We start from the raw sequence: 68805 nt of genomic DNA on the forward strand, positions 1-68805 counted from the left end.
TTTTTTTGCCAGTCCTGGGGCTTGGACTCAGGGCTTGAGCACTGTCCCTGGCTTCTTTTTGCTCAAGGTTAGTACTTTACCACTTGAGCCACAGCGCCACTTCTGGCCTTTTCTATATATGTGGTGCTGAGGAATCGAACCCAGGGCTTCGTGTTTACGAGGCGAGGACTTTATCACTAGGCCACATTCCCAGCCTGTCTGTGAGATTCTTATCTCCAGCTAATCCCCCCAAAGCTAGAAATGGAGCATGGCTCAAGTGGTAGAGTGCTAGCCTTGTACAAAACAGTTCCGAAACTGGGCCCAGGCCCTGAGTTCAAGTCCAGGACTAGCAAATAAACAAGGCAAACCAAAAAAAAACAAGAACAACAAATGTTTAATGCCTTTATAGGGCCTTTAAACTGCCATTTCTTTTTTAAATGAAGCTAACACATTAGTAAGCAAAATTCATTTGCGATGCCATCAAGCAAGATGTGCCCATACCAAGTTGTAAACTGTTGTAATTAGTAGTGCCTAAGTAAGTTCAATGGCGTGCCTCACCTGGGCAGGCCTGCGGGACCGCGCTCAGCACACTACTGAGAAGACACAGCTGCCCTTTGCCCAGCCTGAGGTTTTAGGTCTTTGTTTCTGCCGGCTTCGGAAAGCCACTTTTCCTGTGTGCCGATCTGATTCATCCACAGGGGCGCTTTAAGAAGTGGTAATTAATGCGGATGAACATTCTCGTTATGTGGCACATCTAAGCTGTATGTTACGAAAGACCAAGACCAGAAAATCAACTCAGTCTAGAGGTGTCATTACGAGGACTGAGATGATTCTTAACGTCTGAGATGATTCCTTAATTTCCTCTGCTACACCTCAGGAAATGGAGCCAAACTAACTTCCCTCCTTTTGCCTGCCTTTCTTGTGCATGGAGGTAAGGTGGATTTTTTTGTCTTTTGTGCTTGAATTCTGGGCCTAGGTACTGTCCATGAGCTGCTTTTGCTCAACACTAGTGCTCTACCACTTGAGCCACAGTGCCACTTTTTTCTGAGTGGTTCATTAGAGATTTAAGCCTCACAGACTTTCCTGTCCCGGCTGGCTTTGAACCATGGTCCTTATATCTCAGCTTCCTGAGTAGCTAGGATTAGAGGTGTGAGCCACTGGTGCTGGGCTGTGGAGGTAAGTTTGTTCTCTTGGGGCTCAGTGTCTGCCAGGGTTCTTGGCTTGCCAAAGCAAGAACCTTCCTTACCACTCGTAGGACTGAGGTACTGTACCTCAGAGTACAGGGTCTAGCCATTGTGGGCACTGTGATTCAACCCTGGCCCCTTCACTGTGGATGTGTCATGAAATTTATCTCTAGAATAAATTATTATTTAGCCACAGTGGGTCTGGCTCACATGAAGCTTATTCTTAAATAGTATATCCACCTAAGGCTTTAGTCACACAATTTGATAATCTTATGAAGTGGGGACTAATGTCTATTAACAGGAAAGGTTGGTTAAGACTATTTCCCCCAAGTTCTTCATTAAGAAAAATAGTATTTTAGAATGTTTCATATGTTTGAGAAAACATAGACTATTGAAATAAAGGTTAGAGATATATCAAGAAGACAAAAAGCTGTATTTTATTCTTGCCAGAAAATAGACCCTTGAAAACAAAACCCAGTAACACCCTTGTCCTTGTGTCTGTGCTTCCAGCAAGCAGATTGAATGTGGGGGCAGGGGCAGTGGCAGTGATGTCTGCAGAGTTGGGCTTTTGGCTGGTGCACAAGTAGGGGGCGGTGGGTGTTGTGTCTGCGGCAGCCCAGAGGTGGTTTCATACAAGGGACTGGCTCAGTGGATGCATGGAAACGTGTCAAAGTTGAGTTAGTGAAAGGGAAAGACAGAACGAACTCCGTGTTAGGCTGGAATATGAACTGGAGGTTTGTTTAAAAAGCAAAAAGTGCATAGGTGTGTGCATACGTGTGTACTTTGCATTTCACAGTTCTCTGTGCGCTCAGTACTCTTCTGTGAGTGGCTTCTTCCCTTTAGCATCGTGTATTTGAAATGTAGCCACATGGCTGCCGGTGGTTGAGCTGTTCTCCCCTCCCCCCTCCCCAGACTGGGCCTCAACTCTCTATGGGATGTTTTTGCTCCTGCTTTGCTGGTGCTCTATCACTTGAGCTATGCCTCCAACCCCACGCTATTCAATTTTAGTACGGTGTGCGCTTCATTATATGAAAAACCTCACTTGATTTTTCCATCTTACTGTGGACATTTGAGGCTTTCCCATGTTTTTGTTGTGAAAATAGTTTGAACATCCATGCGGTGTCTCCTGATGAAAAGTGTGGTTTCTCCGCATACACTAAGGTGTGGAATGTGCCTATGAGTGTGCATGGACTTACCCCTAAACATGAGCATAGGCAGCTGGCGTCTCCCAGAGTGGCCACAACCGCCCCCACACAACGCGTACCTCTTCGAGTGTGACTCGGACAATTGTGCGTCACGGGGAGTATGTCCAGATTTCAGGGAAGGGAGTGTGGGGTGCACAGACCTCATGACTGTGGCAGACGAAATTCCAAGTAATGAGAAAGGGGATGAGGGTCCCATCTGCTTTTCTTGGGACTCTCTTATTTCTGGAACACAGGGAGCCTCCCAAGGCCCCCCAGCCCACGGCTTACGCCAGGCCGCCGGTGGTGCCATTGCGCCATTTTGGTGATGTCTCAGGGTACAGAGTTTTTGAAGTGGTATTTTTGCAGCAATAAATAACATATGTGCAACTTCACGAGGTTGTCCAATAACACTTGGTGGGAATATGAGCTACTTTGTACATGGGCCAGCAGGATGTGTTTCAGCTGCTCTGCCGTGCACCCCAATCAATCTTGTCCTACTTTTAAGTTTGTGCTCACTGAGTGTGCTTCTAGTTTCAACTCCAAATTACACGTAAGGTCATTGGCTTTTTCATACTCTTCCGTGTGCAAGACAGCTGATGGCTCCTTGTGGGTTTCGCCCACCGTCGTAACGGCCAGTTTGTCTCTAATGGGTGGGAAAGTGTTCTTTATAAATTCAGGATACAGCTGGGCACCAGTGACTCACACCTGTAATCCTAGCGTCTCTGGAGGCTGAGATCTGATGATGGTGGTTTGAAACCAGCCTGAGCAGGAAAATCCCTGTGAGACTCTTATCTCCAATTACCCACTCAAAGCTGGTAGTGTCACTGTGGCTCAAAGTGGCAGAGTGCTAGCCTTGAGCAAAAGAGTTCAGGGACAGTGCCCAGGCCCTCAGTTCAAGCCCCACAACCGACTAAAAACAAAGCAAAAAAAAAGTTCAGGATACACCACGTGCAAGTTGTGTACGCTGCAAATATGTTCCAGGTTTTCATTCTTCATTCTCATACATTCTCCTACTACATCTTCCCCACCACCCCCTCAGCCCCCGCCCCCTATGCCTTTGTTGACCTCAGCGTCTGTTGGTATGGAGTCTCAGCAACCTTTTTTCCCCTGTGGTTTGTCTAGAATCTTGATCTTCCTAATCTCAGCCTCCCAAGCACACACCATCATGTTCAGGCATTGGCTGAGAAGTGAGGTCAACTTGAACCAAGACCCTCCCGACCCGAGCCTCTCAAATAGCTGACACTTGTTCTACACTGCCTTTTGAGAAACAAGAATGGAGTTTAACTTTTCTGTTCTATTTCAAATGCATTTTTCAGTTGTGTTGTTTTCACAAATAAAATTGTCTCAAGAACAAAATGAGTGTTTTATTTTATTTTTAACTAAGTCTTTCTAGCAAAAGCTGGTCTTGAACTTGAGATCTGTTGCCAAAGCCTCCTAAGTGCTAGGATTACCAAGCACCACACCTGCTCAAATAAGTGAATTCTAAGCCCTTGACAAGTTTGGCTGGAAGCAGGGGGCAAAGGCCAATCGTGTGCCTACATTGAAATAATTCATTTTGGGGTCACCAGCAACTTGAGGGAATGGATCTGTGACACCTATCAGGTAGAGGAGATATGTTTGTAACACGTTCCAATCTTAAAATGAATCATTTAATCAGTTCTCCAATTACTTGTGTTCAAACTTATTTCTGCTGTGTCCTGTTGTGTTCCTTATTGGCTGTGTTGTCTTTTACCCTTGTCTTGCTGCTTGTTTTTGCTATCAGTTTTTCCTTGTCTTTTTTCCCCACATTTGGTGTGAAAGCTGTAAGTCATGTTTTCACTTCTCTAGTAGAAACTTTGATATTTTAATATTCTAACCCCTTTCTCCTATGGACTAAAGTCCTCTAACCAAGCAGCCTGAGAACTGTGCAGTTTGCTCTCGCTGCCCCTTCAACTTCCACACTAAGTTCGTCTGAGATTTTCTTAGGTGTCGATATCGGATGTTAACACCCATATCCCACTCAGTTTGCTAAGGGACATGGCATGGATTCTGGTAGAAGGTTTGGACTCAGGATCTTATTCTTGATGGGTATAGATAGCCATTTTTTTTGCTTTTATGCATGCACATGCATGTGCACAGGCATGTGTGTTTTCAAGTAGGGTCTTGTTTTTTTGTCTGAGCTGGTTTGGACCTCAATCCTTTTAATATTTCCAATGTAGGAATGACAGGCATGCTCTACCATGCCTAGTCTCTTATTCTTAGAGATGAGGCCTTGCCAAGGTGCTGTGGTGAACTTGGATGTTTGTGGGCCACAAACCCATGTTTATTTGGCGATTCTACTTAAATGCACTATTATAGGCTCAGTTGTGGAATTTCGATCCTTCCTCCTCAGTGCGTTGTTGAGTTCCCTCTAGGGAAGATCCCTCTCTGGAGACTTTTGAGCCCGTCTTCTCATCCTTGGAGTTCTGGAATGACGGGCCTGTGTGAGACTGGGCTTCGTTCCTGAGCATCTCTTCCATCCTGTGGAGAACAGTCTCAGGTCTTTCCGTCTAATAAGCTGTGGTCGTGGAAGACCTCCGGTGTAGGTTGGGGAGAAGGGTGCAGGCCCAGCTTGCTGGTTGTCTTGGCACGCTTGGATGAGCAGGAGTAACGCTGGTAGCTCCTGCCTGGTGAGGATGCGCGTAGGGCCCCAGGAGTGAGGTCTGGAGGGAATACCGAATGGTAGGGCTGCTCCGGGACTGACTCCTGATGACCTTGGCCCAGGAGTAATTCACCCTCCAGTCGACTGGCCAGCCCAGAAGACGCAGCTGGGCATGACTGCTGGCCAGCAAAGGGCCCTGGGGGGCTCCAGCCCCCCCCCCCCCCCAACTCAGGAGTGGCCCCCCGTACTTGCCTGGGTGGAGCAGCTCTAGCTCTAGGGCAAACAGCTTCGGTGCCTGAACACCTTAGGCATACTGCTAGTGCCCCTCCATCCACAAGGGGCCACCCCAAAACCAAGGGACCCTGGTGCCTTGTCTCAAATCACTTTGGAGGTAAATATTAGAGGGAAAGTTGTGGAGAGGCCACTGGATTTTATGGCTTAAGCCCAAGTGGAAGCAGCCAGTTTGGGGTTAGGCTCAGGCCTTTAAGGTCCTGTCTACAGGGTCCTGTTTTTGAAATCTTCAAGGGTCTGAGGTAAGCGGCTAGGGCCTAATTACCCCACGCCAGGGGCCCCACGATAAAGACGGGAGCATGTCCCCAGCCTGGCCGTGCCAGTCCTGCTGGGGCCTCCATCCTTGTCGGGGGCACCTCCAGTCTGTCCCCAGCCCCACCCTGTCGGTGACCTTTCCACCCTGGGTCCAGTTTTCCCCCTTTCCCAGCCTGGTCCCCCAGCTGGTGCCACTTGGGGTGGGGCCCATTCCTAGTTATCCACCACCTACAGAGCAAGGCACTCCTGGAACCTCCCAGGGCCCCCACACTTGCACACTTGTAGCCCCCCCCCCCACCAGCTCCTCTGAATCCTCTGTCACCTGTGCTTTCAAGATCTCCGCTCTCACCTCCTCAATGGAACCTCCCATCCCTGCTGCCCCCCTTCTCTCTGAACCTCCCTCCCACTGCCCTTCCTGGAACTGTCCCACCTGTGGCCCAGGACCTGTTCTCTTCCCCCCTCTTCCATTTCCCTCCCCTCCCCTCCCTCCCCTCTTCCCTCCTCCTCCCTCTCCCCCTCCCCTCTTCCCTCCTCCTCCCTCTCCCCCCTCCCCTCCTCTCCCTTCCCCCTCCCTCCCCCCTCCCCTCCTCTCCCTTCCCCCTCCCTCCCCTCTTCCCTCCTCCTCCCTCTCCCCCTTCCCCTCCCCCTCCCTCTCCCCCCCTCCCCTCCTCCTCCCCCTCCCCCTCCTCCCTCCCTCTCCCCCCTCCCCTCTTCTCTCCCTCCTTCCCCCTCCCCCCCCCCCCCCCGTCCCCGCCCCGCCCACCCCTCGGCCGGCGGGCGCGCGTCATGGCGGCGGCGGGCGGGGCGCGTCCGCACGCAGCGCGCGGGGCGGAGCGCCCGCCGCATTGTTTGCTTGGCGGAGGAGCGAGCTGCGCCCCGCCGGCGTCCGAGCAGCCCTGTCCCCGCGCCCGCCGCCCGGCCGGGCCCCGAGCCGGCGCCGCCGACCCCGCCCGAGCCGCGGCGCCCTGCGGGCCCGGAGCCGCCGGCCGAGCGCGCCTGGAGCCCGGCGGGGCCCGGCCGCGCGGCCGTTGGCGGAGGAGCCGCGGCGCCATTAGCGCCGCCCCGGCCGCGCCGGCTCCGCGCCCGCCCGCCCGCCGCCGGGCTCCCGCGGCCGCGGCGCCCCGAAGGTGAGGCGCCCCCGCCGCTCCCGCTCCGGCGCCATGTTTGCGGCGCCGGCGGCTCCGCATTGTCCGCGGGCGGGCGGGCGGGCGGGCGGGCGGCGGAGGCCGGCGGGCGGCCGGCGGCCCGGAGCCGGGTGGGAGGCCGGGGGAGGGCGGGGAGGTCGGCGGTGCCCGGGCGGCTGAGGAGGCCGGGGCGTCGCGGGCCGCGGCCGACGGGGAGGCCCGGCGCGGGGTGGAGGCGGAGGCCGGGGCGCGGCGGGGGCGGGAGCGGGGGGCCGGGGGGCCGGGGGGCCGGGGTCTCGGGTCTCGCGTCGGCCCCGGCCCCGGTCCCGGCCCCGCGCGGCCTGCCGTGCCTCCGGAGCGGCCCGCGTTATGTAACCGATAGGCCCGGCCGGCCGGCCCAGGCAGGAAGCCCGCTCGAGGGTGCCGAGGGCGCGCCGCCCGCCGCCCGCCGCCCGCCGCCCGCCGGCGGGGCTGTGCAGGAAACGCCGGGGACGAGCGCGGCCTGGCCGGGCCTTTGTGCGTGAGCGCGGCTGCGCCTCCGGGCCGGCCGGGCGCCGCTCCTCCGGGCCGGGGGCCGCGCGCGAGCGGGGGCCCCGGGGAGCGCGGCCGGCCGCGGCCCGCCTCCGAGCGTCCCCGCCGGGGTCCTCGCCGGGGTCGGGGCCGCGTCCCGGGCTCGGTGTGCGCCCGCCCCGCGGTGCCCCCCGGTGCCCCTCGCTGCCCGGGGGAGGGAGGGGGCCCGGAGAGTCTAGACGGACTGCGCGTCCCGGACGGGCGCGGACACGGCCTCGCCTTTCCTTGGCCCCCGGAGCCGTTGAGGACGATCCTCGCGAGCTCCCGCGGGGGGCCCGGGCCCGGGCAGGGGCGGCGGATGGGGCCCGGGCCGGGCCGCCGAGCCCCCTCCTCCCCCGGCTCCCGGCCGCGCCGTCCGAGCCCGGAGCTGCCGCCGCCGCGGCCGTCACGAAGCAGTAGGTTAGAGTCGTGCAGGAAAGTGGCCACAGGCGCTCGCTCGCTGGGAGAAAGTGTGGGTTTTGGAGGGCCGGCGATAGGTAGAACTTCCCGGTGCCTGGCCGGGAAGGAGAAAATTACATGTTTGTCTGAACTTGGGAGTAACCAGCTGTTGCTTCTGCTCCACCTCAGTAATGACCCGGGAGCCCGTCCCCGGGTGCGTGCGCTTCCCCCAGCCGGCCGCCCGGCACAGGCTCCTCCGGGGGGCCCACCCCCACTCCTTTCAGAAGGGGCTGCAGGCTGGCTGGGCTGGGAATCCGGGGTGAGCGCCCTTGGAGGCCCCTCGGACTCAGGTCACTTGGAATTTGGCTGACTGCGATGTCTTTCATGTTCCCCTTTGTACGGTGTTGCCAGGAAAAGGTACAGCTTGTAAGCCACCCACCTCTGAAAAGAGCAAATTCTGGCAAACCCCTGTCCGAGTGTTCAGGCCTCCGAGCCAGCGATGGGGACACCCGCTGCACCGCCCAGCGTGGGGTCGCAGCCTCGTCCTTGCTCCGGAGCCCGAGTGGAGCATGGTACCTTCAGTTACCTAAGAGGCAAGCAGAGGTGCTCCTCGGCGTGTTGCAAAGCGCCTGGTCCTGCCTTGGCCTGAGTGGGATGGACAGGCTGAGGCGGCCCGGGGGCTCACTGTTGAGCTGTGGAAGCTGTGTTCCCTCCGCTGCAGACCGGCACAGCGGCCGCTCCCCTTGGGTCCTGGCCTGCCCGTGGAGGATGTGTTGATGGACAGGCTGGTGGCTCTGTGTTGTGGGACGTATGGAGGGTATGTTTGTGGACAGGCTGTAGTCGATGTCTCGTTGCCTTAGGTTGCTGGGCCTTGAAGCTTCTGGCCCCCAGCAGGAGCCTGTGGGGACTGGCCACTTGGGCTCACAGGCCATCCCTTGGCAACAGCAGGTATGGAAAGGAAGTTTCAGGGGAGTATTCTTTGTGACCAGGTAGCCGTTGTGCATCCCCGTGGTCATGGCTTCTGTGCCTTGTGGGTGGACTTCCCTGAGGGACAGCTTGCAGCCCAGAAAACCCCTGCTGCACTTGTGAGAGGCCAGTCCCTGCTCTGGTGGCATGGTTCTGTAAAGGCGATGGTGAGTGATGGCCGTCAGTGACTTGGCTGTTCATCAGGAGCCTCTGAGCGCTACTTTTGCATGCTGTTTGTCCGCTTACTGCCTTTGCACCTGCCATCTGGCCCTGGGGAGTCACTGAACCCTGGCAGAAGGTGCGTGTTGGAATGTGGTCATGAGTCCTGGGAGGAGTAGCTTGGAAGCCTCAGAAACCTGTTAGTTGTAAGTTTCATCTTGGGGTGTCGAGTTGATGAGGTAGCGCCGCCCAAGTGTATTTTGTGGCTTCCGCCAGTCTCTAGTGACCCTGCATTGAACTGTCTTTTGCCTTTTCCTTGGTTTCAGGTAATCATTGCCAAATGAGGAGGAAAGGACGATGTCATCGAGGCTCCACAGCGAGGCATCCTTCCTCCCCCAGTGTTAAGCACTCCCCCACGCGAGAAACACTGACTTACGCTCAGGCTCAAAGGATGGTTGAGATAGAAATCGAAGGGCGCTTGCATCGCATCAGTATTTTTGATCCCTTGGAGATCATATTAGAAGATGACCTCACTGCTCAAGAAATGAGCGAATGCAACAGCAATAAAGAAAATAGCGAGAGACCACCTGTTTGCTTAAGAACTAAGCGTCACAAAAACAACAGGGTCAAAAAGAAAAACGAAGCCCTCCCTAGCTCCCATGGCACCCCAGCCTCTGCCAGTGCCCTCCCTGAGCCCAAGGTGCGGATCGTGGAGTACAGCCCTCCCTCTGCTCCCAGGAGGCCCCCCATGTACTATAAGTTCATCGAGAAGTCTGCCGAGGAGCTGGACAAAGAGGTGGAGTACGACATGGATGAGGAGGACTATGCCTGGCTGGAGATCATTAACGAGAAGCGGAAGAGCGATTGTGTCTCAGCGGTGTCACAGAACATGTTTGAGTTCCTGATGGACCGCTTTGAGAAGGAGTCTTACTGCGAGAACCAGAAGCAGGGCGAGCAGCAGTCCCTGATCGATGAGGATGCTGTGTGCTGCATCTGCATGGACGGGGAGTGTCAGAACAGCAACGTGATCCTCTTCTGCGACATGTGCAACCTGGCCGTGCACCAGGAGTGCTACGGGGTGCCCTACATACCCGAGGGCCAGTGGCTCTGCCGCCACTGCCTGCAGTCCCGGTCCCGTCCTGCTGACTGTGTGCTGTGCCCCAATAAGGGTGGTGCCTTCAAAAAGACGGACGACGACCGCTGGGGCCACGTGGTGTGTGCCCTGTGGATCCCGGAGGTCGGCTTTGCCAACACGGTGTTCATCGAGCCCATCGACGGGGTGAGGAACATCCCCCCAGCCCGCTGGAAACTGACGTGCTACCTCTGTAAGCAGAAGGGCGTGGGTGCGTGCATCCAGTGCCACAAAGCAAACTGCTACACGGCATTCCACGTGACCTGCGCCCAGAAGGCCGGCCTGTACATGAAGATGGAGCCTGTGAAGGAGCTGACGGGTGGCAGCACCACCTTCTCGGTCAGAAAGACTGCCTACTGTGATGTCCACACGCCTCCGGGGTGTACCCGGAGGCCCCTGAACATTTATGGGGATGTTGAGATGAAAAATGGTGTCTGTAGAAAAGACAGCTCAGTCAAAACAGTCAGGTCCACATCCAAGGTCAGGAAGAAAGCAAAGAAGGGCAAGAAAACAGTGGCGGAGCCCTGTGCGGTGCTGCCCACAGTGTGCGCTCCGTATATTCCCCCTCAGAGGTAAGCGCATCTTAGCGTCGGCTGGAGGATGAGCCTGGAGTGAAGGACTTTGAGGGGGACACGGGTTTGGGCCTGCAGGGGTGCCCTGGCACATGACAGCAGGAGCGTCACACCCCCTAGGACGGGGCCGGATTTACTTACCACCGGCATTTTGGTGGGGAGCAGTACAGTGCTGTAAAAGACTTGGACTAGGGATGGTTTATAGTCTTCAGGTCAGACATGGGCACTCTGGTCCCCAGGTTGTGGGACCTGATAGCTGGAAAAGAGGAGCTGTGGTCAGTAAGGCAGCCCCTCAAGATTAGGATGGGAGTTGTGGTCAGGAGGGTGAGGGTAACTCCCTACCTACTTTGTCAACTCCTTGCTTTCCTGATGATTTGGGCTTTCTGAGCTCCGGCCGTGGTCTTGTTCTGGGTGGTGGTGGTGGTGGGGCCTTCCCCTGGCTCTCTCTCTGGGACCCTCTCAGGAGCGGTTGTACATGTCCTTCGCTAGCCTTTGTCTCTGGCATGGGAGTTCGAACTTGGGGCCTTGAACTTGCTAGGCAAGCACTCTGCCTTGTGTCTTCTTGATCTGTTCCTTTTACCACTGACTTTTTTTTAATTCTGTTATCTTTAAAAGTGCTCTTTGCATTGTTAAGAATATGAGGTAAGTGACTGAGTGAATTTTCACACCAGAACCCGCAAGTGTGGAATAAATGATCCTTTCTAGGTCGCACTCCTCCTCTTTACCCACTTGAAGAAGTCACTTGTGTGTGTGGGGTGTGGGCTTTTTCACAGTCCTCTCAGGTAAGAGCAGCCTGAGTGGTGAGCTGAGGCAGACAGATACTCCTGAGAGCAGGCAGCACAGCGTGTGTGACGTGGGCTTTGAGTTTCAGAAGGGGCACGCACGTGCGTGAAATCACTCTGCAAATGGGTAGACCCTACACTTCCGTTAAACATTGTCGGAATGTTAGCTGTTATTTTCCTTTGTATCTGTGGTTTGCAGTGACTCCCTTACCAGTTTGTTGTGATTACAAAATGGGGCTGGGTGTTAGTGTCAGAAGTTTATAAGGGACTCACTAGCTAGCCTGGGAATGAAAAGAGGTTTCACTTTAGGAGGCATGAACCACCAGCACCAGTTAGTGTTAGTTGCTGGGAGCTGGTGGCAGTTTGAAGCCAAGCCAAACAGAAATGTCTATGTGACTCTTAGCTCCAATTAACCATCAAAAAGCTAGAACTGTAGCTCAAGTAGTAGAATGCCGTCCCTGAGCAAAAAAGCTAAGCAAGAGTGTGAAGACTTGAGTTCAAGACCCAGTGAATACCAACAACAAAAAATACTTGGGTGTAATTTTATTTTGCCTTTTTTCCCAAATGAATCTTGTTTCCTTACACAGTGCTGTACATCCTCACGGAGTCCATGGATTCAGAGAAAGTGACTAGCCACAGCTCATAACCCTTCTCCTGCAGAGAGAGAGAGGACCAAGGTGTCGGTCCCATAGGGTGGTCAGCCTGACCTCATGGGTGCTCTCACTGCGGTGATAGGCTAAAGAAGCCTAGAAACAAAGGCAGTCCCATACCAGAAGTCTGAGGCCTCCCTTTTCCGGCCAGCACCCTGTGATAACCTGCTTTGGGTGAGGGTAGGGCCTGCTGGCTCCTGGGCTTGGTCCTGGGGTTTCTGGTGTTGAGGTGTTTGGGATGGGAGACTCCTACCGGGTAGGAGGGCCTGTGGGAAGAGAGCATCGGTGGCTTGAGTTGCTGGAGTTGACAGAAGAAAATGGAAGCTTGGGCCTGAGGATTTCCGAGCAGGTGCTGACAAACAGTGGTGAAAGGTGGTGGCTGGCTTGTGTTCGGTTTTTCTTTTCTTTTTTTCCCCCCTTTACCTAATCTAGGAGCTGTGAGGAGAGGCAGAATGTGTACCTGAGCCCGTGTTTTGTTCTGTCAGCCTGGCAGCCTGGTCGGGTGTTTGCGGCACCGCCGGCCTCAGCTTGACTGCATGGGGTTGGTTGGGCCTGCCTTGCGGGTGGGAGAGGCAGGCCTTGGGCACAGCGCGGGACGTGACGGGAGGCCGAGGCGTGTGAGTGACTGACTGCCCCAAGCCCAGTGTGCATCTGGCCTGGCCACCTGTGGCTAGGGAGCACGGGCAGCCCTCGGCGGGGCTGCAGGGTGCTGCTGCTTAGTCTGTTCTGCCCGCAGGCAGTTGAGACATGAGGAACGCTGTGAGAAGGACGTGGGGCCATCCACACATCCACACAGTTGTTGAGGAGACTTTAGAGAAGAGGGGCTCCCTTACTTTTCTTTGTGGTAATGGCATTGTTGTTTGTTTGCCAGTCCTGGGACTTGAACTCAGGGCCTGAGCACTGTCCCTGGCTTCTTTTTGCTCAAGGCCAGCACTCTACCATTTGATCCACAGCGCCACTTCTGGCTTTTTCTGTTTATGTGGTGCTGGGGAATTGAACCCAGGGCTTCGTGCGTGCTAGGCAAGCACTCTACCACTAGGCCACGTTCCCAGCCCCTGGCTTTTCCTTTTTGGACTCAGATTATGTGTCCTTGGTCTAGGTTTTCAGTTCTCATGTCTTATGGGATCACCTATGTGTGGTAGTTCATCATTGAACAGTTAGGCAGAGTGTACCATAAATTGGGGAAAGGTAAGGAAAGTCTAAAGACAGAAGAATTCCCTTTTTTGTTACTCTTTAATTTTATTTTAATTAAAAAAATTTTTTTTGCCAGTCCTCCCACTTGGGACTCAGGGCCTGAGCACTGTCCCTGGCTTCCTTTTGCTCAAGGCTAGCACTCTGCCACCTGAGCCACAGCGCCACTTCATGCTGCTCCCTGGGGGATATGGGGCCCCGGCCAGGGGAGGTCTGGAAGAGAAGGGACAGATAAGGAATGGGTCCTCCTGGATCGCTTGAGTCTGGCACCTCATCAGATCTTCTTTGCTTCCAGTTGTGGGTGTCTCCTACCTTTAGAGGACTGGTGGTTGGTGAAGCGGCTGCCATCTGCTTTGGTCTGGACTGGGGCTTACTAGCTTCTCTCAGTGCATCCTGCTCAGCATAGATGCTTAAGCAGCGAGCATGTTACTGGGTTCGTGATGAAGATGAGGAGTTCCTCGTACTTGGTTCATTCACGGGGGCGAGGGCGGGGGGCTGCTTACTGCTTGCGAGTCCCTTCTGTCCTGCTGCCGGCCGGGTAGGGACTGCAGTGGACTGTGAGGACTGAGCAGCCACCTTGCTGTGGAGAGAGAGAGTAACAGTAGATTCTGGCATGGGTTTTTGTGCTTTTTTTTCCCTTCCATGCTTTTGACAGTTAATTTTATTATGTTGTCCTTGATATACAGTAGTTTGAGGATTTTTCAAAACAAGGCATGCAGAAATGATATGCATTTGGTGTCGATAGCAGATGTTGAATTTCGCTCCCTCTTGTGCTAGTGATAGTACCGTGTTTGAGAGAGGCTGGTGGCAGTGGCCACAGCTCCTACTCAACCCTGTTGTTAATCGGTGCTCTGGGCACGCCGTGTTGCTCGGTGGGATAGGTGCCTTGAGTTTTATTTTCATTTACAATATTAGCAACTTACAGACGCGTGCTACCTGTTGTATGTTGGTCAGGTTGTGGGTTGAGAAGTTGACACTCGCTTGACAGGAATCCAGATGACCTGATAAGAACCAAAGAATATGAGAAGTCTGGGTGCTCCAAGAGTATTCTCAGATTGTATCTTTGATTCTTAGAAGCAGTGCATTTATTGAGCTAAGAACTAGCGCTTTCAGGCTACCCATCCTGACTGCCCCACCATCTGGGCTTCCCCCCCCCCCCCCCAGTGTCTTCCCTGGGCACACAGAGCACATGTGTGGCAGAGGGGCACCCCTGAGCGGAACTGCCTTTCTCTTTTCACTTTCATCATAGTTTGGCAAGGTTTGTTTTCTTCTTGTTACTAGTGTGAGCAGGTTTATTGTTGCACGCAGTCTTGACACTTCCTGCTCAGGTGTGACCTGGCGTGCTCCTAGTCCACACGAGCTTCACTGTGGAGTGGATGGGCCTGGTTCCAGAGTTTTGAGAGAGCCTTTCCCTGGCACGCCAAAGACACCTCTTCAGGTGTGTGCTGAGACCCGCCTGGCTTGAGTGTCATCTTTTTAAACTTGGAAATAAGTTCAGATTTGCAACAACCTGGTGATTCCTTGCGGCCCTGTGTGACTTCTGGAGGTGTTTATTCCTGGTGCCTTAATCAGTGGCCCCGGGGAGAGTTGAAGATAAGGAGATACAGAGGGGTTGTAGGATGGCCCTTGCTTGGCCAGCCTTCCCAGTGAAGACTGACTGTGAGTGTCCACCTGGCTTCTCTGTCCAGGGTGCTGCCCTTCTTTCACCTTTGTGATGATTGTGCTGATTGGTTAGTTATGGGAGTGGGAGGGGAGGTGGCACATCACTGCAGGACACCGGCATGGGGAGGAGGCCCTGTACCTAGAAGAAGCTGCCTGGTGCTAGCTCCTGTGTGTGTGTGTGTGTGCGCGCGCGCACGTGCACGCGTGCAGGTGTGTAGGGGGAGAGGGGGGAGGTGTGTGCTGAGCAGAGCTCAGCCGCTGGGTAGATTTATAGTAAAATTGGGGTTGAATCAGATGGGCTATCACCTCGGTCACCTCTGAGAAGGTCTTGCTTCCTGGCGTGTACTTGATGAATAGCCTGTTGCTGTTGTCCTGATAGCTCTGTCCTGATGATCACAACTGACCTGATCTTGGCCATGCAGAGGCTCCAGTAGTCCAACCCAGAGGCAAATTCCATTTTTTACTTCTTAAAATTTTAAGTAGTTGTACAAAGGGGTTTCATTTCAACAAGTCAGATTATGTATGACTTGATCCATGTCATCTCTTCCATCATTCCCTCTCTTTCCCAATTTCACCCATACTCTGAAGTTACGTAGCTCCGTTTTTACACATGTACGTTGAGTATAATGACTATTTGCCTACCCTTTCTCTCTTTTCTTTTTTGCCTCTCGTGGGGCTTGGACTCAGGGCCTGAGCACTGTCCCTGGCTTCTTTGTGCTCAAGCACTCTATCACTTGAGCCACAGCACCACTTACGGCTTTTTCTGTTTATGTGGTGCTGAGGAATCGAACCCAGGGCTTCGTGCATGCTAGGCAAGTGCTCTACCATCAAGGCCCATTCCCACCCCCTCCGTTTCTCTTATTTAAAAATTATTTTAATAATTTTACTTTTTTGCCAGTCCTAGGGCTTGAACTTGGCCTGGGCACTGTCCCTGAGCTTCTTTTGCTCACGGCTAGCACTCTGCCACTGAAGCCGCAGTGCACCTTCTAGCTTTTTCTGAGTAGTTTATTGGACATGAGTCTCTTGGACTTTCCTTCTTAGGCTGGCTGAAAGCCCAGATCCTCAGACCTCAGCCTCCTGAGTAGCTCGGGTTCCAGGCCTGAGCCACTGGCCCTGGCTGCCCCTCCTGTCCTGTCTGTGCCTCCTCCCTTTATCTAACCAAAATAAACACTTTAGCTTTCTGGTACTCCCATTGTTAAACTGTTCAGAGGAGTTAAACTATTGGAATCCTCCCTCGCCTATATCCTGTAGAGGAAAATTCTTTAGAGGCCTTAGAGGCAAAATGACTTTTTTTTTTTAAACACTTGGGACTGTCAAATTCAGTAAAACCATAAACCAGTATATGCAAGGAATTCTTGGAGGCCCACACTGGTTGAACCCACATAAAATCACGCTGAAGTATGTGACAAATCACTGCAAATTTATCAAAATTGTGATGAAGATGAAATCGTAAATAAGAGCACCAAATGAAAAGGAATATAACATAGAGGGGTGAATGTGCTCAGGGCCTGCTATGCTTCCACGTGCAAGGCTATATGCACCTTTTGTCTTCTTGGCTTGGCCTTTAATCTCGTTTTTAGTGATATCTATAAAAATTGTTTTTCAACTTGCTTCCTTTTTCCCCCTCCCCAGTATGATGATGTGAACTCAGGGTCTGATCTCATGCTTACTTGGCTTGCTTTGTTGGTTTATCACTGAGCCTCCTATCTAGCCTGGCCTTTCGTTAGTTCTTTTAGAGATTGAGTTGCTTGGTCTTTTCTGCCTGGGCTGGCCTTGAATGGTAATTCTCTGGCTCTCAGCCTCCTGAGTAGCTAGGCTCCGTAATCTTGGTGGGCATGAGCTACCAGCGCCTGGCTTCAACGTGGAAATCATTACGTGTGTGTGTGTGTGCGTGTGTGTGTGTATGTGTATGTATGTATATACTGGAACTGGGGCTTGAACTCATGGCTTCATGCTCTTTTCTTTTTCTGCTCGAGGCTGACACTGCCACTTGAGCCACACCTCTACTTCCTCAACTTGGAAATCCTTTAGCTCTGTTCTGCAACTCTGCTTCAAATACGCCTGTGCCTGGCCAGCCTTCTCTCCCGTTCTGTCGTTTGGAAGCGTGACTCTATGAGTACATGCAAGATTCATGAAAATCATAACTGGATTTATAACTTCTGATGGAGCGAGCAATCATGTGAGGCACACTCTTGGATCTGGGCTTTAAAAACCTCCCTCTTGGCTGGGAGTGAGGCCTAGTGTAGAGTGCTTGCCTCATATACATGAAGCCCTGGGTTCGATTCCCCAGCACCACATAAACAGAAAAAGCTGGAAGTGGCGCTGTGGCTCAAGTGGCTCAAGTGGTAGCCTTGAGCAAAAAGAAGCCAGGGGCAGTGCTCAGGCCCTGAGTTCAAGCCCCAGGACTGGCAAAAAAACAACAACAACACAAAAAAACAACCCAAAAAACCCTCCCTCTCCCTAGTTCAAAAAGCTTTGCCTTTGTCCAGCAGGGGTCACTGGGGTCCTGGGGTTGGCTGTTGAGGATGACATGAGGGGATCTGGTTTTGCTTCTCCCCCCATGCACCGAGTGGGAGTTGCTTTCCCTTTGGGCCAACCTGTGGAGCTAGTTGGTCTGCAGGGCCTGACCAGGCCTTAGCGGCCGAGGGCGGCCTCGGCCCAGCCTCAGGTGAGGTGAGGCGGTCTGCTTTGCTGCTCAGAGGTGTCCTGTTGCTCACCCCCAGTTCTTCCGTGTGGTCCTGTGACATCTGAGTCGGCATAGGCACCCTGGGGTGGCTGACCTCGCGGCTGCCATTGGGCCTCCTTAATGTCATAGTAACGGTCTATAGTTTACTCCTGGAAAAATTCATTACATTTGAGTTCCAGATGACTTGTTTTATTAAACGAGCCCCAGTCCCGGGGCTTGAACTTAGGGCCTGGATACTGTCCCTTAGCTTTTTCACTCTAGGCTGAAGTTCCACCACTCGAACCACAGTTCCAAGAGTCTCAAAGGCTTGCCTTCCCTGGGCTGGTTTGTTTGTGTCAAGCTGCAAGGCACAGATCTCACTCAGCCTCTTGAGTAGCTAGGGTTACGGCGGATATGAGCCACTGGTGCCTGAAAATAGGGTGTTTTAGTAGCTCTTTGTATAGATGGCAGGTCTTTGTTTTTATAGTACATTGTGTGTCCTCTTGGAGTATCTGTGGAAAGTGGCCATTTTGGTGGGTTTGTCAAAGCTTCTGCTTTTCTTTATTTGACAGTTGAGCAAGTTGCTTCCCAGTGCATGCTAGCCTGAAATGCTCTTTGAATTAAGGAAGTTCTCTTTCACTTCTGCTTAGCAGTCAGAAGTGGTTGTGTTTTTGGTGCTTGCTTTATTTTGAGACGGTCTTGTTATGTAGCTTAGGCTGTCCTCAGTCCTGCTGCCTCAGCCTCCCAAGTGCTGGGAATACAGGTGTGGACCATGATGTGTGGCCTTGGCCCTGTTTTTTTTTTTGGGGGTGGTGGTGGTGGTACTGGGGCTTGAACATAGGGCCTGGGTTCTCTTAGCTTTTTCACTGAGGTTTGTCAGGCTACCACTTGAGCTACAGCTCTATGGTGTGGCATTTTGCTGGTTAATTGAAGATAGATGTTCATGGGCTTTTCCAACCAGACTAGCTTTGAACTGAGAACTAGTTTAAAATTTAATGGCTTTTCCCCACCTCCCTGTGCTGAGATAGAACCCAGGACCTTTTCATGCCAGGCAAGAGCTCCTTTTCCTGACTACTACATCCAAGCCCATTGTTTGGAATGACTTGAATTGTCAGTACTGTAGCTTTTAGTGTTTTAAGAACGGATAGCTTCAATATGTACAAGTAGTGTATGGATTATTTGTGTAAGCAATGACCTGAAATAGCACACATGTCATATTTCTCACTGAGCCCTGGAAGGAGGGAGGGAGGGAAGGAGGGAGCTTGCCCAGGCGTCTTCCTCACTGTTCCACTGGGTGGGGGGGGGGGAGCTTGCCCATGTCCTTTCCTGGTGGGGGGGGCGGGGAAGGGGGGAGGGAATTGGCTCACATGCCTTCCTCACTGTTCCACTGGGTGGGGGAGCTTGCCCATGTCCTTTCCTCATGGGGGGGGAGGGTAGGAGGGAGCTTGCCCATGCTCCTTCCTCACTGCTGGGGGGGGAGGGGTGAATTTTGTAGGTTGTAGCTCACACCATAAAGTTTGTATGCATTATTACAGTGTACTTACTGTCTCGTGGGTTTTAGTACATGCCTGGTGTTACACATTTATTACCATGTCCAATTTTATAACTTTCTCAACACTCCAGAAAACCCCTATACTTTTCAGCTTCCCCACCTCTGGCCACCACAGGTTTGCTTTCATGAAAATGGAATCCTGTATGATTTTTGCCTTTGAATCTGGCTTTTTTTCACTTTGCATATTTTTTTTCAAAGTGCACCCATATTTTAGCATGGATTAGTGCTTCATTTTTGTATTGGATGGATGAAAAAATCTCATCTGTTGGACTTTTGGGTTCCTGCTTTTTGACTTTAATAAATAGTGCTGCTGTGAACTTTTGTGTACAATTGTTATGTAGACATATGTTCTCATTTCTTTTTTTTTGCCAGTCCTGGGCCTTGAACTCAGGGCCTGAGCACTGTCCCTGGCTTCTTTCTGCTCAAGGCTAGCACTCTGCCACTTGAGCCACAGCGCCACTTATGGCCATGTTCTGTATATGTGGTGTGGGGAATCGAACCCAGGGCTTCATGTATATGAGGCAAGCACTCTTGCCACTAGGCCATATTCCCAACCCTCATTTCTTTTGAGTATATTCCAAGGAGCCAAATTGCTGGGTTATGTGATAACTGTGTTTTTGTATTTTTCCTCCACAGCAGTTGTACCCTTTTGCATCCTCACGCCACTGTTGTCTTTGGCTGTGGCCGTCTGATGGTGTGAAGTGTAACTCCTTGTGGTTTTGATTTGTAGTCCTCTGATGGCTAAAACTTGAGTGTCTCTTGTGCTTGTCAACCATTTGTGAGTTTTCTTTGGAGTGTGTGTACTGGGCTTGAACCTCAGTACCTGGGCTCTGTCCTTTAACGTTCCTGCTCAGGGGTGGCACTCTGCCTCTTGATCCACAGCTCCCTTTCTGACTTTTTGCTCGTTAGTTGGAAATAAGAATTTCATAGACTTTCCTGTCTGGGCTGCCTTTCCAGTCCAGATCCGCAAAGCTCAGCCATTTGAGTAGATAGGATTATGGGTATGAGCCCCTGGTACCCAGCTCTTTGGAGAAATGCTTAATCCTGTTTTCTTTTTCATTTTAGTTTTTGGACTGGGAGGAGCATCATCTGACTTATGTTTAACACAATATTTTGGATATTAGATCCCCTATCAGACAACATGATTTTCTTCCATTCTGTGAATTGCCTTTGTATTATATTCATGCTGTCATTTAAAATGTGAAAAAATTTAATCTTAGTGTGTACAGTTAATCTTTTTTTTTTTTTAATTTCGGTCTGAGATCAGGACTTCAGTCACTTTCTGATGCTTTCGCCTCTTGGCTGGAGCTCAACCACCTGGGCCATGACTCCAACCCCAGTTGATCTTTTTTTCTTCTCTGGTTGTTGCCACATCTAAGCGGGTTCTCTCTCCCCCCCTCCCTTCACACATATGGCAGGAGTTTTCAAAACTGCTTTGGACCTGCAGCAACATTGTCTTGTTCTTTATGTCCTGGGATGGCTCTGCAGTTCCTTTGGGGTCCTGGGAAAAATCTGGCAAGCAGACACACCAAGCAGGCAGGCTGCTCCCTTTTTATCCCTAACTCAGCAGGCCCCACCCCTCTCCTCTCATTGGCAGAGCTTAAGTTCACAATCTGCAAAAGGATGTAGCTTAATTAACAGGATGCCACTGAAATTCAAGGGAGGAGCTTTTAACGGGATGTCTTAAAGTGCTCAGGAAAAGTACGTATATAACTAAAATGTAATTAATAAGGGCCAAGCCACTTGGCCAAAGCATGAATCTTTTGGAAAAACAATTCTCCAAAGACGGATAGAAAGGACGCAAACTACTTTGATAAAAAGATATGCTGGACCTGCCTTGTCTTGGCCAGATGTGGCTGCACAGTTTCAGTCTCCCAGTTCACTCCTGCCTGGGGCTGCATGCCTCTTCAGTTCTAGGGGGTTTCAGATTTCTGTGTGCCAGCCTGGTGGGGGCCCAAAATGTTACCTTGCTGTGGTCTCAGTTTTCTTGTCCTGACCACAAAGACAAAGAGGCTACACAGCTTTACAGTGTGACTGCCGTCCCCCCCCCCCCGCCCCCCGCTTCTGACCTTCCTGGTCCGAGTTGTTTCTGTGGGGGCAGCACTCTCTTCAAAGGAAGGCTGGCTGGGCTAGACGCCTGGGTCAGATCTGCATACAGCCACCCTGTAGGTAGCGGGTGCTGTCAAATCAAGTGCTTTGCAGTGCTTTTTTGTATGCCTGGTGCTTGTCATGTCTGAATAGCCCTGAGGTTTGTTTGCTAGTGGCAGCTCTTGTGTGGTCCCTCCCCTTCCCTTGTTCTGGCCTTCCAGAACAGGTGCACGGGTGTCAGCTCCTCTGGCTGTGGCAGGGGTCCCCGCCTTTCTGTCAGGGTTGACTCCAGCACGCAGCCCGCCCCAGCTGATAGGAAGTGAGTGCTCAGCAGCCCAGACTGTTGGGAGTGTGGTCCACACTCAGGTCATTAGCTCACTTACACTCAAGTCTTTGAGCTCTATTACAAGTGTGGACCCCATTCATTCTGTCCCTGCTGACTACTTTTTCTGCCTCTATGGCTCTGTGATACCACTTTGAGTGGGTTTCATATGGGACCTGCCAGTCCCTGTGCTTTCCCAATCAGTGCCTGTCTAAGGGAGAGAGCTCTTATAGATGGTTGGAGGTGGGGGGGGGGCTGCATTCTGTTTTAGGAATTTTTCTGTCTCCCGTTAGGTTTCTGGACAGATCGTCTGCAGTTGGAAATGCATGAACTCTGCAGACCACTTGGAGATGGCTCACATAGGATACTTTTGTCTTCCTCTGGGTTTTTGGTGTCTTAATGTGCAAGGTGCTGCACTCCTGACCCATGAACTGTTGGCCATCTTCCCCTCTACTGCGGCGGCTAGCAGAGTCTTGGCAGTTCTTACAGGGGCTTCCCATGCTGCCCAGCAGAGTGTGTTCCAGCTCTTCCTCATCTTGTCCTTGGGTATGCGTGCTGTTCCGTGCCTTTCTGTGGGCTCACCTTCCAGTGTCAACTTCCTGGGTCCCCAGGGCAGGGCTCCCCGTTGTTGAGAGGATGTGGTGCACTGGCTACATGGTGCTGGGGCCTTCTTGAGCAGTGCCTTTGTTTCTCTGTCCGTTAGCCTGGACTCACTGATTGGATTCCTCTTCTGTCCTGCTACTCTATTGAGCCCCAGGCTTCATGTTTCCTAGTTCAGGGCTCAACCACTTGAACTATTCCTAAGGTACTGGAGTTTGAGCTCTGTATCACACTTACCAGGCAGGCTTTCTACCACTTGAGCTATGCCTCCAAGCCTGTATTTGTTTTTGAGACAGGTTCTCACCACTACCTTTGCATGTGCTGACCTTGAACCTGCCATCCTATTCCCTCTGCCTTTTGAGTAGCTTGAATGGTAGGAATGTGCCCTCATGCGTGCTTGGCCTCTTAATTTTCTTCTGAATAATCTTTTTCTCTTAGGGTGAGATTCAGTTTCTAAAATAATTACTGTATGGATGTGGTTATATTTTTTTCCTCTCCATAGTCAATTGGCAAGTCACTTCTCCTCAGATTTTGCTTTGCATCTAAATTTTCAGATTTATTTGCATAAATTGAGCTTTTTTTTTTTTTTTTTTTTTTTTTGCAAGTCCTGAGGCTTGAACTCAAGGCCTGGGCGCTGTCCCTGAGCTTCTTTGTGTTCAAGACTAGCAATTGGGGCTGAGAATATGGCCTAGTGGCAAGAGTGCTTGCCTTGTATACATGAAGCCCTAGGTTAGATTCCCCTGCACCACATATACAGAAAACGGCCAGAAGTGGTGCTGTGGCTCAAGTGACAGAGTGCTAGCTTTGAGCAGAAAGAAGCCAGGGACAGTGCTCAGGCCCTGAGTCCAAGGCCCAGGACTGGCAAAAAAAAAAAAAAAAAGGCTAGCACTTGATCACTTGAGCCACAGTGCCACTTCTGGCTTTTTCTAAGTAAGTTTATTGGAGATAAGAGCCTCAGACTTTCCTACCCCAGCTGGCTTTCAGCTGTGATCCTCAGATCTTAGCTTCCGGAGTAGCTAGGATTATAAGTGTGAGCCACTGGCACCTGGCTGGAATAGTTTTTGTCGTTGTTTGTTTTTAAGGCTTCTGACTGGACAATGGGGGTATGGTGTAGGTAGTAGAGTGCTTGCTGTAAGAGTTACTAAAATAGGCTGCAGAAGATTGAGAACACCACACTGTATTCAGACAGTAGAGAGAACTTTATTTTGCTGAGCTGTTGGCCTGCGGCCAAGTTCAAGGTGGTGGGCCTGAGAGGGAGTCAGCCCCACGATGCCTCATCTGGGGCAGGGAGGTGTGGCCAGGTGGATTAGGATGTGACCTCAGGGGAGGGGGAGGTAATGCCTCCAGGTATGCATTTACCCAAGTAACTGGGTGGAGGCTTAACCTCGTGGGGGGCATCTGCCTGGAGCCCTCCGGGGGGAGGGCCTTGAGTTCAAATCCTTGAGCCACAAAAAGTTTAGGTGTTACTTTTGTTGGTGTTCCTGGTTTTTCTTTGCTGTTGTGTGCATATGGAACCCATGGCCTTGTGCATGGGGGGGGGGAGCGGGGAAAGACTATTGCCGGTAGGCACCTCCCACCCCTCTTGTTTGTTCTTAGGTATTCCAGTCACTTACTCCTCCCCAGTACTGCCTTGCCCTGGCTGCCGCTGCCTTCTCCCTGCTCAGCAGGGCATTTCTGTGACCTATTGTCTTTGAATTCTAATGTCTACTTTACATGTTCGTAATCTAGAAATGTGTATTTTTGTTACCAGTGTAAACGTATTTTTGAACTGCAGGCTTAGGCTGTGTTACCTCCAGAGTAGCTGGGACTCTAGGCTCCTGGCTTGGTATTGATATTTGAATTTTCTGGTGCCAGGGATGGAACCTAGGGCCTGGTGTGCTAGGCAAACAAGTGTGCACAGTGAGCGCAGGCAGCATCGGCACATCCATCGGTCTGTACGTGTACAGCTCTGCACTTGCAGTGCATTGCTTGTGCCCTGGAGTCCTCCCCCCACTGAACAGCCAAGGACAGTGGATACTGGTGCTCTGGTGACCTTCCTCACTTCCACAGGCTCTTCACCCAGCACTGCGTCTTGATCTCTAAACTCGGGGGCCCACTGATCGCTAGGAAGGTGTACTCACCACCGGTGCCCTTCTGGTGTCTCAGCCCAGCCTGGGGAGCGCTGTGTGTCCCCGTGTTTATGTACTTGTTGAGCATTTTCACTTAGTGTTGGTTTTCCTAACTCATGTGTCCTAGTTCAAGGCTTCACAGTCCTTTTTTTCCCCCGAGTCTGAGTTTTTCAGATATTTATTCACAAATCCCCAAAGTGATCTTGGAAAGCAGTCAATGCCTTCTTGAGTAGCTATCTTAACTTCTTTCATTCTCAGGCCAAGCAGAAAGTGTAATTTCTGGACTATTGGAAGAGACGTGCACATTAACGTCACTTTTTCTTTAACCCCCCCAGGGGTGGAGCCCCGGGTATGGAACATGGTGGGCAAGTGTTCTGTCACCCAGCTGCAGCTACCCCTGGCTCTGCTGGATGTTGGGAGGTCAGAGCCCGGGTTAGCATTATCAGCCAGGCGTGTTGCTGCACCCATGTACTCAGGAGTCAGACGAGAGGATGGGATTTGAGTCGTAGTGAGGCCTCTTCTCAAATCTTAGAAATACATAAGACACTATTCCCTCCTCTTTCTTCTGCCTCCATCTGTAATCCCAGCTACTGTGCCGGGGTCGGGGAGGGAAGTGGGGGGCGGGGATGATTGCAGTTCCAGGTCACCCTCACCAAAGGTGATGAGTCCCAGCTCAATACACAAGTCAGATGTGATTGAGTACTTGTAATCCCAGGTACTCCGGCTGTGGAAGGAATCTGAGTCTAGCCCAGACAGAACCCAAGATCCATAAGAAACGAACGATGTACAGAAAGGACTGGCGTGGCTGAAATGGTAGCATACTTATCTAGCAAGTGTGAGAATCTTGAGTTTAGTCCCCAGTACCGTAAAAAAAAAAAAAAAAAAAAAATCCTAGAAAAGAGCACTCCCTCTCACCCACCACAGCCTGTTAGCATACACTCCAATAGGACAAATGTGCCACTAACGACATCGTTTTGTCTGCTAGTTCCAGGGGTTGAACTCTGGGCTGTGTGCTCATTGCTCAGCTTTCTTGATCACCTTTCTTGCGCAATGCTGGTGTTCTACCACCTGAGCCATACCTCCAGTGCAGCATTTTACTGGTTAGTTAGAATGGAGAAGTACAGACTTCTGACACCTGGTTCACATGAGAATTTTAATCATAAGTCACCTGAGTAACGTGGGAGCATATCTCAATCAAAATGGTACTTTGTTTTGTTTTTGTCCTGGTCCTAGGGCTTGAATTCAGGGCCTGAGTACTGTTCCTGAATGCTCAAGGCTAGCATTCTACTACTTGATCCACAGCTTCACGGTGGCTTTTTGGTGGCTAATTGTAGATAAGAATCTCATGGGGGCTGAGAATATGGCCTAATGGTAGAGTGCTTGTGTTGGGGACAGCTGTGCCTTTTAGAAGCCACAGCTGGCTTTAGCCTGTCCCCTCTTCTTCTGCCTTTAACAGGAAGAGAAGCCCCCGCCCCTGGGGGGGTGAACACGTGTGTGCCATCATGGCGGGGACTTCTACAGAGACCCAGCTCTTGGGGGGCTGTAGCCTCCGCCCATAGAGGAAGTTCGTGACATCACCGTGACGGACACGGTCTTTAGCCTATGACTGGCCCTTTGGCCAGTCCCCCTCCTTTCCCGCCATTACCGTTATATAAACCCCCTCCCAGTTAAATCCTGTGAGACCCGTTCAACCATCACGCTGTCTCCCCGGAATTTTCTTCCTGCGTCGGACACGTGAGGGGGGCTGACGGGGAAGGGGATTTCGGTATTTCTCCTCAACTCAGCAGAGTCCACCAAGATACGCCTTACTCCTTCTGCCAGTGGGAGGGGTAGGGCTGAGTCTCTTTCATAGTTAGAATTCAGGCATCTCCCCTGGAGAAGTGGGGAGAGGGGTCCCAAGAGATCCCGACATGCTTGCCTAGCATGCATGAAGCCCTGGGTTCGGTTCCTCAGCACCGCAGGTACAGAAAAAGCCAGAAGTGTCACTGCAGCTCAAGTGGTAGAATGCTGGCCTTGAGCAAAAAAACCAGGGACAATGCTCAGGCCCTGAGTTCAAGCCCCTGGATTGGCCCCCCCCCCCCAAAAAAAAATCTCATGGACTTGGACTTGCCTTCCCAGGCTGGCTTTGAACCACTATCCACAGATCCCAGCCTCTTGAGTAGGTAGAATTATTGGCCTGAGTTACTGGTGTCCAGTCAAATGATGTTCTAAGAAGACAAGTTACCATTTCTGTGGGTGAGTATTATAATTTCGAGTGAGATGGATTCATACTTAGTTCTGTGTTTATTGATTGATTGACAGTGCTGACACTGGGGTTTGAACTCAAAGCCTGGCACTCTCGAGAGTTTGGCTCAAAGCTGGCACTTTAACCGCTGGAGCTACATACCTTCTTGCCAGTTAACTAGGGATAAGAATTTCTCAGATTTGTTTGTCCAGGGCTGGCTCCACACAATGATCCTCGGGTCTCAGCCTCCCGAGTAGCAAGGATTACAGGTGTGAGCCACTCACTGGTACTTGGCCTTGGCTTTACTTTTTAAGAATTTTGAGACAAGGTCTCACTGTATAGTGTAGCCCAGACTGGCCCGGAACATGTGATCCTTCCAGTCCTCCTGTGGATTCAGAGGTTTGTGTGGCTTGTGGTCCAAGCCCAGAGGTCACCTGCTTGTGCACACCTGTTGCAGCCCTTCTTCCCCTCCACCTGAGGAGGGCCTTTGCTTAGATGTTGTAGGTAGTATTTCTTTCTTTCTTTTTTTTTTTTTTTAAACTATTCAACATGTGTATGGTTTTTTTTTTTTTTTTGCCAGTCCTGGGCCTTGGACTCAGGGCCTGAGCACTGTCCCTGGCTTCCTTTTTGCTCAAGGCTAGCACTCTGCCACTTGAGCCACAGCGCCACTTCTGGCCGTTTTCTGTATATGTGGTGCTGGGGAATCGAACCCAGGGCCTCATGTATACGAGGCAAGCTCTCTCGCCACTAGGCCATATTCCCAGCCCCAACATGTGTATGGTGAATGAATCTTTTTTGTGTTTCTTTTTCCTTTTGTTTAAGTGGCATGTAGGTTTGCATTCTCTCCTTCAGTTCTCCAGTGATCCAGAATCAGTAATCTTTTTTTTGGCCAGTCCTAGGCCGTGAACTCAGGGCCTGAGCACTGTCCCTGGCTTCTTTTTTGCTCAAGGCTAGCACTCTGCCACTTGAGCCACAGCGCCACTTCTGGCCATTTTCTGTATATGTGGTGCTGAGGAATCAAACCCAGGGCCTCATGTATACGAGGCAAGCACTCTTGCCACTAGGCCATATTCCCAGCCCCCAGAATCAGTATTCTTGATACTTGAAGCAGGGTGCCAGTGAGTCCCACCTGTAATCCTAGCTACTCAGGAGCCTGAGATCTGAGGCTCTTGGTTCAACGCCAGCCCTGGTTTTTTTTGGCCAGTCCTGGGCCTTGGACTCAAGGCCTGAGCACTGTCCCTGGCTTCTTTTTGCTCAAGGCTAGCACTCTGCCACTTGAGCCACAGCGCCACTTCTGGCCGTTTTTCTATATATGTGGTGCTGGGGAATCGAACCCGGGGTTTCATGTATACGAGGCAAGCATTCTACCAGTAGGCCATATTCCCAGCCCTGTAGATAGTATTTCATGGGCTGAGTGCTGAGCCACTCTGAGTTTGCGGAGGCCCCCAAAGTCTTGGTGATTAATGGTGTGTGTGTGTGTGTGTGTCATTATCACGGTACCGCCCCTGCTGGGCCTGGTGCTTCTGGCAGGAGTGGCAGCATCAGAGCTGGACACAGCAGAGGAGGTAGGGTGTCTGCTTGCTGTTCTTGTTTCTCAAGTTATTTTGTAAAATCTTGGATGTTCATCGTTTTAAGAAATGTGAACTTCCAACGATTTAATGTTTACCTGTTGGCTCCTAGTTGAATTCATGTTATTTCTCAGCATCCACTGAAACAGTTCAAGCTGTTTTTGTTTCAGCAGGAAGAATTGTAAATTAGGGGTAGGAGAGCCCCTTGGCAAGTCTTTGTTGTTGTTGTTGTTTTTCTATTTTTGTTTTTTGTGTTATGAGGTTTAAACTCAGGACCTTATGCTTGTGCCACCACTGCTTTACTTTTTGGTGGGGATCTCATGTTTTTCCTGGGGCTGGCCTCAGAGATCAGATGTAGTCTCCTACCTGACCCACGTAGCTAGAGGTGCAGATGTGTCACATCACTTCCTGCCTTATTTGTTAGGTGGGGTTCTCATGAATTAAAAAAAAATTTTTTTTTGACTGGTACTGTGGTTTGAACTCAGGGTCTTGAGCTTGTTCAGAAAGCTTGCTTGCTTGGCTAGCACCCTACCACTTGAGCTAACTTCCAGACTAGCTTTTTACTAGTTTATTTTGGAAATAGTCTGTGGACTTTTCTTGATCCTCCAGATCTCAATTGCCTGAATAGCTAGGGTTATAGGTGTAAGCCACTAGCACCTAGCATCAGTTTTTATCTGGGTTCATCTTGAACTTTGACCCTCTCCATTTCTGATTGTAAAAAGCCTAGGATTAGAGTCTGGGATTACTGTGTGATCTTCTGTGCTGGTTCTGGCCGGTCTTAAAGCCTTCCATGCATGTTTTTATTACTTTGTATTATGTAGTGCTTGTGAAAGAAGTTTCTCAAAATATTGGTGAGGTCTGCTGTCATTTATTGAGAACGGGTTGTGTTTCAGCTCTGGCCTGCCAGCTCTGCCTCAAAATGTAATGTGTCCTTTTTTCAAGGGGCTCACAGTCTCCATCTGTGAGAAGAATCTATAACCTCAAGGTTGAGCTACTTGCTCTCGCAGCTGAGCTGGCCAGACCCAACCTGTGTGTAGGTAGGCTACCACATGGAGAACAAGAACATGTTTGAAGCTCAGCTTTGTTTCTTTTTATTTTTGACAGTCTTGGGGCTTGAACTTAGGGCCTAGGCGCTGTCCCTGAGCTGCTGCTGCTGCTTTTTGTGTGTGTGTGTTTTTTTTTTTTTTTTTTTTTTTGCTCAGGCCACTTGAGCCACAGCACTGCTTCTGGCCTCTTGTGTTCATGTGGTACTGAAGAATTGAACCCAGGGCTGCATGCATGCTAGGCAGGCACTCTACCACTAAGCCACGTTCCCAGCCCTTTGTTTCTTTTTAGATGTTTAATTTGATGATATTTTTGTGGATGAAATCTTCAAATAGTTGGAGATGTGAACTCCAGATGTGAACTGGTTCACAGTTATGAACCAGTTGTGTTCACAGCACGAGGGATGGCTCAGAGAAAATAAGTGTGAATACAACTGGTCTTACTGAACGTTTCCTTGATGCCTTTCACTGTACTTTTCCAAAGCTAAACTTTGAGTTTTCCCATGTTTTAGATTAAATAGGATTGCGAATCAGGTGGCCATTCAGCGGAAGAAGCAGTTTGTGGAGCGGGTGCACAGCTACTGGTTACTCAAAAGGCTGTCTAGGAATGGCGCCCCCCTGCTGCGGAGGCTCCAGTCCAGCCTGCAGTCCCAGAGAAGCTCACAGCAGGTACGTAGTGCCCGCGCCCCGCCTGCCTCGCAGAGTCTAGTGTTTCCCAGCAGACCGAGCGTCGAACGCTGAGATGTGGGGAATGTAGGCCTGGAATGTGTTGCGGGCTGTGTCAATGGAGTCTCACCTGGGCCCAGTTCTCTGCTAATTTAGGGAAGCCTGCAGCATGTTGAGCCAGGGACGTTGAGGGCAGAGATGGCTGCAGGCCCGTAGGCAGCCTTGGAAGCCCCCAGTGCGTGAGGAGGAACGTACTGAGGGTCTTGCTCTGAAGCTAATTTAGCCTTGAGCACAGCAAGGAGTTGAGTCAAAGAGGGGTGAGGACTTAAGAGAGAGAACCTAAGTATCAGCTTTGAAGGAATAAACCTAAGCAAGCTCTTAGAGATTTAGAAGTTAATTTGGGATTATGGAGCCATCTAGTGTTGTAAGACAGTTCTGAGGGGATCCATTTGGAAAGTAAAGCAATGCCTTCTGTGAGATGTCAGAAAATAACCTCTGCTCACTACTTGTTAAGGAAGGACTGGCTCATGGGGAGATTGATATTTCAGTGGGCCCTTCTTTGGGCTGAGAGGCCAAGGGCCTTGGCAGAACCTTGAATTGCCATCTTGTTTATTTGTTTTGTTTTTGTTGCCAGTCCTGGGGCTTGGACTCAGGGCCTGAGCACTGTCCCTGGCTTCTCTTTGCTCACGGCTAGCACTCTGCCACTGAACCACAGCACCCCTTCTGGGTTTTATCTATATATGTGGTGCCTGGGAATCGAGCCCAGGGCTTCATGTATAGGAGGTGAGCACTCTACCACCAGGCCAGATTCCCAGACCCTTGCATTGCCATCTTTATAGCAGTCCCAAGCGTGGAATGGAATTGTTTGATCTGCGGTGGAACTTTGGTTTCAAAGCTTGAAGGTGTCATTCTGCCATCTTCCTGTTGCCCATGCTTTGGAGTTGCCGTGGAGTGAGCTCTGTGTTCTGTGGAGTGAGTGTGAGTGCTCGCTGCGTCTCCGCAGCAGTGCCTTGCTGTCAGATGAGCCCTGTTGCTGAGCCCGCCCTGCATGTGTACCTTTGTCCCAGGACCTGGGAGCTTACGGGTGTGTGGGGTCTGATCTGGATTGCAGGGCCTTGTCTCTGTAGGAGCTGCCATGCACCTTGCTCCTCCTCTTTTGCATTCTTTGGGCTGACTAGGGTGGTGCTATAGGCTGCCTCTGCCTTGCTGGAGCCCACCTCTCCCGTTACCAGAGCTGAGGCTTAAATGTCTCTTGTGGGGTTGTTTAGTGAATCAGCCATGTTTTCTACCTTGTGTGATGTTGCTCTCTGTCTCTTTACCACCTTTCTTACAGCACAGCTACAAGGCCCACACACTAGAGGAAGTGGCTTTGGGGCAAGAGAGGCCTTATTAGGGTATTGAGTCAGGAAACGACCAACCCCATTGCAAAGATGGGCACTGGCAGGATCCAGGCTTTGGTCTTTGCTTCTATTCCATGATGGTGGAGACATGGGGAAAGACGGTTGTGGTGGGAGGAAGTGAAGATCCAGAGCTTGGGTTTTAGTTTGATTTGGAGATGACTCTCCACCTAGGCCAGGGTGAAGTACAGAGGGAAACTGGCCGTCTCTACAGGAGTGGAATGCTGACACAGCTGTGGGGGAACGTCCAGCTGCGGGCCTCATCTCCCCTCAAATACACCAGGTCTTAGACCGACTTGGAGCCCTGTGGTCTGTGGTGTCTGGGCCTAGGCTGGGCCCGGGCAAGATGAGGACAAGAGGAGAAGGAGGGTTGGCCCCTCATCCCACAAGAACCGTGAGCAGAAGCTGCTGGGCAGCCTCCCTGCAGCCCAGCAGACGGCCTGCCTCCTGCTGTTGTCTGTGCTAGCTTTGTGCAGCACTGTGCTTCTGTTCTGGTATAGAGTGGAACAGGGCTTCCCCAGGTGGTGGGGTGAGGTCAGGCCTGTGCTGCCCATCCTGAGAAGGAAAGCCGAGGTGCCGTGGATGTCTCTGAGGGGTCATTCTTCCTCCAAGCCCTAAGGATCATGTTGAGCTGTGCGTTGGGATGGCAGAGCCACCTGCTTCCATTCCCAGCTCCCAGAGGTCAAAAACTGAGGCCCCATAGTGTCCTCAGCCCCCGACTCCCGTCCCCGCATCCTGGTCCCTGCGCATGGGCTCTAGTGAGGCCAGGGCCCTGGTCCGGCCAGCCAGGACAGGCCTGAGGGAACTCCAGGCTGCACCTGGTACCAGCATGCCCGGCTGCTAGAGTCTTACACCACATGGGCATCGGAGGCCCGCAGCAGGAAGAGCCTCTGCATGTGACTGAGGGGAAGTTTCCATTCTTTTCCTCAGAGAGAGAATGATGAAGAGATGAAAGCTGCCAAAGAGAAGCTGAAGTACTGGCAGCGGTTACGGCATGACCTCGAGCGTGCACGGCTACTGATTGAGCTGCTGCGGAAACGGGAGAAACTCAAGCGTGAGCAGGTGAGGCCTCTGCCCCCACCCCCACCCCAGTCTGCCATCTCTGAGGCATCCTGGGGGCATCGAGGATTCTGCCGACCTTATGGGGTATGGTTAGAGATGCCCTAGAGTGACTCTTGTCCGCTGGCCCGGAGGAGTACCTTCTGTGACGCTCTGCACTGCCATCCCTACCCACTTCTCAGAGTGGCTCCACCCCTAGTTGGTGCTTCAGTGAGGCCCCCTGGATTCAGGGACCTTAGTGTAGGCAGCACGATCTCCGCCTCGAAAGGAGAGCAGGGGTTGTCGGAGCTGGAGTCACAGGGCTGCTTGGCCTGGGGATGCAGGTGCAGCTCCTGTGGTGGGGAGGTATGTGAGGCTCACGTCCTATAGAGACGGATGGATGTGTGCTCTCCTTGGCAGGTGAAGGTGGAGCAGATGGCCATGGAGCTGCGGCTAACCCCGCTCACAGTGCTGCTTCGCTCCGTCCTGGAGCAACTGCAGGAGAAGGACCCTGCCAAAATCTTTGCCCAGCCCGTGAGTCTGAAGGAGGTGTGTGTCACAGGGGCTTGCCTTTCTCTTGTGGACTTGTTGTGCTAACCTGACTGGTAAATATGTAGCCATTGAAGGTACCTGGATGGGGGTCTACTCAGACTGCTCAGTCCTTCCTCGGCAGCATGGGCTCAGCCCCCAGCCCACTGGGGTGCTTTTGTGCAGGAGTGGAAGCATTTGACCCGGGGGGGGGGGGCACATAGGCCTGTGGAATCATTTAGTACATGACAGGGCAGATATAGTATGCTTCTTGTCTGTTTTCTGTCTGCTGCCTGCAGCCCATCTGCCAGTAACAATGCCTTTGTGTGGCTGGTGTTATAAATGCAAATAAAGGTTCTCCTAGCCTATTACTCTAGCAACTGAGATGTGAGGATCGTGGTTCAAAGCCAGCCCAGACAGGAAAGTCCGTGAGACTTATTTCCACTTAACCACCAAGAAGCCAGAAGTGGAGCTATGGCTCCAGCCTTGAGCAAGAAAGCCCAGGGACAGTGCCCAGGGCCCCAGCACATCCAAAGAAAGGTTCCCCATCCACCCATAGAAGGAATGTGATCAAGTTTGCTGCAGAAACTGTGGGTTTTGGGTTTCTCACTGGCTTTGTGCTGCCTCCTGGAAAGGTGTGTGTGTTGTGATGTGTTGTAGTATAGTGTGATTAGTTATGTAAATAATACAGAACAGGTTGAGAATCACGTTTTAGTTTATAAATGATTATGATTATTTTCTTTTCTAAAACTAGGTACCAGATTATCTGGATCACATTAAACACCCCATGGACTTTGCCACGATGCGGCAGCGGTTAGAAGCTCAAGGGTATAAAAACCTGTGTGCATTTGAGGAGGATTTTAATCTCATTGTAGATAACTGCATGAAGTACAATGCCAAGGACACCGTGTTTTATAGAGCCGCAGTGAGGCTGCGGGATCAGGGAGGTGTTGTTCTGAGGCAGGCCCGGCGTGAAGTGGACAGCATTGGCCTGGAAGAGGCCTCAGGAATGCACCTACCCGAGCGGCCTGTGGTGGCCCCTCGGCGGCCCTTCTCCTGGGAAGACGGTAAGAACTGGGCACTGGGTCTAGGGGGACGGAGGGGTGAGAGGGGCTTCCAGCACACTGTGCAGAGGACGATTGCATAAGCGTCAGTGCGGCTCTTCTGGTGGTTTTCACGCTCCAATTTGGTGTGTGTTGTACACTCGGCACATCTCACCATCACATTTCAGGAGCCGATTAGACAGACACACTTGGGAGCAGTAGAGCCAGGTTGAGATGATGTAGACTGAGAAGACAGGGATTTGTATTTGGCTCGCCCCCAAGGATGTGTTGCAGCAAGAAGGCAGTTCTGTTTCAGTTTAACAAGAACTCTCACTAGCTTTGCTTTTTTTCTTTCTCTCTCTCTCTCTTTTTTTTTTTTTTTTGGCCAGTCCTGGGCCTTGGACTCAGGGCCTGAGCACTGTCCCTGGCTTCCTTTTGCTCAAGGCTAGCACTCTGCCACTTGAGCCACAGCGCCACATCTGGCCATTTTCTGCATATGTGGTGCTGAGGAATCGAACCCAGGGCCTCATGTATACGAGGCAAGCACCCTTGCCACTAGGCCATGTCCCCAGCCCCCTTTCTTTCTCTTTTTCTTGTGCCAGTCCTGGGCCTTGAACTAAGGGCCTGGGCACTGTCGCTGAGCTTTTTTTTTGCTCAAGGCTAGCACTCCACCACCTGAGCCACAGCTTCATGTTTGGCGTTTTGGTGGTTGATTGGAGATAATAATCATCATCATAGGCTTTCCTGCCTGAGCTGGCCTTGAACTGTGGTCTTCAGATCTCCGCCTCTTGAATAGTTAGGATTACAGAGGTGAGCACCAGAGCCTGGGTGACTTTGCTTTTAGCTCTCTCATTGGCTGCTGGCCTGCCCCTGGCTCAGGGCGGCCCCGGGCGTAGCACACCCCCCCCCCCCCCCCAGCCCTGTGCACGCCAGCGTGGGCCTGTGGTTTTTCGCCACCCTAGGCATGTACTGTCATTCATCCGTCTCTCTCTCTGATTCTTGGAAACCTCATTGGCCCTTGCTTGTCAAGCTCACACTAGCGTTCGTTGGAGATAAGGATGTCTAGAAGGGGTGGGGTAACACCTCAGTGCTGTTTTCCTGACCTCAGAATTAACTCAGCCTTCCTAATAGCCAGGAGTACACATGTGAGCCACTGGTGTCTGGCTTCTAAACTTTTTTCTTTTTTCTAGATACAAATATATGTGTTTTTTTTTTTTGGTTGTTTGTTTTTAAACTCTTGATTTCAAAGGGTAACAAGTCTTCTTGTAGAGAAGTTGGAAACTAAGCAAGACCCAGAGCTGGTATTTCTGTAAGCCCAGGTAGAGAGAGCCTGCCTACTCAGGGTCATCATGTTGTAAAATGTTCCTCAGAGGTCCTGGATCAAACTCAACTTAGTCCTCATCACATAACTAGCTGGCCTGGCCTTCCCTGTCTGGGTGGCTCCTTACTGGCCATTGACCCTGGGCTGAGACTCTCCCTGTTAGCTGCCTAAGAAACGGATAACACCTGTTCCTTGACTTCTGGGAAGTCTCAATTGCATGTACTCCATCCATCCCTGCAGTCTCTAGGGCCTTTCTCTGGCCATAAGATCCTTCAAAGACCAGGCTTGGAGGTATCTAGGCATTGGTGCCTTTGAGAAAATGATATAGCTAATAAATTTCTTTATCAGGCTTCTAATAAAGAGGAAAGTAAGGAGAAGTATCCCCATTCATTTCTTCTTCTACGTGGGGTAGGGAGAACAGGTGAGCCCACAGTATCATTAACTGGCATGACCAAGTGGCCACTGGTTCTCTCTTTAAAAAACCAGGTAGCACTGGGCACTGGGGGCTCATGTCTGTCACCCTAGCTACTCAGGACGCTGACAACTGAGGACTGCCACTCAAAACCTGCCTGGGCAGAAGCGTACATGAGGCTCTAATTTCCAGGTGGAGCTGTGGCTCAAATGGCAGAGCATTAATCTTGAGCATTAAAACTCAGGGGTAATGCCCAGGCCTTGAGTTCGAGCCTTAGCCAGGACCAGCACCAAAACAAGAACAGGGAACACAGGGCTGGCAATGTGGCTCAGGTGGAAGAGCCCATGAGTCGAGACCCTTAGTTCAAATCCTAGTGCTGTTGTCAACATACCAAGACAGACAGACACACACACACACACACACACACAGACACACAGACACACACACACATACACACACACACACACAGTCATTACAAAGCAGTTTTCACCGGGGCTTCAGATAACAGGATTTTGGCTTATACGAATGCATTTGAGGTGTATTTTGGTTCATGTGGATGCATCCGAGGTATTACCTGTGAGGCTTTGTTTAAATGTGGTGTGAATGCAGGCCTTGGGTCAACCTGGGACGAGTAGGTTGCTCAGTTCCCCATACTCCGTGCTGATTTGCACAGATGAGTGCTTCGTCAGGCACTGGGTGTCTGAAGTAGGCTGGGCCAGCCGGGGCAGCCAGATAGATGCACTTTGTGTTCTAGCTTCTCCCTCTCGTTCCTCCTCTGGCTCCTGGTGTTAAGATGCCTCCAAAGTGTTTTCTTTTCTTGGTCATCTCTTGCTAAGTTAATACCATTTTTGCTTGTTTTGGAACTTTTGTAGTGAATGCGCTTGAAATTCAGATGCATCTACCAACTCTACAGTCCGTTTCAATGAAAAGCACAGTGATTTATGGATGAGGACTTTGCTAGGATGACATATACAATATGTCAACTTCTGTTGACAGAGCTGGCCCAGTCCATCCTGTGTTTGTGGACTGGGAGAACATCCACACCTCTGGTGGTCTTTGTGTGTCCTACACAGAATGCACTGTCTGTCCAGGAGGGTTGGGTTAGGTCCTGCTTCAGGAGGCACGCTTGTCCCCTGGCTGTGGCCTCTCCTGTGGCTGTACTTTTTCCCCATACCGTGTGTGTGTGTGTGTGTGTGTGTGTGTGTGTGTGTGTAGGGTAGAATTGTTCAGGAGCATCCTGGGTTCTGTGACAGCGGCCCACTTAGGGTTGAGTATAGGTGGAGGATGCAGCTTTGGCCAGGGGTGGTTTAAAGAAGAGTTGGGGCCAATGCCTTGTTGTCCTCATCGGATGACTGATGACGCCTGTCTTTGATTCAGTGGACAGGTTGCTGGACCCGGCCAACAGGGCCCACCTGAGCTTGGAGGAGCAGCTGAGAGAGCTGTTGGATAAGCTGGACCTCACCTGCTCTGTGAAGTCCAGTGGCTCACGGAGTAAACGGGCAAAGCTGCTCAAAAGAGAAATTGCTCTCCTGCGGAACAAGTTGAGCCAGCAGCACAGCTCCCCGCCCGGGGGGCCAGGTACTGGAGGCTTGGAAGAGGATGCCGCTCCCCTGGGGCCAGACACCGGGGAGGACGGTAAGCACCGGGCGGCAGGAGGCCTGGGCCAGGGCGTGGGGCCCGCTAGTCAGCCTTAGATGATGTTCTGACAGGTGCCACTGATTCTGTAAGGCCTGAGGTCCACTGAGCTCTGATGGCTGGATATTCTCACCAGGGTTTTGTTTCTTTTGGAATAGGCGTTACAGTTTGTGCCATCTATCTGGACTGTGTTTTAGCACTTACTTAGTTTGTAAACTTGAAGGCCTGGAATGAGATTTTTTCCCCCTCTTCAACTTGAGCCTGACAGCCTACTTTTAAAGACCTTACACCGTGTTAAAGAGTGAAAAAGGTTTATGTGGTGAGAATCAGCCACATTCTTTGTTTTCTAAGTCGAGGGAGAGCCAGCCACTTAGGTACAAGATGATCAGACATGGCGTCTGATGAAAGGACTTTTTAAAAACTGACCACTGACGTGCTTCCCGGCCTGTGCTGAAGTGGGGGGAGAAGCCACCTTGCTGGCTCCTTTTGAAGGTGACCTTCAGTGCACTCTCACTTGTCATAAGAATCTTGAGAAGTATCTGGGAAACAGCAGTAACAGCTGAGCAGGAATGGCTTAATGATGGCCAGAAGGCAGTACAGGAGAGGAGATCCAGGACCGACGTAGAGGGAGTGTGGCATCCAGTTGTGTGTGGGGGAAACTGCCTTGCACGCCCCACTACACTGCCTGGTCCCTTTCTGTTTACTGACACCACGTTTCAGTTCCACAAGGTGTGGAAGGAAAAGTTCAGACCAGCTCCTTCCCTCGTTGCCAGCAGTTTGGCTTGCATCCCCTCTGAGCTTCTTGTCTGGAGCATGCAAATAGAATAAGAAATCATGACGGTTAGACAGACAGAATCGCTGTTTGCTGTATGTGGCCATCTGATGTCAGCAGGCATAACCTTGTCCTGCTCTGCATGGTGACATGGTGCCTGCCTATGGATATGCCATGCTTTGCCTATTCTCCACAGATGGACAACTTTCCAGTCCTCCCTTCCCATCGCTAGAGTGCCATTTTAGTTAATCAAGAGAAATCAAGGCTAGCACCACTGAGATTTCCTAGCCTCAGAAACACTTGGAACTTCCGGTGTGTCCAGCTTAAAATGGGTTCACACCCTGTTCCCCTGCCAGTGTGTCTTCTGTGCTATAGCAGGTATAATTGGTCCATCCAATTAAGTATTTCTTTTTCAGTGTGTGACACACTTTATGTTTTTGGAAAGTCGTTGTCACCAGCACATGGCATTCCTTTTCATTTGTGGGGTCCTGGGCTTTCAGGAACTTTGTGCTCAGAACCTTTGGGTTTAAAGTCCAGCCAGACCCACTTGATCCCCACTGCTCCCTTTCTGCCCTGATGGACTGCAGATCGCATCATCACTTGCCTTCCATAGCAGCATTTGTGGCACTATTTGTCTTGAAACAGACTTGAGAGGAAAGTTTGTCTGTAAGCTGGCTCCCCTGAACTCTGAACAGCTTGCTTTTGAAAGCATCTTTCTGAAGAGACTTGCCCTTCCCTGCCAGCTGTCCTCTGCTTTGTATATTGTTTCCTCGCAAGCTCCCACCGTACTTTGTAGAGTTAAAGACTCGCTACCACAGGTGTGGCCTTGGGAGAGCATGCTTACTGCTTTGCAGTGCTCAAGTCACGTTAAAGCGAGCACAGTGATTTCTGAGAGGTGCCTGGGATAGCGGGAAATCATTAAGCCTGTGTCTAAACCAAGCAGACTCAGGAAAAGAGCGTTTTTTTTCCCTTGTAGTGAGCTGAAGTGAGGTGAGAAGGGAGTAGCTGACATTCTGCTAAGGGACAGAGGACAGTGTTCCTTGGAGGTGGAGCCAGGTGTGGAGCAGGGGCGTACAGAAATGGTTGAAGACAGCAGGAAGTATGACTGAACTAGTAGGGAAACATAAACAAACCAAGATCAGAACTTTAATTTGGCCCGATGTTCTAAATTCAAAAATTTTTTTTTATTTGCCAGTCCTGGGCCTTGAACTCAGGGCCTAGCACTGTCCCTGGCTTCTTTTTGTTCAAGGCTAGCACTCTGCCACGTGAGCCACAGCGCCACTTCTGGCCGTTTTCTATATATGTGGTGCTGGGGAATCGAACCCAGGGCTTCATGTATATGAGGCAAGCACTCTACCACTAGGCCATATTCCCAGCCCTGTGATGTTCTAAATCCTAAATATTAAGATGTCAGTCTTTTTGTTATTTTCATGTTAAAAAGACATTAATTCCATAATACAAAATACAGTTGTAAGCGAAGAGTATGGATGTGTACTTGTATGTTTATAGTGTCTGTGTTCGAAGACACCTCAAGAGAATAGTCTTTGGGTCAGGGCTCAAGACATATGACTGAAGGAAGCAGGTGGCGGCTGGGATGGAGCTCCCCAGAGTGTGACTTGCTCTTGCTGGCGTGAAGGCCGGCTGCTTGTCAGGAGGTCTCTGCATTACCTTTACAGTTGTGGAGTTGAGCTGGGCAGGAGCTGAGAGACGTGGAATTTGGAGAAGAGGAGCTTTGTGGAATGGCTGGAGATCTTCGTTCTTTATGCACTATGCACAGCTAGGCATCAGCAGACTGGAGGCAAAGCAGTGAAGCTGCTGGCTTCAGGAAGCGCAAGGAGCTCACAAAGTGTGAGGAATGAGGGGGGCCCCTTGCCTGTGGGTACACCGTGAGGCGTGCCTCTCCTTCCAGGTGTCAGCGAGTCGTGGGGCTCCTGCTGGGTGTATCTCGAAGGACTTTTAACCCAGCAATGATGCACACTGGGCAGGCTCTGCTCCTGGAGGGTGGCAGAGAAAAGGGAGCAGAAAGTAGGCATGATGGTGGGAACAGTGCAGTTGTCAGGGTTGAACTGCCCCACGCTGTCTGCTGTGGCTTTGGTAGAGACCAGGTATTTGAAGTGGTAGACAAAACAAAAGTTTGGGGGCCACGCTGGTCTGTAGTAGACAACTTGTGTGTGAGGGTGAAGGTGGTTAGGGGTTTTGCTGCTGCGTGCATGTAAACCCTGGCCAGGGGACCTTGAGTGCCATCTTTCCTATTTACATCTGAGGCTCACATTGGAGTTCTTGTAGCTTATTCCTGTCGTTAGACATAGCTGTTAGTAGCTAGTGAGCTTTAAAAAAAAATTCTCATCCCTGTTTCCTGTTGTTTATAAGATTCCTTTTGAGGGACATGAAGTTGGGGCATATTAGCTGGCAGGGTGGTCCTGCAATGATCTGCTGCGGGGATTTGGCTTGGTACTGCTGTTTCTCATTTTATGGTGAGAGACTGAGGCTCTTAGAGGTTGGTTTTAGTGGCTTGTGTGGGTCCTGTGGCTGTTGGAGGTTTTATACCTGGCCTCAGCACAGCCTTCCCTCCAGGGCCCTCCTTTGTCTACCTGGCAGGCTCCCAGGAGAATCCCCAAAATCCTTAGTGATCCAGTGGTAGCGGTAGCTGGGACTCTGCGCTCCCACTCAGAGTTGATCATGAACGGAGGCTGTGGGTGACCATGCTTGTCACCTGTTGTGTGGTGTGTGATCATGTCGGTCACCAGGTGTGTGGTGTGTGGTGATCATGCCTGTCACCAGGTGTGTGGTGTGTGGTGTGTGATCATGCCTATCACCAGGTGTGTGGTGTGTGGTGATCATATCTGTCACCTGGTGTGTGACCATGTCTGTCACTTAGTGTGTGGTGTGTGACCATGTCTGTCAGCTGGTGTGTGGTAGGTGGTATGTGGTGATCATGTCAGTCACTTGGCGTGTGGTGTGTGGTGAGCACGTCAGTCACCTGGTATGTAGTGTGTGATCATTCCTGTCACCTGGTGTGTGGTGTGTGATCATGCCTGTCACCTGGTGTGTGGTGATCATATCTGTTACCTGGTGTGTGGTGTATGATCATGCCTGTCACAGGGTGTGTGGTGTATAATCATGTCTGTCACCTGGTGTGTGGTATGCGGTGATCATGCCTGTCACTTAGTGTGTGGTGCATAATCATGTCAGTCACTTGGCGTGTGGTGGGTGGTGAGCACGTCAGTCACCTGGTGTGTGGTGGGTATGGTGTGATGATCGTGTCAGTCAGCTGGCGTATGTAGTGTGTGGTGAGCATGTCAGTCGCCTGGTGTGTGGTGGGTGATCATGCCTGTCACCTGGTGTGTGGTGTGTGATCATGCCTGTCACCTGGTGTGTGGTGTGTGACCATGTCTGTCACCTGGTGTGTGGTAGGTGGTATGTGGTGATCATGTCAGTCACTTGGCGTGTGGTGGGTGGTGAGCACGTCCGTCACCTGGTGTGTGGTGGGTATGGTGTGATGATCGTGTCAGTCAGCTGGCGTATGTAGTGTGTGGTGAGCACGTCAGTCGCCTGGTGCAGTCGGTGGGTTTGAACTGCAGAGGGCCTGTTGTAGGGCAGGATGACCTCCCTCCCACTTCTCGGGTGGGAGGAGATGGCTCTGAGTTGAGGTGGAGGTGGGCCTGTGTAGTCATGGAGAAGGCTGGAAGGAGGTGGCTTTTGGTGCCATTTGAGCTCTCCACATGGCTGCCTGGGTCTGTCTTACTATTGGCCTTGGCTGAATGGGCCAGGACAGGATCGGAATGAGCATCTGGTATAGGAGAAGAGGAGGCAAAGGCCAAACTGAGGTGTGCGGTGGCAGTCATCTCACTCAGCTCTGTGCTCCCAGCACCAGCCTGGGGCCCCAGTCCTCCTCAGATTGCTGTCCTCATGTGCGTGTACCCGGGATGTGGTATGCAGCGATCCACACAGCCCTTTGCAAAGACTGCACGAGTCTACCCCACCTGCTCCGTACTCCTGAGTGCTTCACAAATACTGGCTTCCTAAATTGTTAAGGATCTTAAACATTGAGTAGATGGGAATAAATTGATCAGCACCTACAAGCCAGTAGCTGATAAAAATTTATCTCTAGATGCAAATAATTTAGCCCTATAGCTTGAGGTTATGCATCAGAGAAGCTTATATTCTCTTGGACAAAGATCTTTTCTGTTTGTTTTTGCCAGTCCTGGGGCTTGAGCACTGTTCCTGGCTTATTTTTGCTCAAGGCTAGCACTCTACCTCTTGAGCCACAGCACCACTTCCGGCTTTTTCTGTTTATGTGGTTCTGAGGAATTGAACCCCAGGGCTTCATGCATGCTAGACAAGCAACAAGCACTCATCACTAAGCCCCATCCCCAGCCCCTGGATAAAGATCTTTCAAACAACAGGATTTTGTTGAGGTTGCTCCTTTTCCCTTGATGGTGATAGGAATCACCTGTAACAAGGTCCAACACAGTGCACTTTTCTTTTTTGAAAGTTCTAGCCCAGGCTGGGTGCCAGTGGCTCATACCTCTGTAATCCTAGCTACTCTGGAGGAGATGGAGATCTGAGGATCGCTGGTTTGGTGCTGGCTTCCAGCCTTGCTTTGCTGTTGGGAGGTAGTTCGTAGGACTTACTTGGCACTGTACTAAAACCTTTGCCCTGAGTTAACTGGATAGCTAGCTCAGAGACGTGTGAAGCTTTTGAGTTGTAGATTTTTATTTTTAAAGTGTCTTGGATTTAAAATATTAACCTGGCCTATTTCAAACGTTTGCAGGATTAGTAAGTTAACAACTTTACTTAATAATGAATTTAGTGAAGGTATGTGCTGCTTTGGATCATCACACTTCCTGTAGCTAGAATGGGTCTTGGGAAAGAACCTGGCAGAATTTCGTGTAGCCGGCCACGAGGTCTGGGCCAGTGCTGTCCCTTTTTGCCTCATCAGGGCTGAACCTAAAGTCTCGGCTCCATGCCAGTTGTTTTAGAAAGTGGATCCATCTTCCAGAGCCTGTTATGCTCCTTATCTAACAGAGAGCTCCCACTGTGGCGTGGGAGGCCTCCCGCTTCCCCAGGAAGCCTTGGCCACAGAGCTGTCGTGTGCTTGGCTCTGCGAGAGCCTTAGTCACACAGTCCGCGTGCTGCCTCCCGGTGTGGCACGGAGCACTGGGGGGCTGCGAAAGGCCCCTTTAGTTCTGTGCCTCTTGTCTTCCTCAAGGTAAGTGAGTGCTGATGGCAGAAACTGTCAAGAACTCAAGTGGTAGGTAGATGGACTATTAACGGTGTGAAATACTCTTTCACAGATTTTTCCAGAAAGTAACCGTGCACCTGGGCCTAGGGCAGCAGGCCCTGGCCTTTGCCTAGGGAGATAGATGCACACCGCGTGACCTGCCCCCTGGGGCTGCTCACTGCTCAGCAGACAGTTGGGTGTGATGCTTTTGTTTCCTTAATTGAACTAGTAATTTGGTGGACTTCACATTTATAGTAAGTTTTATATAATAGATTTTATAATCTTCCGTTTTCAAAAATCACTTTATTTATAATTTTTTCAGGAGATAAATCTCCCCCTAAACTTGAACCATCCGATGCATTACCTCTTCCTTCAAACTCGGAGACTAATTCAGAACCACCAACCCTCAAACCAGTAGAACTCAACCCCGAGCAGAGTAAACTATTCAAAAGAGTCACATTTGATAATGAATCACATAGCACTTGCACTCAGAGCGCACTGGTAAGCGGACACCCTCCAGAGCCCACTCTCGCCAGTAGTGGCGATGTGCCGGCGGCGGCGGCCTCCGCGGAGGCGGAGCCATCGAGCGATGTAAACAGACGCACTTCTGTTCTCTTCTGCAAATCGAAAAGTGTAAGCCCCCCAAAGTCTGCCAAGAACACTGAAACCCAGCCAACTTCTCCTCAGCTAGGGACCAAAACCTTTTTGTCTGTAGTCCTTCCGAGGTTGGAGACTCTACTGCAGCCAAGGAAAAGGTCGCGGAGCACATGTGGAGACTCCGAGGCGGAGGAGGAGTCCCCGGGAAAGCGCCTGGACACAGGTAAGCGTCAGGAGCCGCTGCTCGGGCCGTGACTGATGCCCAGCGCTTGTTTTCCTAGTGTTCTCTTCATTTCCAGCAAAGACGGCCGACAGCATAGTGGTTTGGGGTTGGCGCCCTCAGGGGCAGAGGCCTCGTGGGCAAGTGCTGCTTCCCTTCCTCTCCTTTTCTTCCTTTCCTTTGAGTTTCCTACTATCAGGAGTGACTTAGGCTGGCTGTGTCGTGGCTCCTACTTGTGATCCCAGTAACTTGGGAGGCTGAGAATTGGGATTGTAGTTCAAAGCCAGCCCAGGCAAAATGTTTTTGAGCCAGGCTCCCCCTCATAGCACTTGCAGTGTGGTTTGACAGAGCACGTCGAGTGTGGTGTCTGTGTCTGGCCTGGGCATGTCGGGGGCCCCACCGGCACTCCCCAGCCCCCAGGAGGGTCCTTGGGAGCCCAGAACCCCGGTGTGAGCTCGGGCAAGTCCCTGGAGCCGGGGAGGACGCTGGCCCGGCCCCGGCGCAGCACCGTGTGCACCCACACGCTGGCCGTGTGTTGGGGCCTTGCAGCACATCTGTATCCTACCGTCAGCTGCCCGGCAGCCGGCAGCATGGCTCATCCACGACTAAGCTCTTACAAGGCAAAGGTGTCTGATTCACGAAGACATGCCCACACAGGACAATGTCCATGGCCTTCCTGAGACACTCTGCTAGGCCGCCTCTGTATTAAGCCATCTTGGCCTTCTCGCAGCCTCTGCCCCTAGCTCCTCAGGTGAAAGCCAGGGAAATTTTTGAGTTCCTTCAAGTTGAGCCGGGCACCTGTGGCTGAGATCTGAGGGTCGTGGCTTGAAGCCCGCCTGGGCAGGAAGCTCTGTGAGGCTCTTATCTCCAATAAACTACTTTAAAAAAAAAAAAAAGGCCAGAAGTGGCATTGTGGCTCCAGTTTTATGAGCAAAAGAAGCTCATAGATGCCACCCAGGCCCAGAGTACAAGTCCCAGGACTGCCCCCCCCACCCCCCACCCCCCCCCAAAAAAAGATTTATGGTTGAGACTACACCTCTATGTCTAGGAGGTATATCTTCTGGAAAGATTGTTGTTGAGGTCTTTGCCCTTTTGGTTTTGATCCCAGATAAAAGTGTGGGTCCTGTCTTCTATTTTATTGTGCTATACCTGGATAGGACGCTAGGAGGTGCATTTTCTTCTGGCTGCCCTGAGGTTAGATGTTTGCTCTTTTACTTGAGCAGAGATAACAAGGCCTAGCCATTTTTATTTCCCCTAACTGTGATAAATGCTTCCCAAGTTCTGAGTTTGCCAGGTTGGTCTGACAAGTGGGGAGCAGGGTAGGGGCGGGGGGTTGTAGGTGACTGGCTTCCCTCCTCTCTGCTGAGTCTTGGCCTAAAGCATTACACGGGGGTCATAATTTTTGTTGTTGCCAAAGTAATTTGTTATAAATACTGTTTTTTTTTTAAATTGCTCTGTGTGTGTGTGTGTGTTGGTTTGTTGCGGATTGAATCTCAAAGGCCTTGTGATAAATTTCATTTCAATTTTATTTTGAATATATGGTTTTGTGAAAATTTCCTTACCCCTTCTCCTCTTATTTTGATGGATTTGTAATAGCATTTTAAAATCTGGTAAGCCTTTTTTTTTGTTATTATGAAGCATTTAAGTGTTCTGTAGGAGAGTGAAATAGTGAACCTGTTTTAGTCCTTGGGCATTTCTCTGGACTACACTTGAGATGGACTCTTGTGCCTTGTTTTTGAGCTTACTGGGAAGTCCAGTGAGAGGCAGACCGTGGGTCTCGTGCAGTGCGGGCCTCAGCACCAGGTGCCCTGTGTCACGTGTCCCCTCGCACAGAGCGTGTAGCTCGAGCAGTTTCTGTCCATCAGCAACACGGACTCTGTTGCCCTTGCTGGACGCTGTGGATGAAGGTCCCCTGGATAGCTGGCATTGGAGGCATGGCCTCTCTTCCTGCCCCTAGACGGCCCAGTTGACTGGGCTCTGCTGGAGCCTTTGCCGCCTGCGGGCCTCCAGCACAGAGTGGCTGTAGGGACTTCCCGTCAGACGTTGAGTTAGCGCATCAGGATTTCTTGCACAGAGCCGTGTGCCCTGTCCATGCTGCCTTCCTGACTCGAGCGCTTTGTCGGTTTGTAGTGCCCACGGTGAGTCGTAAGCAGTTGACCTCTGACCGTTAGTGCGCGTGATCTGCAGTGTGCCTTTGATTCTGACTGAAATGGAGATTTCTGCTTTCTTATTCCAGAGTGGCAGTAGATTTCAGTGGACACGCACTCCCGAGCAGCTGGGGAGCCTTAGTGCTAAGATCTGACCTCAGGAGTGCAGCTGCCCGGCCCGGGCGGCCGGCGTGGGCTGAGGCGAGTGAGCCGGCCCCACCGTCGCTGGCCGCGCCTCCACCTGAACCTTCTGGTGCGCTGCGCACCTGGATTTCTTGCTTCGAGTTGCAATTCTTCGCAGTCTGAGGACTTGAAGTATTCAGAACCTTCCCATCTTTTCCAGACTCATCTATGGGCTGTGGACCTATAGGGAGTTCTTCAGTGTGCCGCAAGATAACAAATTAGATTGAGACCAGACTTGCTCATTCTGAGAGGACCCACCCACACACTTGGCTTGCTCACGCCCGTGGGCCTCCGGGAGGCTCAGAGCGCCAGACTCTGGTGTGGTGTACACCTTTGGATCTGTCCCCTAGCTTCCTTCCTCTGTGACTGTTCATTTATTTCCGGCAACCGATCACCAGGCCAGGACCTGTGCTGCTCACCTTTTACTTTGATACTACTCCTGGTGGAGATTTTCCTGCCCTCCTTGGGTGATGAGCCACGAGCGAGCAAGGTGTTTTCCCTGGCCCCGAGCTGTTCAGGAGAGAGGCGGCGCTCTCTTCCTCTTCCTTCAGTCACACTAAATGGCCTTTTCACTGTTTTTCAGGTTCTCACTTAACTCCTAAGGTGCTGGGGTAGCTTCCTCTTTGGATCCTAACCCTTTTCTCTTACCTCGACTTGGACTGGAGCTCTGCTGAGCAGCCGTGTGGATGCGGCGCGGTTGCTGCCTGCTTGCCCGGCACGTAGTTCTTGTGCACCGTGTTGGAGTCATCCACTGAGCCATCTTCATAAGCAGACACACACAGATACCGGCCCTTGGAGGAGACCTCTGCCCCGGCCAGCAGCACACCCTCTATTTAGAGCTCAGCACGGGAGTAGCTCTGGTGCCATTGCCCTCTGTGTGTCTGGTGAGACGTCTCCACGCCTCGGCCTTTCTGTGCAGATAGCTATGAAGGAGGCGAGGACAGCTTTATTTAGTGCCATGGCAGAGAACTTACAGCCTAACCCGACTGTCTGAGCATGCCTAGAGTTTGCCTGTGATGTCCAGGGGTTCTGGTGTGGGGCAGCCCAGCCTGGCCCTCCGAAGGGACTGTGCCCACAGCGCCGTCTGAAGATGGGGCCCAGTGTCTCTTTGCTCAGTTGTTAGCATCTGTTATTTGTTTTGCTCCCTGTTTTCCTTCTCCCTTCTCTTCCCTTTCCTTCATCCTCAGCCATCGCACAGTGCTAATGTCTGTCTCACTGGGGCTACGCCAAGCTTCCGCTGGGCCAGTTGACAAGCCTGCCTGCAGGAGCTCCAGCGCGTCCTGGCTCCCTCCTTGGTGGGCATGGTCTGCCTCAGTTGAGTCTTCATGCATTGTCTCGGCAGAAGGAGGTGGTCACGGGAGTCTGCTTATTGGTTCTGCTTTTATTGGGTGACTGGAAGGTACGCCCAAAGTGCAATTCCTTTGGTCATAGCCACAGTGGAAGTGTGTCCATAGAAGATGGTGAACCCTGCCTACCACGCTGAGACACTTGCTCCCGCTGGCCTGTCACAGGCATGGGCGGGCCGGCACTCCAGGGCCGCGTTAGTGTCCTGTTGTCAGGTTTCATGTGAGCTGCAGTAGAGGCAGGGAGGCTTTGTCCTTGTGTGGATGAGCTTGCAGGGTCCCTGCCCTCGGCCACACACATCCTGGCGGCCACGCGGGCTGATGCAGGGTGGGAGCTGAGCCCCTCCGGTTCCCTGGGCTCCCACTGCCTCACCGCCAGGCCTTGGCCTCGGAGGGGATGCTGGGTGGTGTCCTGACCGGCGTGGGCTCTTGGTAGCCACGTAGCCACCTGTGTAGTTCAGGTAGATGTGGAGAGGCTTGGGCAGAGGGGACCGCCGGGGATGCTGTCTTTGTTTAGGTGTTTGGGGCCCAGCTCCTGTAAAGCCAGAGCAGGGAATTTGGGTTCTGGTTTGGTCTTGGTGGTACTTCTGGACACTACGAGCATGCGCCTAGGGTTTGTGCGTCAGCTCTGTCCAGGAGCCATCTCTCCTTCTCATTAGTCCCTCAAGCACTCGCTAGCTTTTCCAGTTGCTCAGGTCTATCTGTCTGAGCCTTTGCAGTTTAGAGGCTCAGGCTGTGGGAGCACTAGCTGTTTTCAAGTGCCCTGTGGGTCAGGTACCCATCTGCCTCTGTGTGGATCGCAGGCCTTAGGCTTCTGGTAGAGGTGGTCCTGGGACTGCAGAACCTTCCAGACCGGATGTCCTTGCAGGGTTGATGAGGACAAAGCCATCCCCAGTGCTGTGAAGAATGCCTTGCTGTTTGGTCCTGCAGCAAGGAAGTGGGGCACAGGCTATGATGGAGGTGGAGGAGGGCAGACTTGGGCCTGGCTGCTGTGTGTCAGGTCTGTGGCTTCGATCCCTGGATTGCGTCTTCCTCTCGGGACATGTCCAGAGCCTGCGAGTCCTGGGCGGGGGAGGGGGTCCGTTGTAGCCTTGCAGGCCTCCCAGCCCCGTGTGAGTCAGACCAAGTGTTGCTCTGCCCAGTGGGCCTCTGGGATCTTGGTGGAAGGTCCCCTCAGCTCTCCAGTGGCGGTGCCCTCCTGTTCCCCGTCGCTCAGCGTGTGTGCAGGTCAGTGACCTGTCAGCCCCCACGCCCTGTGCCGGGAATAAAGCACTGGGGGAAATGGGGAGGGAGGCTTGGTCATTTTCTTCCTTTTCAGACTCTTTCAGAAAAGAATCCTTTTCCCTTTTTAGACCTACCCTAGGGTTTTATCTCTTCCTTCCACAATCAGAAGGCACAACCAGAAGGCACTTGGGTATGAGCCTCCATCTGACGGGGTCTTTATGGAGCGCTGGGTGTGTGAGGGTGGTGTGAACGGGACCGTCCTGGTCTCCCTGGGCCTCGCGTGGGCCGGCCCTGCAAGGCTCTTCTTCCTCCGGCCCCACTGGCCGTACCCCTCTCCTAGTCGCTTGGTGGGGGTCCGTCCCAGCCACCTGTGGGACTGGTGTAGGTGGGGAGGGCAGAGAAGCCACCTTGCTTGGCCTCGCCCGTCTCCTCGGTCTGCCTGGCACTCCTCTTACCCCTGGAGGCTTGGGAGGTGCCCATCCCGGGGGTGGGCACCGAAGGTCTCCTGAGGGACACACTGCTGTCATCTTCTCTCAGGCCTTTGGGACAGTGGAGTGTTCTGGTCCCCCGTGCCCTGAGCCCGTGGCCTTGGTCACTCGGTCGGGCATTTGGACCTGGCCTGGCTTCCGGAATTTCTGGGAGGAAGAGTGCCTGTCGGTGCTGTGGCTTGCTCATTAAAGACGCTCCAGACTTGCCAGCAGACTGCCTTCCTTCCTGGGGCCGGCTCAGCTCCCCTCGGCGACCTTAGATAGCTCTTGGCTTGCGGCCTCTTTGCAGACTCGGGTCCAGTCTGTCCATCGGCGTTTGGGGTATCGGGTCGGGGTGGGCTCCCGGGAAGGGGCCGCGCAGCCAGCCCACTACCATCTGAGAGCTGTGGGACGCAGATGGGGGCCCGCCTCTCCCCTCCCCTGCCTGTGCATCGTCAGTGAGTGACAAGGCGGGGCGGGCGTGTTTCACGGGACCTGTGGGAGAAGGCTTGGGCACTGGCCTGTGGCCGCTCACCTGAGCCTCGCCGAAGGAAGTGCGTTGTTGACAAGTTCGCCCATTTTACTTTGAAAGCAGATGTTTAGTTTACTTCTTAAGGATGCATGTAGGAAGTGAGGTGGATAGCCTTGTTGGGGGAAAAATACTTTTTTTTCAATCCCTCTCCAGACTCTCAGCACCGGGGTTCACCTTCCTGATTCAGAAGAGGCCTCTGTAGGGCAGACATGTAACTCCTTATGGTTGGCATGAAGTACACTTCTTCCAGAGGGAGACGATCCTTGATTTGGCCCGGACCTGCTTGCCTAGGTTAAAATGTTCAGATGTTGGGATTATATACTGTGTGTTCATCCGCTGGGGTCCCCTTCACCCCAGTGAGTCTCAGCTCAGTGCAGGGAAGCCTCCCGTGTCCCATGTGCTCTATCTAGTGTTGATGATTTGGGGGTGGCCTAGATTCAAGGGGCCTTCTTTGTTTTTTGGTGTGTGTGTGTGTGTGTGTATACGTACATACGTACGTGTGTGCACATGTGCGTGCGTGTGCATGTGTGCCGGTACTGTGGCTTGAACCCAGGGCCTGGTGCTGTTTGTGAGCTTTACCACTCAGGGCCAGTGTTCTGCTGACTTTTGGTGGGTGGTGTGAGGTGCAGATTTACCTGCCTGGCCTCAGAACTGTGATCTTCAGGTCTCAGCCTCCTGAGGAATTGGGGTTATTAAAGGCATGACCCGAGCCTCTGGTGTTCAGCTGCTGTTACTGTTTTAAAAGTGTTTTATCAGTTTTTTTCTAAGGTTCTTGTTAATGCTGACCTTTTAAAACAGCTCCCCCCCCCCTTTGGTGCTGGGGCTCAAATTAAGGGTCTCACACACAGTAGACAAGTATTTTGCTACTGAACAACATCTCCAACCTTCTTTTTCTGAGGGGGTGGGCGGTGGTCCTGGAGCTTGAATTCAGAGCCCTGGTGCTGTCCTGAGCTTTTTGCTTCAGATTAGTGTTCTACCACATGAGCCACAGCTCCACTTCTGACTTTTTGGTGGTTAGTTGGAGATAAGAGTCTGGCCAGGCTCTCTTGCCTGGGCTGGCTTTGAACTATAATCCCCAAATTTCAGCCCCTGAGGAGCTAGGATTACAGGCATGAAGGAGCCGCCAGTGCCCAGCTCCACGCATTTTTTCCTCACACTTAACCTTCCCTGAAGCTCTGTGATGTGACCACGTTGTTGTTGTTGGTGGTGGTTTCCATCCTGGGGTTCGTCCTCCAGGGGCCTGCCCAGACACGGCCCACCCTCCCTAGGGTGGGCTTTGTTGTGAGCTTGCAGAGGTTCTGTTCATTTGGGAAGGGATGCAAGTGGCCCATTGCTTCGCTGTCCTGGAGCTTGTTGGAAAAATTTTGCCAGTGCTTACAGAACCACTTTAACTTTGATATGTGTTTATTCTACTCAACAATGCTTCTGTGTCTACCGAGGTCATGCTTTGTATATGAAATGTTCTTTGGCAAATGTATTCCAAATTAAAAAGAAAAGTTAAGTCATAGGAGTAAGTTGGGTTTGAATAGGAGGAGCTCTAGCTGAGCTGACCAGGTGCCCATCTGCCTGCTTGTGTTCCAGGTCTTACCAATGGCTTTGGGGGTACAAGGAGTGAGCAGGAGCCGGGCACTGGCCCAGGAAGGAAAGCCGCGCCCAGGCGGCGCTGTGCATCTGAGTCCAGCCTCTCTTCCAGCAACAGCCCGCTCTGCGATTCAAGGTGGGCACGCCCCTAGCAACAGCCCTCTTTGCAGTTCAAGGTGGGCACGCCCCTAGCAACAGCCCGCTCTGCCACTCAAGGTGGGCACACCCCTGGCAACAGCCCGCTCTGCGATTCAAGGTGGGCACGCCCCTAGCAACAGCCCTCTTCGCAGTTCAAGGTGGGCACGCTCCTGGCAACAGCCCGCTCTGCCACTCAAGGTGGGCACACCCCTGGCAACAGCCCGCTCTGCGATTCAAGGTGGGCACGCCCCTAGCAACAGCCCGCTCTGCCACTCAAGGTGGGCACACCCCTAGCAACAGCCCGCTCTGCCACTCAAGGTGGGCACACCCCTGCAACAGCCCGCTCTGCCACTCAAGGTGGGCACACCCCTAGCAACAGCCCGCTCTGTCACTCAGGGTGGGCACACCCCTGGCAACAGCTTGCTCTGCCACTCAAGGTGGGCACACCCCTAGCAACAGCCCGCTCTGCCACTCAAGGTGGGCACACCCCTAGCAACAGCCCGCTCTGTCACTCAGGGTGGGCACACCCCTAGCAACAGCCCGCTCTGTCACTCAGGGTGGGCACACCCCTAGCAACAGCCCTCTGCGATTCAAGGTGGGCACACCCCTAGCAACAGCCCGCTCTGCCACTCAAGGTGGACACTTCCCTAGCAACAGCCCGCTCTGCCACTCAAGGTGGGCACACCCCTAGCAACAGCCCTCTGCGATTCAAGGTGGGCACACCCCTAGCAACAGCCCGCTCTGTCACTCAGGGTGGGCACACCCCTAGCAACAGCCCTCTGCGATTCAAGGTGGGCACGCCCCGGCAACTGCCCACTCTGCCACTCAAGATGGGCATGTCCCTAGAATAGCTTGTTCTGAGGTTCAAGGTGGGCACGCCCCTGGCAACAGCCTGCTCTGCCATTCAAGGTGGGCATGCCCCTAGCAACAGCCCTCTGCGATTCAAGGTGGGCACGCCCCGGCAACTGCCCACTCTGCCACTCAAGGTGGGCATGTCCCTGGAATAGCTTGTTCTGCCATTCAAGGTGGGCACGCCCCTGGCAACAGCCCGCTCTGCCATTCAAGGTGGGCATGCCCCTAGCAACAGCCCTCTGCGATTCAAGGTGGGCACACCCCGGCAACTGCCCACTCTGCCACTCAAGGTGGGCATGTCCCTGGAATAGCTTGTTCTGCCATTCAAGGTGGGCACGCCCCTGGCAACAGCCCGCTCTGTCACTCAGGGTGGGCATGTCCCTAGCAACAACCTGCTCTGCCACTCAAGGTGGGCACACCCCTGGCAACAGCCCTTTGCGATTCAAGGTGGGCACACCCCTAGCAACAGCCCGCTCTGCCACTCAAGGTGGGCACGCCCCTAGCAACAGCCCGCTCTGCCACTCAAGGTGGGCACGCCCCTAGCAACAGCCTGCTCTGCCATTCAAGGTGGCATGCTCCTGGCAACAGCCCACACTGTCACTCAAGGCGGGCACTACCCTGGCAACAACTAACTCTGAGATTCAAGGTGGCATGCCCCTGGCAACAGCCCTCTGCGATTCAAGTTGGGCACATCCCTAGCAACAGCCTGCTCTGCCACTCAAGGTGGGCATGTCCCTGGAATAGCTTGTTGGGGCATGCCCCTAGCAACAGCCTGCTCTGCCACTCAAGGTGGGCACACCCCTAGCAACAGCCCGCTCTGCCACTCAAGGTGGGCACGCCCCTAGCAACAGCCCGCTCTGCCACTCAAGGTGGGCACGCCCCTAGCAACAGCCTGCTCTGCCACTCAAGGTGGGCACGCCCCTAGCAACAGCCTGCTCTGCCACTCAAGGTGGGCACGCCCCTAGCAACAGCCCGCTCTGCCACTCAAGGTGGGCACGCCCCTAGCAACAGCCTGCTCTGCCACTCAAGGTGGGCACGCCCCTAGCAACAGCCTGCTCTGCCACTCAAGGTGGGCACGCCCCAAGCAACAGCCCGCTCTGCCATTCAAGGTGGGCACGCCCCTAGCAACAGCCTGCTCTGCCACTCAAGGTGGGCACGCCCCTAGCAACAGCCTGCTCTGCCACTCAAGGTGGGCACGCCCCTAGCAACAGCCCGCTCTGCCATTCAAGGTGGGCACGCCCCTAGCAACAGCTTGCTCTGCCACTCAAGGTGGACACTTCCCTAGCAACAGCCTGCTCTGAGATTCAAGGTGGGCACGCCCCTAGCAACAACCCACTGTCACTCAAGGTGGGTGCGCTCATAGTTTTCCTCTGCACAGTGCAGCTCCTGGGTACTGGTGGCTCGGCCTCTGTTGCTTCATAGCTCCAGAGTGTCTTGAGAAAGGCTGACCCAGGGTTTGTGCTATGCCCTTCCCAGACAATTTCCTGTGGGGATACTTTGATGTGCTTTGTAGAATTTAACTGGAAATAGTAAAATTACAAGAAAACCTGGGTGCTGGTGGCTCCTGCCTATAATCCTAGCTACCCAAGAAGCTGAGATCTGAGAATTGCAGCTCAAAGTCAGCATGGGCAGAAAAATCTGTGGGGGCTGGGCATATGGCCTAGTGGCAAGAGCGCCTGCCTTGTATACGTGAAGCCCTGGGTTCGATTCCCCAGCACCACCTATATAGGAAACAGCCAGAAGTGGCGCTGTGGCTCAAGTGGCAGAGTGCTAGCCTTGAGTGGGAAGAAGCCAGGGACAGTGCTCAGGCCCTGAGTCCAAGGCCCAGGACTGGCAAAAAAAAAAAAGAAAAATCTGTGGGACTATTACCTTGGCCTTGAGTGAAAAAGCCAGGAGTGGGATGCTCTCCGTTCAAGCCCTAGTACTGCACGGGAGACAAAAGAAACAGTTAAACCCACCAAAGCCACACCCATAGAAAAAGCTGCATTTCGGCATCTGTGGTTAAATGTTGTTCTTTCCTCCCCAAATCTTGCCTTCGGTAAGGTGAGGTGGTAGTCCACGCAGCCTGTCTGCTCTGTGGTTAAATGTTGTTCTTTCCTCCCCACATCTTGCCTTCGGTGAGGTAAGGTGGTAGTCCACGCAGCCTGTCTGCTCTGTGGGCGTCACAGTGGGCACAGGTGGCTCCTGACCGTCTAGTTCTAGCCCCAGCCGCAGGCCTTCCCCGGGGGCGCAGGCCCGCCTGCCCCCCTCACAGCCCAGCCCGGTGGGGAGCAGCTCTGCGTGCAGCACGTCCGTGGTGGTGGGGTGAACCCCCAGTCGGCTGCCTCACTTCCTGACTGGCCTGTGTCTTCTTAAAGTTTCAGTGCACCCAAGTGTGGGCGCGGCAAGCCTGCTCTTGTGCGAAGGCACACGCTGGAGGATCGCAGTGAGCTGATCTCCTGTATTGAAAATGGGAACTATGCCAAAGCAGCCAGGATTGCAGCTGGTGAGTTATCAGACAACTGTCAGATCCCGTGGGTGGATGGGAACTCAGGCTTGTTAGCCAGGCTCATTGCACCAAGTGTGGGTCCGATAGGTGGAGTCCCTGCCAGGGGGCACTGCACTCGGTGCCTCCTCATCACAGTTCAGACAGGGCAGGGTTAGCGTAGGCCATTTGACATTCTCTGCTGAGTCTCTGCGGACTGCCCCTAGCCTCGGGCCACGAGGGGCCTGCTGGGCTGGTTGCCTGGTCCTGGTGGTGAGCCTGGGGATAGAAAGGCCTGGGGCTGGGGGTCGAGTGGACACAGTTGTCACTGTGAGACAGCTGTGATGTGTGGACCGTTGGCGCAGAGACTAAAGAGTGTGTGTGTGTGTGTGTGTGTGTGTGTGTGTGTGTGAGAGAGAGAGAGAGAGAGAGAGAGAGAGAGAGAGAGAGCGTGCGCAAGGGGTTGGGGGAAGGAAGCTAGGCTGCCGGGTGGAGTCAAGGTCTGGGTCAGGAGAGCTGTGGAGGCTTTGGGGAGCAGTGGAGGTCAGCTGGTCTGGGCTTTGGGGGTGGTGGGCTCTGGAGAGGGGTCTTGGGCTGCAGGAATGATGAGTGCCGGGAAGCCAAGAACAGGTGCCGACGGTTTAGAAGGAGCCAGGAGGCTGGCTTTGGATTGAGCTTTTCTGTGCATAGGAGGTGTCTGGAATGCACCAAAGGGGGGCTTGGAGGGAGAGGCTTAGGTGTTAAAGACCAGTGTCCATCACAGGCCTTGAACTGGAAGGACATGAGGTTCTCCAGGTCATCTAGAGCAAGTGGGCCCTGGCAGGCTACAGGGCGAGCAAGAGGGGTGTGTGGACCCCTGGTCCCCATAGGAGGGGCAGCAGGGTCCTGCCTCCTGCCGGCCCCCGTGGTGTTTGCCTGACTGACCTTGTACTTGAGAGGCTGGGAACTGGGCAGTCTGCGGCCCGCGTGCTGCACCGGGCCTCGGAGGAGCACAGTGGCTCTCCTGCTGATGGCGTACTTCTGGGGTCTCTTTCCCAGAAGTGGGGCAGAACAGCATGTGGATTTCCACGGATGCCGCAGCCTCTGCTCTGGAGCCCCTGAAGGTGGTGTGGGCCAAGTGCAGCGGTTACCCCTCCTACCCGGCGCTGGTGAGTGGGGCCCCGGGGAGGGGTCCCGGGCCTGCATGCTCTGTCGGCCCCCACTCGGGGAGGGCGTGGGTGTGATGAGGCGCGGGGCGGGGCGTGACTGGAGCCTGCCCTTTGCAGATCATCGACCCCAAGATGCCACGTGTGCCTGGCCACCACAATGGCGTCACCATCCCCGCCCCGCCCCTGGATGTGCTGAAGATTGGGGAGCACATGCAGACCAAGTCTGAGGAGAAGCTGTTTCTCGTTCTGTTCTTTGATAATAAGAGAAGTTGGTGAGTGCGTGCCCAGGCTCTGCAGGTCAGGCCGAGGCCCTTCCCCGCCACCTGGGGCCCTGGGTGTTGCGGGTGCTGGGGTTTGTGCTGCTTCTGGGTCCTTCCGTGCATGGCTGGTGTCCCGATGTCCAGGGAGGCGCGGAGAAGGGCAGCAGCAGTGGCTGCCGTGGGAGCTGCAGTGCTCTCTGGGTGCTCTTCGCGTGACAGTGCCATCTTGCCTGTGAAGTCTCAGCTGGCTGGTCCGGGCCGTCCTCCCTAGTTCCTATTGAGGTCCACAGAAGTGCGCCCTGGAGCTTGCTGATGGTTGGGCTCCTGGGTTCAGGTGCTTTGCCAGGACTCAGCTGCCCTGGCCACAGCATCTGCCCCTGGCTCCACCCAGCTCGGCTCAGATGCGCAGCACCCCCACGCGTGTGGGGCACGTCGGCCGTCGTGGACCACGTGTGTGGCCACGAGGAGCTGCCCAGCTGGGTGTGGGCCTTTCCCGTGCGGCCCCAGAGTCAGTCCTGTCTGCAGCTGTCCTCCGCACCCAGGAAGTGCTTCCTGTGGTGGCTGCACATGGCCCCACCTGTCCTGTTGCTCCTGGCAGCTGCTCCCCGTAGATCCAGAGGCAGATCCCCGTCACCCAGGGTCCTCGGCCTGTGCGCGGGGGGCGTGGGAGGGGCCCCGCATGGCTTTGCAGAGATGTCTGGAGGGGCTGCAGGGCACCCCCTGCCGCATGGGGCCCCGTCGGCCACCAGCAGGGCGAGGGGCGCGCGGGCCAGCTCGCTGATTACTTTCCCCATCTTTTTCGTCTAAAAAGGCAGTGGCTTCCCAAGTCCAAAATGGTTCCCCTGGGTATTGACGAGACCATCGACAAGCTAAAAATGATGGAAGGGAGGAACTCGAGCATCCGGAAGGCCGTGCGGGTGGCCTTTGACCGCGCCATGAACCACCTGAGCCGCGTCCACGGGGAGCCAGCCAGCGACCTCAGCGACATCGACTGAGGCCCGCCCCGAGCCTTGTGCATAGTGTTGATAAGCTGTACATGCTGTATATGGTTCAAAACTTAACTTATTCTGATTTTGTAGCTGTAGTTCTGTAATTCTTTTTCCCCAGGGAGGGGGAGGTTTCATTTCCACGTTTTCTATGGAACCATCTCATCTTGGCGCGGGCGGTGGGGGGCAGGGGCGTCCCAGCCGGGCGGCGGGGGCTCGCTGTGTGTGTTGGGGGGCACGGGCGTCTTGGCCCTGCTTGTGCCATGGCCTCCCTGTTCTTTGACCTGTAGCTTTTTTTTTTTTAAAGACCTTTGAATGTTTAATAATTTTGTAAATCATGCTCTTTGCACAGAGTGCCACTTATTTAATAAGACGGGATGTAAAATTTACAGTGACAAATGTGTATTTTAAGAAAGAAAATGACATTATTTTGAACGGTACTTTGTGCAAAGAGGAGAATAAAAACTTAACGCTGTGTGCATCACTCGCAAATCACCAAAAACACTCCGCCAGCCGCGCCGGGCGGGCCGCGGTCCGTCAGCCCCGCCCCGCGCCCCCGCCCCGCCCTCCGCCCCGCCCCCGCCCCGCCCCGCCCCCGCTCCGCCCCGCCCCTCGGCGTGCCTCCCAGCAGATTATTTATTGTAGAAGTGTACTCGTTTGCTTTATAATGAAAAATAAATTTGCAAAAAGTATATTGATATGCATTTTTATACAGCACATAAAGATTCAACTCGGTTTGGGAGCAGAATGTGTCGGGCGGTTAGAGAAACAACTGGCCTGTGAGTACTTTGATTTTGTAACTTGTAATCTTGTTTACAAATGAGGGGCTTTCTGTAACTTGTTTTAATTTAGAACACTTTGGTAGCAATAGAACTTTGGATACATTTTTGTATGGTACATGTGATGTATATAGAATTAGTACTTTATTTTTATTTTTAGAGGTAAAGCATTATGTTAGGGGAGAAAGCAGGGTGGGTTTCCAAATTTGCCTTTTTTTATATTAAAAATAAAGTGAAGATTTGGATGGTGTGGCCCTTTCATTCCTGCATCCCTAGGAGGCTGGGCGAGGAGGGCTGGCGAGGGCACGGGGCCGCGGTGGGCACCGGCTAGGGCCAGGCAAAAAACTCCTGCAGTGGCATGGTTCATTATTTTGCCTAACCGCATCTCATTTTCAGAGCTGTAGTTACTTTAAAATTTCCAAGAATCTCCATAGACACTTGAAAAGAAAGCCTGCCTTTCAGTAGCTTTTGTCCAGTGTCTGGCACCTGCCCCTTGCCCGCTGCTGGCCTCCTTCCTGAAGGCGGGTTGCCCGCTGCCCCCTCCCTAGGAAAGGCCGGGTGCGCCGGGACTGCCAGGCGCTGGCGCTGTAGGGTAGGGTGGCCGCCACTCCGGGTAGAGCCGCGCCTCCTGGCCGCCCCGTCCTCGGCCGGCTGTGTGCGCAGGGGGGCTTGGCAGTGGAGAAGGCTGCGGGCAGAGCAGCCCCGGGGGACAGCAGTGGCTAGCATCCGCGCTCGTGCGTGTGAGCTCCAGGCCGCCGCGGGGCCCTGCCCCTGGTGCCCCACGCAGGCGTGGGGCCGCCCGTCCCATCTCCTCTCCCCGAGAATGGGCAGCATTGGAACTGGTCCGGGGCGGGCGGTCCCTCCGGCTCCTGCTCTCGGGTGCAGCCCTAGGTGCCGCCTCCCGGTGCCCACCAGACCTGGCTCACCTGGGCACGGCCCGGCGGCCTGGGGCAGCACCCTGAGATGGGTTGGTCTCAGGGTGGTGGGTCCCAAGAGGGCCAGGCCCCTCAGCACTCACTGGAGGCCCGGGGGCCTGGCTTGTCTCACGTCTCGCACTATTTCTCCTGACTCTCCCGTCTCCCCGTTCTTTATAAAGCTAGAGTCAGGCTGTATCTGCACCGAGCTCAGCTGGTGCTTTGTGTGTGTGCGCGCCAGTCCAGGGCCTTGAACTCAGGACCTGGATGTTGTGGGTTGGTTACCAACCACAATCCTCAGATCTCAAGTCTCCTGGGTAGTTAGGGTCACGGGTATGAGCTGCTGGAGGTATCAAATGTTTAAGACCCGAGGTTGGGAAAGAAGACAGCGCTGTCCCGCCAGAGAGCAGGGCTCCTTGGGAAGTGTGTGGTTTCCGTGAAGAGGCGCACTTGGGTGCAGGCGGTGCGCGCGCCTGGGGGACCAGTGAGGACCCGCGGACGCCTGTGCGCGCGCAGTGCGCACGCGTGGGACGGTGAGGGCTCGTGCGCTCGCCCTTGCGCCTGTAGCCTGCGTGTCTACGTCACTGCGTTCGTGTGTGCCGGCGGTGCGAGGCACAGGTCACTGAGCACTCACTCGCATTGTGGGGGAAAGGCCTCTGTTGTAGAGCTTTGTACTCGGCCCTGGGCTCCGCCTTGAAGACCTCCGCGGACCCTAGCCCGCCGGCCGGGCCGCCCCGCCGGGGAGGGGGTGCCCCCGAGGCCGGCCCGCGGGGGTGATCCCGTCCCTAAGGCGCCCAGCAGGCTCTTGGGTCCCCCGGACGCGGAGCTCAGGGCCCGGCCTCAGGGTTTCGCCGCCCGCGCTCTGCTGCTGGTGGGGCTCTCGGGCTCGGCGCACGCGCGGGGAGGGGCGGGGCTCCTCTCCACCCCCCTCCTCCCCTCCCGCCTTGCCTGGGCCCGGCCCCGGGCTGCGGAAGAGGGAAGAGCCCCTGACCCCCTGCCCGCCCTCCCCGCCCCAGCCCCTCCTCCTCCCTCCAGGCCCCGCCTCAGCCCCTCCTCCTCCCTCCCAGGCCCCGCCTCAGCCCCTCCTCCTCCCTCCCAGGCCCCGCCCCAGCCCCTCCTCCTCCTCCCAGGCCCCGCCCCAGCCCCTCCTCCTCCCTCCCAGGCCCCGCCTCAGCCCCTCCTCCTCCCTCCCAGGCCCCGCCTCAGCCCCTCCTCCTCCCTCCCAGGCCCCGCCCCAGCCCCTCCTCCTCCTCCCAGGCCCCGCCCTCAGCCCCTCCTCCCTCTGTCCCAGGCCCCACCCCCAGCCCCATCTCCGTCCCAAGCTCCCGCCCCATCCCCATCTCCCTCCGTCCCAGGCCCCGCCCCTCCTCCTCCAGGTCCCGCCCCTGCCCCTCCTCCCTCCGTCCCAGGCCCCGCCCTCAGCCCCTCCTCCTTCCATCCCAGGCCCACCCCCAGCCCCTCCTCCCTCCGTCCCAGGCCCCGCCCCCAACCCCTCCTCCCTCTGCCCCAGGCCCTGCCCCAATCCGCATCTCCTCCCCTAGGCCCCGCCCCCAGCCCCTCCTCCCTGTCTCCCAGGCCCCGCCCTCAGCCCCTCCTCCCTCCGTCCCAGACCCCACCCGCAGCCCATCTCCGTCTCAGGCTCCGCCCCATCCCCATCTCCTCCGTCCAGGCTCCGCCCCTGCCCCTCCTCCCTCCGTCCAAGGGCCCCGCCCCATCCCCATCTCCTCCGTCCCAGGCCCCGCCCCCAACCCCTCCTCCTCCCTCCGTCCCAGGCCCCGCCCCATCCCCATCTCCTCCGTCCCAGGCCCCGCCCCCAACCCCTCCTCCTCCTCCGTCCCAGGCCCCGCCCCATCCCCATCTCCTCCGTCCCAGGCCCCGCCCCCAACCCCTCCTCCTCCCTCCGTCCCAGGCCCCGCCCCATCCCCATCTCCTCCGTCCCAGGCCCCGCCCCCAACCCCTCCTCCTCCCTCCGTCCCAGGCCCCGCCCCATCCCCATCTCCTCCGTCCCAGGCCCCGCCCCCAACCCCTCCTCCTCCCTCCGTCCCAGGCCCCGCCCCATCCCCTTCGCCTCCCTGTCCCAGGCCCCGCCCCCAGCCCCTCCTCCTCCCTCCGTCCCAGGCCCCGCCCCCATCCCATCTTCTCCGTCCCAGGCCCCGCCCCATCCCCATCGCCTCCCTGTCCCAGGCCCCGCCCCCAGCCCCTCCTCCTCCTCCCTCGTCCCAGGCCCCGCCCCCATCCCATCTTCTCCGTCCCAGGCCCCGCCCCTCCTCCCCCCCCCCTCCCCTCAGTCTCCGGCCCCAGGGGGCGGTGTTGTCCGTCGAGGCTGCGGGAAGCCTGGAGCACCGGTGGGGAAAGTTGGGGCGGCCATGGCCTCTTCGTGCTTCGGGGCTCCATGTCGAGCCTTGTCACCCCAGAGGCCCCTCCAGCCCGGGGTGGGCCTCGCGGTGAGAGGAGACGCCCCCGCCACGCCACCCCGCCACCCGAATCTGGAGAGGGCACCGCCCCCGGAGAAGGCGCGTCCTGCCCTGCGGCCCCGCCGCCCCGGAGCGACCCCCCCCCCCCGCGCCCCGCCGCCCCGAGCCCCCCCACGCCCCCCGCGTGTCCCCCCACCGGCCCTCACCCCTGCGCGCCCCCACGCCCGCCCGCCCTTAGGCGCCCGGTGCTTTCTTGCCCGCCAAGCCGGCCAGGAGGCTTGGGAGGAGGCGGTGCCGCCTCCATTCATTAGGTTCCAACCGGCGCGGCCTGGGGGGCCCGCTGGGGACATCGGGCCAGGAGGGGGCAGCCGCACAGGGGACACGGGGGGGGGGGGGTGGGAGAGGGCAGCAAGGATCCCGCCCAGCCCGCGGAGGGCCGGGCCAGCCTCACCCGGGGCCTGGTTTACGTGGCTCTGGGTGGTTGGAGGCTGCACCGTGAGAGGCCGCAGGGCGCTGTCTGAGCCCCACTGGGGCCCCGTGGTGGACCGGGAGGCTGGGTGCACCCCACCCCCCACCCCCCAACTGGGGTGCGCCTGCCATTATTAAAAGGAAAGGAGACGGAAAAACGCTGGCCGCTCCTGGGCCTAGTGCAGCGTCCCTCCCCTCCCCTCCCCTCCCCTCCCCTCCCCTCCCCTCCCTGAAGCGCCTGTGACACCCGCCGGCCGCCGCGGCTACTGGCAAAGGTGGCCCTGGTCCCCAACCAGTGGCCAGGTGGGGGTGGCGGCACTCCACCCACCCGAAGCCGAGCCCAGCAGATGGGCATGACCTTGCTTTTGCTTAACTCATGCCTCCGGGAAGGAGGGCAGTGTCCTTGTGTCTCCGGGGGGACGCGGTGAGCGCGCCTCCCCTCTGTGAAGGCGGTGTATCCCCCTGTGAGACCCGAGGCAGGAGGGGGGACGCTTCGCTGCCCGGGGCCGGTTGCTGAGGCTCTCGGTGGCCTCTGTCCTTCAGACGGGCACCCTGGGGAGGAGGTGGGGTGGTCAGACAGCACCTGGGCGGGAGTCTTCCTCTGCATCTCAGGCAGCAGGCACGCGGGGCGCCGGACCTCGCAGCTTTTCCCTCCCCACGCGGCCCCAGAGGCCTTCCCGTCACTCCATCAGGATCTCTCGGGCGGGGCGATGTTGTATTTCCTTTGAAAATGGAACTTTCAGGTTACAGGAGAGTAGAGAACATATAACAGACCCCCCCCCCCCCCCAGCTCTGATTGTCCACTTGGCGCCTCCTGCCTGCTGGGCTGGCCTGCCGTCTTGCCCGGAGGTGTCAAAGCCCCAGCCCCAGTCTGCTGCTCCCCAGGGTGGGCGGAACCCGAGGAAAGGAGGTGTTTTGTGTGCTAGAAGCATTTGGGTGACTGGGACCCCGCAGCAGGGGAGGTGCAGGCGGCTCTGGGAGGGAGCCCCCCTGTGACCGTGGTCTGCCCAGCACCCATCCCTGCAGGCCAGGAAGGCCTTGGGGTGGCAGCAGCATCGCTGGCTTGGGCCTTGTGTGAGAGCTGAGTCTTCCTGAGTAAATGGGAACCTCAGAGATGGTCCCTGATCCAGGGGGAGGAGGCAGAGGGAGACGCGGTGGAGGCGCTGAGGGCCAGGCGGAGGGAGCTCAGGAAGACGCCACAGTCCCCACCTGCTGGGGACCTCGCACCCCAGCAGCCCAGCACCGTGACCGTGGATGCGTAGGGTTTGGAGGGGAAGATGATGGGACTCCGGGGTGCAGCTGGCTGTACTGTTGGCAGCTGAGTAGTCGGAGTTAGACAGCTTTGTTTCCATTCCCCTGTCTTCTTTTTCACCCTTTGGCTGGGACCCAGCCTAGCACGTCACATGCTGTAGGAAAGTTCTCTATCATGGAGTGAGGGCCCAGCCCCAAAGGCAGAATTTAGATCGACTGAAGATCTGCTTCTGAGGGATAGCTCAGGGATGGCTCGATTGATCCCCAAATAGGCAAAGTTGGCAGAAACGATGAAAAAAACCCTAACAACCCTTACCCTTTGGTCTCTGGAAATTGCCCTGCGGGCATAAAGTAAGTGGCTATGGCCACTGCTCTACCGGGGCTGAGCCCACCCAGCGTGACACCCAGTGTGACACCCAGGGCGTCGCAGGCAGAGGACACGGGCTTGTATCAAGTGGCCACGTCAGAACCTCAAACAACAAAGCCAGCCCTGAAGGCTCGGGGGAGAGCAGTGTCCAGACATGCAAAACTACCTAAAATGCCCGGTTTCAACCTGGGAGGGCAGGGAGTGCGCGCTGCACACCAGGAGCAGAGGCGGGGAGTGCGCAGAGGGCGGGGAGTGCGCACTGCACACCAGGAGCAGAGGGCGGGGAGTGCGCACTGCACACCAGGAGCAGAGGGCGGGGAGTGCGCGCTGCACACCAGGAGCAGAGGGCGGGGAGGTGCGCGCTGCACACCAGGAGCAGGGGATGGGGAGTGCGCACTGCACACCAGGAGCAGAGGGCGGGGAGTGCGCACTGCACACCAGGAGCAGAGGGCGGGGAGTGCGCAGAGGGCGGGGAGTGCACAGGGGGCGGGGAGTGCACAGGGGGCGGGGAGTGGGGGGGAGTGCGCAGAGGGCGGGGAGTGCGCAGGGGGCGGGGAGTGCGCGCTGCACACCAGGAGCAGGGGGCGGGGAGTGCGCACTGCACACCAGGAGCAGGGGGCGGGGAGTGCGCAGAGGGCGGGGAGTGCACAGGGGGCGGGGAGTGCACAGGGGGGCGGGGAGCGCGCAGAGGGCGGGGAGTGCGCAGAGGGCGGGGAGTGCGCGCTGCACACCAGGAGCAGGGGGCGGGAGTGCGCAGAGGGCGGGGAGTGCGCGCTGCACACCAGGAGCAGAGGGCGGGGAGTGCGCAGGGGGCGGGGAGTGCACAGGGGGCGGGGAGTACGCAGAGGGCGGGGAGTGCACAGGGGGCGGGGAGTGCGCGCTGCACACCAGGAGCAGAGGGCGGGGAGTGCGCAGGGGGCGGGGAGTGCACAGGGGGCGGGGAGTACGCAGAGGGCGGGGAGTGCACAGGGGGCGGGGAGTGCACAGGGGGCGGGGAGTACGCAGAGGGCGGGGAGTGCGCAGGGGGCGGGGAGTGCACAGGGGGCGGGGAAGTGCGCGCTGCACACCAGGAGCAGGGGGCGGGGAGTGCGCAGGGGGCGGGGAGCGCGCAGAGGGCGGGGAGTACGCAGAGGGCGGTTAGTGCGCACTGCACACCAGGAGCAGGGGGCGGGGGAGTGCGCGCTGCACACCAGGAGCAGGGGGCGGGGAGTGCGCACTGCACACCAGGAGCAGGGGGCGGGAGTGCGCACTGCACACCAGGAGCAGGGGGCGGGGAGTGCGCGCTGCACACCAGGAGCAGGGGGCGGGGAGTGCGCAGAGGGCGGGGAGTGCGCAGGGGGCGGGGAGCTCGCACTGCACACCAGGAGCAGAGGGCGGGGAGCGCGCAGAGGCGGGGAGTGCGCAGAGGGCGGGGAGTGCGCAGGGGGCGGGGAGCGCGCAGAGGGCGGGGAGTGCGCAGAGGGCGGGGAGTGCGCGCTGCACACCAGGAGCAGGGGGGCGGGGAGTGCGCAGAGGGCGGGGAGTGCGCGCTGCACACCAGGAGCAGAGGGCGGGGAGTGCGCAGGGGGCGGGGAGTGCACAGGGGGCGGGGAGTGCGCGCTGCACACCAGGAGCAGAGGGCGGGGAGTGCGCAGGGGGCGGGGAGTGCACAGGGGGCGGGGGAGTACGCAGAGGCGGGGAGTGCACAGGGGGCGGGGAGTGCGCGCTGCACACCAGGAGCAGGGGGCGGGGGATGTGCGCAGGGGGGCGGGAGTGCACAGGGGGCGGGGAGTGCGCGCTGCACACCAGGAGCAGGGGGCGGGGAGTGCGCAGGGGCGGGGAGCGCGGCAGAGGGCGGGGGAGTACTCAGAGGGCGGGGAGTGCGCACTGCACACCAGGAGCAGGGGGCGGGGATGTGCGCGCTGCACACCAGGAGCAGGGGGCGGAGGAGTGCGCACTGCACACCAGGAGCAGGGGGCGGGGAGTGCGCACTGCACACCAGGAGCAGGGGGCGGGGAGTGCGCGCTGCACACCAGGAGCAGGGGGCGGGGAGTGCGCAGAGGGCGGGGAGTGCGCAGGGGGCGGGGAGCTCGCACTGCACACCAGGAGCAGAGGGCGGGGAGCGCGCAGAGGGCGGGAGTGCGCAGAGGGCGGGGGAGTGCGCAGGGGGCAGGGAGCGCGCAGAGGGCGGGGAGTACGCACTGCACACCAGGAGCAGGTGGCAGACACCTCCAAGCGTCAGGCTCGCCAGAAAGGACACCCGCCGCGTGGTTCAGGCAGAAAGGAGGTCTACTGGGGTTAAAAGCAACTGCCAACCCGCAAAAGATGGAGGTGTGGGGTGGCAGAGGGGAAGGAAGAAGGGAAAAAGAAAAAAAGAGCAAGAGAGAGTAAGAGACCAAAGGAAAGAGAGGGGGACCGAGTTGAGCCGGATTATACAGGAAAAGGCGGGAGGCGTGGCCGGGGGATGGGATGTGAGCTCAGGGAAGGGGGGTCACAGCCTCCAGGTGTGCCAGTTACCTAGGTAACTCAGGTGCTGGGCGCAGAACTAAACAGGTGTGTGTGTGGGGGGGCGTCGGCAGGGAGCCCTTCCAGGGGTGGGCCTTACACAAAGTAGCTATTATTAAAATGCTCAACATACCCCTTCATGAAGGAAGTCAATAAAAAGCTGAGTTGGACACAAATCTGATGTGGTGCTATGTATATGGTAAGCCGCAGACTGAACAACTTAAAAAGGTAGAAAACAAAACAAAAACACTAAAGGAATTTGGTGTGTCTCAGAGGTTGCCCAGCTAGCAAATGAGCTTGAGGCCCTGAGTTCAGATCTCAGTACTGCTAAAAGAAAAAAATAGTACTTGGAGAAATACAGGAAATAAGTAAAATTCAGGCGTTCATCTTTGTCCAGGATAACATTAAATTTGGATTGTATTACCCTGGAGTAAAGATGCAAGAATTAAGTATTGGAAGACAGCAACCACAGCAAAGCCAGGGGTCTGACGGAAACGCCACAAAGAAAACCCTCAAGACTTGAAAAAATAACGCTGATAAGGACGGACATATCCCGATGAGATACGCCAGGAAAACTCAGCGATGAGCATCTGCGCACCAGCAACAGAGTCCCGAGACACGTGACCAGAGCCCGGGGGACGGGCGGGGACCTCGCCACCGGCTGGCCGGGGCCTTCCGCGCTCTGCTCTGCGGCTGGAGCGAGGTGCAGGGGCGGGTGGGACAGCGAGGCGGTGGGGTGGGGTGGGGGGGGGAAGGGAGCGCGCATATGGCAGCCTGAGCTGGTGGGGTGCACCCTCCTGAGCACACAGTGAGCTCCGCCCGGCAGGCCGAGGGCAGGGCCAGCAGACCGGCCGGGCACCGAGCAGAGCACGGGAGCGGCTCGGAGGACCACCGGAGGACCATGGGAGGACCACGGGAGGACCACGGGAGGACCACGGGAGGTCACGGGGAGGACCACGGGAGGACCACGGAGACCACCGGGACCACGGGAGGTCCACGGGAGGACCACGGGAGGACCACCGGAGGACCACGGGAGGTCCACGGGAGGACCACGGGAGGACCACGGGAGGACCACGGGAGGACCACGGGAGGTCCACGGGAGGACCACCGGAGGACCATGGGAGGACCAGAGGACCATGGGAGGGCCATCGGAGGGCCACCGGAGGACCACGGGAGGTCCACGGGAGGACCACGGGAGGACCACGGGAGGACCACGGGAGGACCACGGGAGGTCCACGGGAGGACCACCGGAGGACCATGGGAGGACCATCGGAGGACCATGGGAGGGCCATCGGAGGGCCACCGGAGGACCACGGGAGGACCACGGAGGACCACGGGAGGACCATCGGAGGACCATGGGAGGGCCATTGGAGGGCCATTGGAGGACCATGGGAGGGCCATCGGAGGGCCACCGGAGGACCACGGGAGGACCACGGGAGGACCACCGGAGGACCACCGGAGGGCCACCGGAGGACCATGGGAGGACCATGGGAGGACCATGGGAGGACCATGGGAGGACCATGGGAGGACCATCGGGGGACCATGGGAGGACCATTGGAGGACCATGGGAGGACCATGGAGGACCATGGGAGGACCATTGGAGGACCATGGGAGGACCATGGGAGGACCATGGGAGGACCATGGGAGGGCCATCGGAGGGCCACCGGAGGGCCACCGGAGGACCATGGGAGGACCATCGGAGGACCACCGGAGGTCCATGGGAGGACCACCGGAGGGCCACCGGAGGACCATGGGAGGACCATGGAGGACCACCGGAGGTCCATGGAGGACCATCGGAGGACCACAGGAGGACCACCGGAGGACCATCGCGGCAGGGCAGTGACAGAGCGATTTGGGAATATGGGGCGGTTAACCTCCTCCTCCTCCTCCTCCCCCTCCTCTTACACCCCGGGATGGTGGCGCTCTCTCTCCCTCTTACACCCCAAGACGGTGGCTCTCTCTCTCTCCCTCTTACACCCCGGGATGTGGCGCTCTCTCTCCCTCTTACACCCCAAGACGGTGGCTCTCTCTCTCTCCCTCTTACACCCAGGATGGTGGCTCTCTCTCGGCGGTCAGTGTGTGAAGAGCGCGGAGTCCGGAGTTTCAGACGCAGACGCCCAGGGGGGCGGTGGGGAGGGCCGAGCCGTGGAGGGAGGGGGGGCACGTGGCCAGGACGGGGCTCCCGCGGGGCTCCGCTTTCTCCGGGCGTTCCTGGCCCGGGCGGTGGAGCCGAGCGGAGCTGGGCGTGCGGCTCCCAGCGCTGCGGCCCAGTCCGCGCTCACGGGCGCCGGCCAGGAAGCCCCCCCCCCACCCGGGCAGAGCTCGCGGACTCGGGGCTCCCTGGAGTCTGGAGAGAAAGGCGCGGGGCGCGGGAGGCGCGGGGCGCGGGAGGCGCGGGGTTCCCCGTGTCTGGTGGTGGAGCCGTGGGAGGTGGAGGGGCTCTGGTGAAGCTGGCACAGCCGGGCCACCTGCCTCGGAGAAGGGTCCCTGCGCTTCTGCAGAAGCCAAATGTGGCGTAAGTAGGCTGGGCGAGCAGGCGGGCAGGCGGGCCGGCGGGCGGGGTGGGCTGGGAAGGTGGGGTGGGTGGGCAGGCGGGCGGGGCGGGCTGGGAAGGTGGGTGGGTGGGCAGGCGGGCTGGGCGGGCTGGGAAGGTGGGGTGGGTGGGCAGGCATGTGGGTGGGCAGGCGGGCGGGCGGCTGGGCGGGCTGGGCGGGCTGGGTGGGCCGGTGGGCCGGTGGGCGGGCTGGTGTCGGGCTTAATCTCCACGGACGTCAAGCCTCCAATTGTGGGGGACACTGGGCTCTGCGCGTTGCTCCCGCCGGCGGGAGGGCAGACCGTGTCCCTGTCGGGCCAAGCTGAGAAGAGATAGGGCGTCCCCAGCCCCCTTACGTGTAAGAGACGACACTCGCACAGAGAGCCCGGGAGCCGCCCGGTGGTCTACCGGCTTCCCAAGGGTTTCATTCAAGGGAGGGGTTTATATAACAGTGATGGCGGCAGGAAGAGGCGGGACTAACTGGGTATTAACGATTGGCTAAGAGACTGTCCATCACGATGATGTCACGGAACTTCCTCTATGGGCGG

At 55.2% G+C, this 68805-nt stretch overlaps 1 protein-coding gene across 4 annotated transcripts; it reads left to right on the top strand.

Annotated features, from left to right (window-relative positions):
- Positions 1-6480: 6480 nt before the first annotated feature.
- Positions 6481-58071, top strand: Brd1 (bromodomain containing 1). 4 transcript variants are annotated; one of them, XM_048353823.1, is made up of 13 exons: positions 6481-6640; positions 9037-10414; positions 29382-29538; positions 31863-31994; positions 32391-32519; positions 33253-33565; positions 36652-36909; positions 43228-43725; positions 51200-51335; positions 54547-54674; positions 55692-55801; positions 55919-56073; positions 56873-58071. In XM_048353823.1, the coding sequence occupies exons 2-13, from the start codon at positions 9051-9053 to the stop codon at positions 57054-57056; spliced, it is 3564 nt and encodes a 1187-aa protein (XP_048209780.1). In that variant the 5' UTR covers positions 6481-6640; positions 9037-9050; the 3' UTR covers positions 57057-58071. The 4 variants fall into 4 exon arrangements, 3 of the variants coding, with proteins under 3 accessions (XP_048209780.1, XP_048209790.1, XP_048209799.1); XM_048353833.1 differs by lacking the exon at positions 6481-6640 and having other exon boundaries at positions 8343-10414; positions 43621-43725; XR_007212071.1 differs by lacking the exons at positions 6481-6640; positions 55919-56073; positions 56873-58071 and having other exon boundaries at positions 8341-10414; positions 43228-43538; positions 43621-43725.
- The last annotated feature ends 10734 nt before the right edge of the window (positions 58072-68805 follow it).

The sequence above is a fragment of the Perognathus longimembris genome, chromosome 1, assembly GCF_023159225.1.
Source record: "Perognathus longimembris pacificus isolate PPM17 chromosome 1, ASM2315922v1, whole genome shotgun sequence".
NCBI classification, from domain to species: domain Eukaryota; kingdom Metazoa; phylum Chordata; class Mammalia; order Rodentia; family Heteromyidae; genus Perognathus; species Perognathus longimembris.

Bases quoted from the DNA above. Each gene is read 5' to 3' on its own strand.
- Brd1 (XM_048353823.1), top strand. From the start codon at position 9,051: ATGAGGAGGAAAGGACGATGTCATCGAGGCTCCACAGCGAGGCATCCT. The intron at 32,520-33,252 runs GTGTGTGTCACA...TTCTAAAACTAG, and splicing joins AGCCCGTGAGTCTGAAGGAG to GTACCAGATTATCTGGATCA. The intron at 55,802-55,918 runs GTGAGTGGGGCC...TGCCCTTTGCAG, and splicing joins ACCCCTCCTACCCGGCGCTG to ATCATCGACCCCAAGATGCC.